Below are 72,089 nucleotides of genomic sequence, written 5' to 3'. Positions count from 1 at the left end.
CTTGCAGAGATGCTTGTAGCATGTCCATGTCCAGTTAGGCAAAAGCACTGGAGTACCTCCCTGTGTTACTCGTGAATTAAATTAATTTTCAGTTGTTGTCTTGACATTAGATATTTCAGAAATGCCTGCTGGACAACAATATTTCCGTTTTCACAGATGAGTGTTTGGGGCTTACTGCTTTCTTGAACAGTGACATTATTTTTAATCCATTTAACTCATCACTTCCATGTTTTGTAACTATAATAGGAAGCAGTTGCATAATCAGCTCACACATTTCTGTAGCTGTGCCATATGGTCCTGTGGTTTGCATACCACAGAGTGAAGAACAAAAATAAAAATCAGAACATAGTCATCAAAATTCTGCCCCGGAAAGCTTGTGTGCAGCCAAACCCTCTATTTGGAGCGTGCCCCCACCAAATTACAGCACTAAAGTATTTCCTCACAGAGGATATGAAAGAGATCCACAAACTCCAAAAATGGTGTTGTATGGGAAGATTTTGGAAAAAACTAACATACATGTCACCCAGCAAAAACACACTACTGCAGAGAGCAGGCAACCAGATATAGGCAAAGCAATGTGACATCATAAAGTTTTCTAGGTGAGTTTCTGTGCTTACAGGAATGTTAGAGAATTATGGCATCCATGGGCTCAAAAAAGCTACTTTTTCATATATAAGACTGTCCTGCCTATTCCATATGCAGCCATACATGCTGCTCGGTACTGTTCCTCATCTGTCTGGAGAGGGCTTGTCTCATACACCTGAACGTGTAAGATGGTCACAAGGAAAGCACAGCTCCCACCGAGTTGCCAGAGGTCACAGCAGACTAGAAACATGGTGTGATCTCCCATACAGGAGAGGAGAAGCCCATACAGGGAGGAGAAGCAGCAGAACAGCCTCCTCACCCCATCGTGTCAGTGTCTTCCCTGCGCAAGAGCGCAAGAAGGGCTTTCTGCTGCGTCTTGACACCAGGCTACACCTGGCACAAGGGACAGGAGCCACAGCAAACTCCAACATTTTCCTCTATCAGCTCACACAAGTTACCACCTTTCCATTTAATTAGAAAAGACAGCTCATTGCAGTTTTTTATATCGTAACAAGGAAGCTAGTTTTCATTTCATTACCTGTAGCTAACAGTAAAGAGAAAAGAATCAGACAATTTTCTTTAAAAATAAATGAATCAGTCAAGTCACAGCAAACCACTCAAAAGAGAATTCATCCCTGGAATTTAATACAGAACAAGCTCTGCAGTGCACTAGTACACATTTTAAATAATGCCTTTCCAAGGCATGTTATCCTCTCCACTTGGTAAAAGCAAAACAAAAAGGTTAGATATCCAAGTTCAATAACTATTATCCTTGCAGTAACTGGTAAGCACTGTGGTAGTATTGGAGACAGCTGGTTTAGAGGTATGGCTGCTGTCAGTATGAGAAGACTACAAGAAATTAATTGCTTTTCTCAGATTTTAGTATTGTTGCCCCAAGGAAAAACTGAAGTAGCAACATAAGCAAGCTACCGGGGTATCACAGGCCAGACTGAGTAATTGCTCTGATTTACTGCTGGGCTAGGAGAATGTACAAATCAGGTGACTTAGTTGCCTCAGCTAGGATATGATTTAAGTTTCTGTGTTTGCTGACTTTGGCCAAAGGACCTGGGAGTTTGAACCACAAGCACATACAGTTACATGCAAAGACACCTGCCAGGCTGGGAACGCATGAGTCAAGACCTACCTGTCTGGAAGGCCTTCATGGAGAGACTCTGCCATTCATCTCTGTAACGGAGGAGACACATAATGAACTGAAATTATGAGTGCTGGATTTCTTCCTCAGTAAAAACCAGCTATAATAATATTCCTGCCAGGGCACATCAAAGGCTGGCAGATCCTAGTGCTGGGAGGGATCCACACAGTGGGCAGGACCTCACCAGCCAGGGCTCATCCCACTACCCCAGCCAGGGAACTGGGAGCCAGGGCAGCCCCCATCCAGTGCCTCCCTAGGCACAGAACACCAGCCTGCAGGTTAGCCTACAACCAGGGAGAGCTGGAAACCATCGTTGTCACAGCATCACCAGACTAATGGCCCCAGCCTGGGCTGAAATAGGCTTCTGGGCAGGGTGGGGAGTGGCCGCAGGTGGGGCTGATCAGGCTCATCAATGCCCCTAGGCATGTCTGATTGTAGGTAACCACTTCCCCAAAAAAGGTGAAAAAAATCATCATATTAATATCCCTTGTTTTCCTCCCTTTGCAGAGCTGGAAGTAAAATTTCCATTCAATTCAGTAGTGAAAATGAGCATCTGTCCTATACCAGGAGTAGAGAGGAAGGACCTGCTTATGAATTTTTGGACCAGTAACTTACCCCTTCCACTCAGGCTCACAAAATGATGTGCAAGTGACAATTTATGCCTCCAGATTTAGTATTTGCTGAATTCAGTAGGTGAAACTATGCAATTGAAGAATACTGTATGCCCATTTTATGAACTCATCTGTACTTTTAATTCTAGCCTTACTAGAATAATGCAAATAGTCTACAACTATCTAGATGATATACAAGCTGATTTTGGTTTCAATTTTCAGCCATGGGGAATCAAACACACCAAAATTAGCATGCACTTCAAGAATTTTTTTCTACTTTTTTTTCAAAGATAATTTTTTTGGCATATCAAATGTCTGTAGACTTAAAAATTATTCTTGGCTACAATGCTATCACAGACATCCCAGCAAAACAGATATTTATACTTGTTTTATTTTCTGTTTTGACTCTGCTTATTGTGAATAATTGTGAATCATATTGTGAATAGGCAGCAAATACATACTGTTAAAGGAATAACAAATAACAGCATTCTGCTGATGTCTAAAAGTTTTGGCTAGTGTTTGACGTACAGGAGATCAAACAGTTTCCAGAAAAATGTTTACTGTAATGACTTCTCTTTTTAAATTAAAGTCCAGACATGAAAGTTACAGTGCTACAATATTGATTCTTCTTCAAAAATTAATGCAGTGAGTACTTTAAGCGTAGTGCTTTCAGGACTTACTCGATGTTATCAAAATACATGAAAATAAAATCTGGGGTTTTTTTGAGGAATTTTATAATTCTGAACACCTGATCATGTGTAAATTATTACAGAGTTACCATGCATGATTAAATTTTGCTCTGACCAGCATTAGGTATGTATCTTTGTCCATAATGACCATGCAAAGTTGAAAATTTGTGGAATATCCTTTGCCTCCCTGTTTCTGTCAACCAAACCAGGATCCTTCAAAGCCGCTGCAAGCTGTTACTGAGGAACTCTCCCGGCTGCTCTTCCAAACACACACATGAGCCCATCAAGCACGTGGTGCTAACAGCAGCTCACACCCCGGTTCCGTGCCTTTGAGAAGGTTACACATGTGTTTAAAGTTATGTACACACTCAAGTGCTTGGTTGGATGAAGGTCAATATAGCAGCTTGCAGCTCCTTATGTCACATGCAAAAAATTAGTTCAAGAACAGTTGTGTATACAATTACAGGCTAATTTCTTAGTCCTGGTTATTTTGAGATGTTGAGACTTCCACAAGATGTGCTATGTGGTCTTGCCTCCAGAGAAACACTAAAATTAGTCCATGTCCAATTGGCAATGTCAAAATACAAGCCAGCAGCTTTTCCCACAACACATCTTCAGCTCTCTACACAAGCCCAGGCAGGCCAGATAGACTTGACTGCTTCTAATTTACAGTAGTTTTGCTGCAGTGAATTCCAAAGGTATTGTAGGTGAGATTAAAACTCTGCTTGTGTTACAGCGTACAGTAGTAGAACCCTATGGGTTGATCTGTAATACTCAGCAGGTATTTCACATCCAGCCTTTTTCCCTTAAATTTTCATTGTTTTAGGTCACCCATAGGCACCCAGATGCTATTGTGCAATAGCACTGGACATCTCATGACTGTATTGCTCTATATGTCTCATACTCCAGCTCCACAGGGAGGCTTCAGTGCCAGTATTTCAAAAAGTGCCCATTTTACCTGCAATATACGGACCTAATTTGGGCAAAGCAATTTACAGAAACTTCACTGAGCCACTTTAGTCTCTATGGCTTGCTCTGATTTTGCTGAAGAAAATACCTGGGTCCCTGAAGTTTCCCCTGCTGCAGACCTGAAGAAGCTGATGTTTTGGCTAAGCAGATGTTTTGTTATGCCCCATCAGGGCATCCCTGTTCTGCCTAAACCCACCAGGAGGCTGCAGACCTGGCTGTCCTGAACCAGGGTTCAGTGCCGGGGCTCGGCCCCGTCGGCAGCCGCCTTCGCAGCACAGGTAGAACTGGGTTCGCCACGGGATCCTTTGACCACGTTCTGTGCCAGAAGGGAACACTGAATGCTGGACACTGAAATGATGCTTTAAAGGCAGTTTCAGGCTGTGCCTTGTACTGCCACAGATGCAGTTAATCCTAGGTCTGCAGCCCAGCAGCTCTGCCCAGAGGAGGCACAGCGTTTTCCCCACATGCTTCTCCTTAGCACACCCTATGGTCTTTCCTAGGCTTCTTTTCATTATACAAAATTATTTCAGTGTGTATTGTCAAAAATCGTATTAAATGGCTGTGTTCCTTTCACAGGCAGTTCTTGGAACTTAGGTTTAGTCCATTTTCTAGAAAGTGCCTCTACCAAGGAGAAATGCATAAAGAAAAGAGTATTTAATCTGGATAACCCAATGTTTCCATTACAATCACATAACATCTAATTACATACTCCATAAATCTTCATATTTTGTTATGAAGCTCATAATAACAAAGTCTGATAAATAGATTCTCTCCCCTGGCCACTACCAATTGAGTAGAAAAAATACTTATTTATGAAGCTTTATTAATAAAATGTGAATAATTCAAACAGCTTCTTCAGTGAAGAAACAGCAGTAGAGTATATTCTTATTTGCATATAAATGAAATGATGCTTTAGTGTCAGAGTGAAGAATTAAATAATATGAATTTTTACAGTGCAGTCCTGACAGCCTCATAAATATTATGGTCATAAGTTGCAGTTTCCTAAAAATCTCATTTTATCTTTTATTACAAAAATACGACCAAAGGGCCAAGTCCTGCTCATTTTACATATGTGAGTATTCCCAGTGACAACACAATTATTCAGTAAGTGAGGTTACCAGATTCAGCCTTATGTCAGATAGTGGAGCAAAAGCACAGTGTTATCTGCATATCTATTAGGAGAACAGAATCTCTTATTAAACCATGAGAAAAGCCTCATATGTGGGTCAAATATAGAGAACAACAAAGACAATTGTAATTCTACATTCAAACAGATGCTCCAAGCAAATACAATATATAGCATGGGGAAAGAGAAAGCACTCGGCTAATACCCATAAGGTGCCAGTTTTCCCCTTGGTTACGTGGGTACCAGTTTGGCCAAGCCCAGTATTCCTGTTAGGTTCCAAACAATCCCAAAAGCTGTAGCATATATAAGAACATTTGAATTATTTTAAATGGATCATTGCTGGTGAGGAAAGCTTTGATTTTATCTATTTTAATTTTGTCTAAAGGCTGAGAAAGTCTGTGAAGCACAACTGCAGACCAGCTATCTCGCTTTGCTTTTGGCTGTAGTCTCAATTGTCTGCTGAGCCGAGCCCTCAACAGTCAGCAGTGTTTGAGTGTGGAAGGACTGGATTTAGGTAGAGGGAGCTGAGCGGGATGAAGCGCATTCTCCTGGGGGCAAATACAGCACAGGCTGGGGACACGATTTCAGAAACTCGTCCTGAGCTGTGGAGCAGCCTGGGATACGAGCTGGGTGTTGTACCTGCCAGGGATGTCTTTCTGGCCACAGCGCTGCGCAAGTGGGACAGGAGAGTCACACACGGAACAGGTGTACAGGGAAAGGAAAACCAGATCTGGGGTGGTTGGAGGAAGATAATTATTTATTGGGATTTTAGAGAGTTTATAAAGTACAGAAATATATTTATGAAGTCTTGAAAAGAGGGACTATAGGTGTACATAGTCTGATCTCCTGAACATTACAGGCAACTGTATTTAACCCTGAACTGAGCCTGCTGTTCTCAAACACAACATAGCCTGTTTCTGGCCAGCCTGCACTTTCCATGAAGGCATGGAGTCTCAATATGGAGACATCAAGAGCCAAGGAATCAACCACAGTCCTTAACTGTTTGTTCCAAAGATTAGTTATTGTCAGTGGTACTGAATTAGGTACTGAAGACTACACTAATTTACTTGATCCCAGGTACTAGGCATTATTTCTTCTTATTTCACTCTTCAGTAGGTTCAAGTGACCCTTATATGCACAGGAAAAAATGTCAAATATATGTATAAAGTGTTATCAACTCACCTTTGAAACTTTTTTATCCAGTGGAGAAGTTAGAATCTCTAGTTCTTCAATCATATGGCATTTTCTCTGGCTTCAGATAATTTTGTAGCTCTTCTCTATACGCTTTTTTTTGGTGTCCATCTTGCAATATAAGCATCAGAACTGCGCACACTGTGCTGTAATCACCCTTGATAATTTGCACATAGAGGTAGAAATTGCCACCATTAATGTGCACTCTGTCTATAAGTCAAGGTTGGCACTAACCCTTTTTGCTACAGCAAACTCATCAGTTGACCAATCAGTCCTTTTCAAACTTTTCCATTCTGTAGGAGAGCCTACATTCCTTATTCTTAGGTATATGTTTTCTGTTGATTTTATTAAAACATACTTTGTTTGAACAAGACACCGTTTATAAAAGGTCAAGAATTCCTCTGCATCTTTGCCCGAGGTCATTTTTATATCTATTTTTAGCTCCCTTTAAAAAGGCTGTAGAGGCTGCTATATTGTAGTATATTTTCTGACACTGCAGTAATTCTTGACATTTCAGATATAACCGATAGAAGATACTGGCAGAGACAGTCACTGCCACATTCGAGTCATTGTTCTGGGGCTGCGCAGCATTGGGAAAGGCTCATTTGCATGTGAGAGCAAAGCTGGCAATCTCAGCTTTCCTGTGAAATGGTTAAGGTATAGAAATGGAAAATGAAAAACAGAAAAAAGAACTGTAGTCCCATGGTTTTCAAATCAATCTCTTCATGTTAGTGCAAGACTCCCAAGTCCTGAGTGATTGAATTTGACAGTATTCCTAAAGGGCACAATAGCATGAAGAGATTTGTCTCGATCTGGTGTTAAAGAGAGGAAGTTTTGCCATAGAATCAAATTGCCTAACAAAAAGAGGAATTAAAAGTTGGAAAGCATGTGGCATTTAGGTTAATGAAAACTGAGTAATACATTTAACAGTCGATATGATCGTTAAAACTGAATTTAGTATATATGTGTATATGTATATATATATTTAATACTGCTAGGGAAATACTACTCTTATTTGCTCTTTTCTAAGTAATTTCTGATTTCTAATTCTAAGTTTCTAATTTATGAGCAGATGATCTTGGCAGCAGGGGGATGTAAGGATGTCCTACCTCTGTTTGTGCTGGATACATTCATTAACTATCTTCCTGGATCTTGCTTATCTTTTTTTCCATGGCTGGCGGACAGTACAAATGCAGGAAGACTTCTACTACTTTAATTGACCCAGGAAGAGATTAATAGATGTGCTCTAGTGTCAGCATGGGTTCCTCTAGATCTGTCAGCAGATACAAGAGGTTGGATTCAGCTGCAGATTCTGGCAGGGGTGGATGCGATCACACAGCAATGTTTGTATCCCTTCTCGGTGAGCTTCCAGAGCTGGGCTTTGTCAGCCGTAAGGAACGTTCTGCATGGGCCTGGCTTGTCATCCTTCAGATCCAACCTAGACGTAAAGCCACAGGAGAAGACAGTGCAGCAGTTTGTCTTGCAGAGCATTAGATGTGCTGCTGTGTTTGTCATATTCAGTTGATGTAGTTTGTTTCCTTTCCTTCTGAGAAGTTCCTACCTGGGTGCATTCATTGTTAGAACGAGAAGCTTGCTGTTGAATGAGCAGATGGAGCCTTCTCTGCCCCACCAGCAAAGGGGTTTCTCCTTACCCAAGCCAACAGAGGAGTGTCTCATGCTGTAGTAAAGACAGAAGCTGTGCCTTCACCTGTTCTGCAGTCATTCTGGATAAGGCAAAAATAAGCTAGAGATACTTAAGCAAGTACTGAGGAAATAGAGTGGAAATGGTGCTCATAATCTGTCACTCTGCTGTGAAGATGTACATGAAGAAACACTTTGATGAAGAGGTGACTTTTGAGAAGATATTAATATGAGGAGAGTCAGCCATTTGACTGAACTTCCTCCTTAAACAGAGGAAAAACAAGAAGGTAAAAGTCTTTTTTAAAGAGATAAAAGAAGGCGAGCATCGAGGCTGGTGTTTCTGGCAGGCTATAACGAATATGACAATAAAATGAGAGACAATATTAGATTATATTACAAGTGCAGTTATGCTTGTAAGAACAAATAAACGTAAATTTGACATGACGGAGAACCGGAATCACCAGAAAGACAGCACGAAAGAGCAGAACATGTTTGAATCAATAGGAGAGGAGGAAATGGAGACAAGTGATCAAGGTAGATAAATGACCTGGGTCTAAATGAAAATTATTTTAGATGTTGGAACCAATATACACTGAGATATTGCAGGGAAAGAAACCACAGGTAGACAGGGTCTAGATCAGATGATGATATAATGAAACAGATTTCTCACCGTGTATGAATGCAGCCAAAGTGCTGGGGAGCAGGGAGGATGGATCTGACTGACAGAAATGCCAGCAGTGGGAGCTGTACAGGGACGGTGACAGGTCAGTGTCCTACGTGATGACGGCTCCAAGGCAGGGAGGCCAAGGCTGGCTGAAACCCTGAGCTGGCCAGGAGGCAGCAGAGTTAAATATGCAACTTATAAATAATTACCAGCTATTTTGCAAGTATTAGTTTGAAAAGGTAATCAGTGGTTCAATTCCGTATTCAGCAATGGCTGCAGGTAAGATCATCCCAAGAGGTTAATTTAGAATGACGGTGCCTGTCATTAGCACTGGGACAAGCCTGTGCTCATGAATGTTTACGCTGCCCTTCCAACTTCCGTAAGATTACATGGATAAAAGAAAGAAGATAATTTGCCCTGCATTATTTTGTAATTATCCCTCATTTAATTAAGGTTTTCTATAATCTGCTTTTAAATACTGTCACCCTTAACTGAAATTGTTGAGAGTTAGCATACCTAATTTAGCAAAATCTCAAGCTGCTGCACCAAAGCAGCTCAGCAAGTTCACAGAATCACAGAATGTTAGGGATTGGAAGGGACCTCGAAAGATCATCTAGTCCAGTTCCCTCGCCGGAGCAGGAGCGTAATAGGAGACTACACAAGTTAGCAAAAGTGGGGGAACCTCTTTTTGCTTTTAAGCCTTTTGTTAACCTAAGAGCAGCTTAGTATAAGGTAATACCCAAGTTAGACGTTGCCTTGGGAACTTCGGCAGTTGCAGGCGTGGTTGTTATTGAACAAGGGGTGCAGTTGGGTATCTCTGCATGAAGTATTATGGTTCATAGTCTAGCAAACGAGACCTGTGTGTTATCCAATGCAGGACAGCTAGTCTTTAACAAGGAACAATATTTTTTTAAATTTAAAATTAAAGAAATAATGACCAAAATGGATAGAAGAAAAAAGTGCTAAGTTATTTACATACATGGAACTGCATTGGCTTCAGTAAAATCCCACAACTTCAAACAACAGCAAAACATAATTCCAATAAAGAGCCTCTTTTCCTAGTCCTGCTCATTGTCAGTCAGTGGCTACAGTGCAGACCAGAATCAAGAGGCAGGTTTTTAATCTGTGCAACCCCTTTTGTTACATAGTCAGACAATAAGACAAAGCAGCGAGCCAGGTTCTGCTCTCCACCAGCGCTGGTGTGAGTGGAGAGCAGCTTCATGGACTCTCCACTATAAACTGCATGTATAGCAGAGCTAATGAGAACAAGATCTTGTCCAGGGATTGCAATTATCTCGCAATAATCACACGTAGAAAAGACAATTTGCAAGGGCTGAATGTTGACGTACAGAGCACCAACGTCTCACGCAGCCCCAGCCCTCGGCGCGCCGGGCCCGCACGGCTCCGAGTTCCGGGACGCGCCGGCCGCGGCCCCGCAGGCTCCTGCCAGGGCGGGCACGGCGGGGCGGCCCCGAGGAACCGCTCGCCGCCCGCACGGCGCTGGCTGGTCGCGGATCCCTCGTTCCCCACCGCACGATGTTCGTCACGAGCCTCAGGGAGCGAGCCCCTCGGCCCCGCCGTGGCCCCCGCGCTGCGTCCCCGGCCCCGCAGGCCGGGCCGGGCCCCCTGCCGCCCCGCGCGCGCCGCCGGCCGCCGCTCTGGGCGGGCCTCTCCGCCGGCCGGCCAATAACAGCACGGCTTCCTCCGGCCGGCAGTCCCATTGGTCGGGGTGGCGGCTTCCGTCGAGGGCCGCGATTGGCCGCGGAGGCGCGGTCGGCGAAAGGCGGCAGCAGGCAAAACTCCGGCGCGTGGCGGCTGTCCGCGTGAGTGAGTCCCCGCGCGTCCCCCGGCCCCGCCCGCCCCCCGCGCCCCCGCCCGGTGATCCGTGGCCATGGCGGCCCGGGGGCCCCGCCACCGCCTGGCCCCGCCGCGGGGACGGGGCGGACCCGACCCGGCGCGGCCTGCTCGTCCCGGGGGAGATCCCGCTCTGTCCCCCGCCCCGCCCCGCCTCAGTCCCGGCTGATCCCCGCGGGACAGCGCCTCGCGTGCGCCCGGCCCCGCCGCTCGCGCGCGGCTCCCGCGCGCTCCGGCTGCAGCTGGGCCGCGGCTGGGGGCGCGCTGCGGGGTCCGGCCGCGCAAACCGCCGCGCCGGCGGGGGAGCTCCGCGGCCGCTCCCGGGACCCGCGGGTCCGCTGCGTGTCCGTAGGAAGCACCAGCTCATTGCGGGCTCAGTCCAGCCGCATGGGCTTTTCGTAAGTGGCAAAGAAGAGATATTAATACCAGCTTTTATTTTTGACGCGCTGAGGTCTTTCCAGGTATGTAAGTTGCCGTTTAAAGGAGCTTTGCATTTCAGTGGCAGCAGTCTGTTCTGACAGCAGTGTGGCTTTGGCCGAGGACTCGGCAGCACTGTCACTAACTTTTGTAGGCAAGGTTCAAATATCTGACTCAGAAGACCCTGAACCTATGTGGTCTGCTTGAATCTGTCACTATGTTGTGGTTTGGTTTTGTTTTGTTTTTCTTCTTATCGTGATACTATGGAGAACATTTTTTTACCTGAGGATGCAATTTAACTGCAAGAAAGTTCTTTGAGCTGGAACTTTGGATCATATTTGTCCTCCTCTTTTTTATCTCTCATGGTGTCTTTTGAGTGTTTTTTAATGTAAAAACTAAATATCTGACTGAATCAAACTTTGTTTGATGTTCCATTTTATAACTGTTAATCTCACTTCCAAATTAGTCAACATTTTCTTAATGTGCTCAAGTATTCAAGGCATTTGGTTCTGCAGACAGTAGCTTGTGCGTTTAACCTGAATGGAGATGACACCTTGGGTTACTGAGCCCCTTTCAGCCTCCTCATGGCCTGCGAGCCACCAACGCGTTCCCATGGTGGTTTGTGGACAGGCAGAAACGTTCCTTTTCTTTTTCCAGCCGTGTTGTTTGTGACCAGCCGTGAGCTGGGGCTGGCGCGGGGCGGGATCAGAGCGAGCGGGCTGTGGTGAGGCGGGGGCGTCTGTATTAATTTGCACGCTTTATTCTGCCAATGAGGCCGTGCTGTGTCAGGTTTGGAACAGGCCTGTCTGCCTACTCGGCACTACCAGCGGGCGTCTACCCGTGGGAGAGGAGAAAAATGTCTTATCTCCTTCCATTCCTTCCCAAGTCCCGCTCTCCAGCAAAGCTCCCTCAAAAATAGCAGCCGTTGCCGGTCCCCATTCTGTTGCACAACAATGACAGACTAAAGGTAGCTCGAATTCTTTAGGGGCAAAACATATTTCTAGCTCCATAGCTGAACCAGATGAGTCACTTAATTTGGAGTTTTTCAGAATGTATTTCCCCCATGTAGAAAAGTTCAGCCAGAACTTTGAAGGTTTGGCACAGTTACAGGCCACATCTTTGGAACCAGCGTTGGGCAGCTGTGAGAGGTGGTGCTTCCAGGATGGCTCACCGCTGGTTATCCTGCCCTGCAGCTCTCTGCCCTTCTTTTCCTCATGAAATAGGATTATCAGGATTTTTTGATTGTACACTTTATGAATTCACAGTTCTGTTTACATTGTTTCCAAGATTTGGGAAGAAGCATTTCAAAATAAGTGTGTGCTATTATTTCTTGTTGTGGGGAGGGCAACAAATAATTATGCCTTTTGTTGATCTTATCTAGAAGGCAGAGAAATCTCTTACATTGAGAAGATATTTTTTTCTCTGGTAATTTCTTTCGGGTTTTCTGTCTTTGTATGGGTGTTGCAGTATGCGATGCAGCTATTCTGTGTGCATCAGTGCCTTGCCTTTCAAAGCAAGCTTCAGGGAAAAGATAACGCTTTAATGTGAATCAGGAAACACACAAGAGAGGAAAGAAAATCACTTGTGTCTAAGCTTATCCTGCAGTTCTCCTTCCCTTCCCCTGCTTTTTCCTCTCACTAGTGATAGAATGGGTTTACTGGTTTAGTTTTTCTCTGGGATGATGGGTGATGCTTTGTTGTTTTAGGTAGCGTAGGAGAACTCACCAGACCCCCTAAATCTCATCTCAGGAACTAAGTGCAAGGCCAGGAAGTGTCTCACCAGATATCCTTACTCCCCCAGGTGCCCAGGAGTGGTCTTCAAAGTCTTGGATTTTGTACTTTGGGTTTGTTTTGCGATGGAGACAGTGCTGAAGCCTCACTGTGATGAGCAGCACCCTCGCCAGGCTGCAGACGTCCATGGGAAGCAGGAGCAGAACAGCAAGCTCTCCGGTATGTGCTAAATGCGGATTGGTCTTGGTGCACAGTCTGGCCTGGGATGTGTAGCTGGGTCAGCAGGGAACGTTGTCCGGGCAGGAACCCGAATTCAGTGTCAGACAAAAACCGGCGTATTTGGCAGATTCGTTAGCACTTACGGAGAGAGCTTTTCATCGTTGTCAGTGTCGACCTCAGGACTCTTAGACTGGTGGCACAAAACAACCTCAAACCTGCTATGGTAAGGGAAACAGAAATCTGCTGTTTTCTAAAGACTTAAAAGATGTGCCTTTTGAGTCCTTGTTAGGAGTCCTGGTCTTTGCCAGATTCAAGTATTTTTTTCGTAACAAAGCAACTTTACTGGAGGAATTCCAGCCCAAATTTGATGTTGTAAGTTACTGTCAGTATATTTTTTTCTAAGTAAAAACTGAAGCTTAAGCAACTCTCATCAGAAGTCAGACTAAAATGCAAGCATTGGAACAAACTTTATCTGGAGCAAGTTAGATAGCAAACTAGTTCTGAACAATGTTGTTCTAATAGAGCCTGTTAGAACTGTATCACTGTTGAAAACTATTTTCTAGCTCTGCCCTGTGGCTACTAACCTCTTGGGACGAAGTTTGCGTAGAGTGTTTCAGAACCCAATAACTGGATTATCTCCCCTGTGTGTTTGAGCGATGCAATAACATTTTGCTGTTAAGTTCTCTATAGTTCTGTTATGTGGTTTCGTCTTTTATTGTCTTTGAGTGTTCCTGGGGAACACGGAACAAACATCAGCCTTTCCCCCTTCCTGTATTCTCTCGAATGCCTTACATTTGTTATGCAATACGTGAGTATTTGTGTCAAAAGTTGAAATTACTGTGCAAACTAACTGGAAATACCACTTTTTTAAATGATAAAGCTTTTTATCAGCAATTCTTTTTAGTGATAAAACAACAAGAACTACAGCAATAAGAGGGAAATTTCTGAGCATGTGGGCAACATGAATGCCGTCAATTCAAAAAAAGTTCCATAGTAACTTCTTGAATTTTTAATGTTATTTTCAGCAGAATTTTTTACTATATTGACAGTAAAATGAAGTGCTCTGTCAGACTTTCAATTTCCTACTTTTCAGGGTGTTTCACTTGATCTGGTTCTGTAAAATTGGGGAATAACCAGAATAACTGTACAGTTGACCAGTTTTCCTTTGCCTTTTCCTAAGGGATTATTAGACACAGGGTCCTGCACATCATGACTGTTAGTACCAGTCTGGTCATTTTTACCCTAGAATATTTTTGAAGTTTTAAAGTGTGATTCCTAGCAGAACTGATTAACCTTTTACTTGTATTTGTTGACCAAAACAGTATCATAAATGAATGTTAGTGGTTTTGGTGTGTAGCATAGGGTTTTTTTTTTATTCCCCGAATATTCCCCCTGAAATTACTTAAAACAAAATAACTTGGAGGCAGAGGGAACAACTTAAAGGAAAAAAAAAATAGGTAAATGGATAGCAAGAGAGGCACCAGGCTTCAGTTCTCAAAAGTATTTTTAGTATGTCGGTTTTTATAAATTTTTGAAATAAAAAAAGTTACAATGGAAAGTTAATTGTAACTTGAATTACCGACTAATTTATTGGGCTTTTACCAGGAAGAAAGGGTTCTTTAGGCAGACTTCGGGTTTTGTTGCTGCATAAAGTAGAGCTAACATCGAAGGCTGGAGATGCATGCTAATCCGTGCTTTGTTTCTTGCATATCGGTGATATTTTGAAAATAATTCTCATTGCTTTTGACTTACTATTATGGTAAAACATAGTACATTTTTATGTATGCATACAATTTACATATTTATGTTAAATTTAATTTCTTGTTTATTTTTTAGGATGGAAAATGTATACACATCTTTTTCTTCCATCTGATTGACTTTCCAAATACCAGTTTGTGCTTACTTCTGTATAATAAAATATTCTTCACCCCTGGTTTACAGAAATTAGTCACAGCATCTACATCATAACTTCAAAAGAAGTGAATTCTTGCGCAGGGTATAGAGAACACTGAAACTACAAGGATTTGTAAACAGAATGGAAAACTACGTAATTTTTGAAATAATACAGAACATCATCCTTGTTATGCCATCTAGTGATGGCAGCACAAAGTGCAGCAACTTACACGCAGAGCAAACATGGTTTTTTGTGTTTACTATTTAAGTAACAGTGTGAAAGATTGCATTATTGATCTAAAAAAACCCCAAATCCTATGTTTTTTATTTGCATCCCATGAATGTGCTCCTGTGTTTACAGAAACAACTATTATAGTTTTGTCCTTTATGAAATTGACATTTCAAATCTCCTGAAAACATTTATCAATGAGCTATAAACTGATGTCTCACTAACCAGAGGCTTTTACCCTCTCAGGAACTGCCAGGTGGTGGATAAGTGAAAAAAAATAAAATTAAATGCTGCAGCTTATAAGGGAGTATGATGAACAACAACAATACCAAGTGAGCAGAGGGTAATGGCAGCAGGGGTAGACACCTGCCAGCTGGTTTTTGTCTTCCGTTTCTGTGAATTCACAGTCCTGTGAACTGAAGTGTGATCTGTGATCTCAAATATAGATCGGATATTCAATCAAGCTATAAAATTCCTAACTTACTTTCCCCATTCTCTCCACAGCAGGTATAAAAAAAGATATTGAAAAACTTTATGAAGCAGTGCCACAGCTTGTAAATGTGTTCAAAATTAAGGACAAAATTGGAGAAGGTAAATGTTTTATTTTTGCCTGCTTAGACTTCGGTTGCTTTTTGTATTTCTAACTTAAAATGTATAAATGCAATTTAAGCCAAATGCCTTTTTAATTTACTTCTTGGTCTCTGTATGAATTCTGATATGTTGCTGAGCATAGAGCTGTGCTAATTATGGACATTTTCAAGATATTTTCTTGAAAATCTGGTATATTAAAGCCTTTTGAAAAACCAGCATTCCAGTTTCGACAACTAAAATTTTGTGAGGTAGATCTGAGTAAATAAGTCTTGACATTCTATTCTTTTTCTGTTTTACATGAGAAATCTATTTATATGCAGCTGTGTTTTGATGTACTTAACTGCTGTTCCTTAGCTTGGCTTTGTTTTCACCGAAACCCTATGGGCAGAACTGGAGGAGGAGACTGAAAGATTATAGCCGCTTCAGTTAAAAAAAGCCCACACTTTTTTTTTTTAAGACATACAGTGTCAGATTTTAGAACATTTGTGTATACCTTGCCTTCAACAGATACTATTGCAGATACCTTCAATAAACATTAGGCATGACTATAAATAGATTTCTAGATACTTCCAACTGTGGGATTTCAGCACTGTTTAGAACTTTATCCATTTGATATCTAAAATGCTTTGTGATAGTCCACGCTTTTAAACAAAGATGTTGATGAGAAGCTGGATTGTTTTATGGGTTTCGTGATGGAATACCTGTGAGAGCAGGCTAGTTGGGTAAAAGTTTTTGTATCAGACCACATCCCCCTTCCTCGCCCCCAAAAAAGCAAACTAAAACCAAACCCAGCTCCATTCACCACAGCAATACAAAATTTCCAAGCAAAAAACAAAAGGACTTCTGCCTATCATAATAAAGATAGTATAATTAAACAAAATCTCTGTTTATGAATAGTACTCTGATTTTGCTATTGGGAGCAAACAATGGTTTTAAAAAATACCACTTGCAGTTCTGCAGCTTTATGAGAAAACAAGCTTCAACTTAGGATTCTACGCTGGAGTCACTTTCATTTTAGAAGTTGTCACCACCAAAAATAATGTCTTAGGTCAACTTGGTAACTCTTGTTGCTATTATCAATTCTACTGAATGTGTGGGACTCTAGATTTTATTACTGTAAGAAGTATTTAGAGTTTTTGCTGGCATTTTGACGTATGTACGCACTTAGAGACTGTTGAACTAGCATGATGCAAACACAATACTTAAAGTGTAATAAAAAGTAATTTGTACTGTTTGTTCATATGGAGCAATGATTCCGTTTGTATGTTCAAATATCTCAGATCATTAGGATAAATTAACCTCCTAAGAGGTATATTTGGAGACCCTTAATTAAATGGGTGGGTAAGTATCAGACAGTCTGAATACACTTCTTTCTCAAATGAGTATCATGTTCTGTCTATGCGGTAATGCTCTGGGCAAACAAATAGTAAAGTTACACATCATGTGAGAAGTCTTACTTTACAGATAAGGGAACAGAATTAGGAAAAATGTAGCAATTTCGGAAGAGCTTTGAATAGTAAAGGCAGTGCTTTCCAGATTAGCATTATATAGCCCACTTACATCGCAGGGAGAGAAGAGTTAGATGTCAGATGAAAGCCAGCTACCTAAACAAGAAAGCAAATCAAAGATAGGAAATTTACATTCAAAGAGCTCTGTGTCCCAGGCAAGTTAGACAGTGTTACATTTGCATTTTTACTGACATAAAAAACTTGTATACAAGATCACCGAATTCAGTGGCAGAAAAAAGGAACTGCATTTTTATCTCCTAGAATCTGCTTTTGATGTAGTATCAAGTATACTGCAGGATTGTGAACAGTTAGATCCCTCCTGTAAAAATCTGAATTGACTTAAAAATGCTGAAGACAGTGTTTTTCTCCCTTCTTTACAGGTACTTTTAGTTCTGTTTACTTGGCCACAGCACAACTACAAACAGGACACGAGGAAAAAATGGCTCTGAAACACTTGATTCCAACCAGCCACCCTCTGCGCATTGCTGCTGAACTTCAGTGCCTCACAGTAGCAGGGTACATAACCAAAAAATCATGTTTGTCGTGACTAAACTGCTGCACGTTGTCTTGCTGTTCTGTACTTATTTATTTGAAGTTCTGGCACTTCACTTGCCTTTTTTTTAACTGCAGAAATGCCTATTCTTTTTATCAAGAGCAAATAAGAAATGGAGTGTCTTACCTGTAACGGATGCCTGTTTCTGTTAGTCTCAGTTTGCGGATGGTGCTGTATTTTCCATCTGAGAAGTTCTGTGATGTATCTCTGTGACAACAAAAATTCCAGTTCTGAAATGCTTGGGAAAATAATCTCTTCATCATAAAACATGGTTTTAAGAATGAATACTTGTTGCTAGAATGTGCTGAATAGCACCTTGTTAAAGCAGTTGGTATCATGAAGATTCGGTCTTATATTTAATTGCAGCACAATTACAAACTGTGGCCCTACAAATAATCTGTGGAGCCCTCATTGCAGATTACAGGACTCAAATGGAACATAGCAATGGCAAGCAACAGCAATAGCTACTGACGGCTGTCAAAATATAAATTAGATTATAAAAGAAAGCCTGACCGAATTTTTTAAGAAATAAAGGAAAAGAAACATCCATCTTCTGGTCTTTATTCAGTGACATTACTTTTCTTCCAGGGGACAAGATAATGTTATGGGAGTTAAATATTGCTTTAGGAAAAATGATCATGTGGTTATTGTTATGCCATATCTGGAACATGAATCCTTCTTGGTAAGTCCCAGACGTTTTATGCGTAGTAAAACTTTTTAATTAAAGCAGTTGCATAATTACAGTATCCAAATAATCTTTCAGGACATTTTGAATTCTCTTTCCTTCAAAGAAGTGAGGGAATACATGTTTAATCTGTTTAAAGCATTGAGGCGCATTCATCACTTTGGTATTGTTCACCGCGACGTCAAGCCCAGTAACTTTCTCTACAACAGGCGGCTAAAAGAGTAAGTCTGACCAGGTGACCATAATGTGATCTTATTTGGGGATGTGTGCCTTGGCAGAACAGTCCATTGGGCTTTTGTGGTTTTTGTCCTTCCAGCTGCATAGCGTGTGCTTAAGTAGTAAAGCTAAAAAGGTTTTTTTATTTGTAAAACTTTTCTGTGTTTAGGTGTTTGAGAAGGGAAGGTTTACCGTTCGACTGTATGATCTTAAAGGTCTTTTCCAACCAAAATGATTCTATGATTCTATGTAGTCAAAGTTTATAGGGGAGGTTTGATTATATTTTGCTAATCCACAATCTTAAAAAATTTGGGAAATACTGGTGGTGTGGGTTTTTTTGGTGTTTGTTGGTTTTTTGGGTGGTTTTGGTTTTTTGGTTGGTTTTAATCTGTCAAATCAATTTGTACTGTCAGTTTGCTCTTCCAGCATTTCTTTGAGCCTTAGGCTCTGTTTTGGGTGTGGAGGCTATGGAGTTGAGTTTGTCCGAGACCCAGAGACAGCTGGATTGTCTCTGTACTGGTTGCAGCAAAAAGTAATTCTTCTAAAGCCAGATAAGTAATTCTTTTAAAGACAGATCTGAACGGTGAACTAATGCAGTCTTGCCTGTTTGAAGACTGAAATAAATTCCCGTAGTATTGCTTGAAGTCTGGCAAAGCTTCAGCATTGTTAGTCTCGTCTGTCTTCACTCCTGCATTTGTGCCTCTGCCCATGGAATCCTGCAAGGGTCGAGTCTGTTGGCTGATGGTTCAGAGCTATAGGACTAGAAGAACCCCAGAAAGAAGCTGCTGGGAATATTTTTTAACACCGTTGGACAAAGTATGCACTTGAGAAGACAAGAAACAAGGAATTAAGAGGGGATAGGTAAGAGAGGACAAGAGGAGGAAAAGGAGGAAAATTGAACTGTGATGCTGGCAACAGTACAGATAAGCAACATATTCAGTAAAGTGTGAGAGAAAGATAAGTAAACAAGCAATGAATAGTAAACTGAACTTATTGGTGTATGCCTTGTGACTCCTGATTCTAAATTTGGTCTTTCAGGTATGCCTTGGTAGATTTTGGCTTGGCACAAGGAACCCCTGATACGAAAATTGAGCTTCTCAAAACTGCTCACTGCGAAGACCAGCAGGGAAGTTATTTGCAGAATAATCCCGGCACAGCCTCGGGCAGTGGGGTTTGTGTCAGTGCCACGGCACCTAAACAGGCAGCTCAGCAGCCGGCCTCCAAAGCAGCAGAGAAAAGGCCCGGCTCACTGTCCAAAATTCCGACGAGACCAGGAAGAGCAGCAAAGGTTCTGCGTGGTTTTCGTTACGGTTGTTGCGTGTTTGATGCACCGCTGCGTCCAGCAGGGGGCGCTGCAACCCCGGCCCAGAGGCAGCGCCCCGCGGCGGGGCGGGGCTCACAGCGCTCCCGGGCAGCGCCCGGCTTGGGAACCCCGCCGGGGTCACCTCGTACCTGTTGGGTGCAGCAGCGCCCGGGCTGCGCAGCGCCCAGGTTACCTGTGGGCAGCCGCCGTGCTGTGGGACTCCTCCCTGAGCCAACCGGCAGTGCATCTCTGTTACTGCGCTGCGTAACAGCTGCGGCACCGTGACATTCACATTGTCTCAGGGTGCTTCTGAGGTGTGATTAGTTTTGTAAGCATGTTTGCTGTTCTGTCTATACCACGTTTTCTTCATCCGCAGTAAACTGATGCCTGAAAATGACTTACCGTGCAGCTGTTCTTGTTTTATGTCACTTCACACTTTTCTGAACTGTCAGTGTCCAGCTGACTGTGTTGGACAGGATCCTTATCGTGCTTTGTGTTGGTATTGCAGGAGGATTCTGTGCACCCTTCTGTCCAGCGCTCTGTCTTCGGAGAGAGGAATTTCAATGTCTATAGCTCCACATACCAGGAGAACGCGAATACAAAAGTAAGAAGCATGACCCATCAGTAAGAGCGATCTGTTACAGATTTGAAAAATTAGAGACCTGGTTATTCTGTAAGACTGAACACCGTTCCAGGAGGCTGTGAAACTAAAAGCTTTTGAGCAGATTATTAAGTGTGTCTTCAAAAGTCCTGAAGAATTTTTCATTTTTGTTTCAGTCCCTTTTGAAACTGAAAGAGCCAGTTCTGTAGCTGTCTCCCTAGCTGATCTTGTTTGTACGCTGTGCAACTAAGGTAGACTTAGCTTGTGAAACTTCTTTTTTTTTATTTGGCAGTTGTAGCTGGAGAGAAAACCTGTAATAGATGTTCTTCCATACTTTTTGTGATTAGTATTTAATATGACAAGGAGGAAGGGAAACCCCAACTAAATTAAAGGATTTGGCCAACAGTGATTATCTTACTGTAGAATTAGAGTTAGTGCTTGTGTGTTGCTGTGGAATTTCATATACTATTGGTTTTACTCTCATGTTGAACCAAACAAATTCTTTAAAGTAATATAGTAACTTTAGAAATACTTGTCTTGTAGCTTCAGAATCTCTCATGTATATTGTTTTTTAGTAAGCACTGAAAAATGTTTCCCGAAGGGAGGAAATCAGGATATTTAGAAAGCTCCAGTGTCTTTTATAGATGTTGTGATATTGTTAAAAAAGTTTCCTCTCTTCTGTTGTAAAATTGCAGCTTCTCGCTCTTGCACACCTGTTCAGTCTTCCTATCTGTATATAAAGGGAACTTTCTTAAATATGTCACCTTGTCTAAAATATCTACATTGCAGCTCATAAAACAATCCAAGGTGATAGACGTTTCATCTAGGAAGTTAATAACAAAGAAGAAGATTGTTTCTACCAAAACAGTGAGCAACGGGGCAGCCAGGAAAGCTGCCAGTGGTTGTCCCTCAAACCTGACCTGTGACTGTTATGCAACAGACAGAGTTTGCAGTGTTTGCCTTTCAAGGTAATTTGCTTTGATAATGTTGTAAAATTGTCTGCTGTGCTGTCAAGCAAGGTCAGAAACTTAGATTTACTGGACAGCTGATTTAGTCGGTGAAAGATAGCTTTTGATCTGTGCAACCGTTAAGACACTGAGTATGCTCTTTTTAAACAAGAATAGTTCATGGAATTCATGGAGTAACTGGTTCACTGATATCTGCAGCAAGAGAGATTCACTGTTAATGATTTTTTTTTTGTAATTATCCACCTACATGTGTTGTAGAAAATCTCTTGAGTTAATTACAACACTTAAAGAAGACAATATATCAATCTGTCATTAGTAGTTACCTAATAGGTCTAAATCATGCCACAGTTTGGATTATGGAAATCATGAAATGTAGAATAAAAAGGAAACATGGCTGTTTTGTTAATTTAAAAAATAATGTTTAACTTTTAATAATAGACACAGAATCTTAATAAGTCAGTTCAACTGCATCCCTCTGCAGCTAGCTTTGGTTATGATCTACTATTGCCTTTTATCCACACATTAAGGAATACAGATTAATGCAGAGAATTCTGCTTACTAGGCACAGTCATGAAACTGTGGGGTCCTTCTCTTCCCAGGCTGGTGATACCAACTTCATTTCAGAAATATTCAGTGAGGATTTTACCACACTCAGAAGTGGCCCATAAAAGGATGGCACTTTCAGCCATATAAGAAAGCTCTGGAAAGTTTTTAAAAATCTCACACCTTTTAGTTAATCTAGCAAAGTAAATTCCTGTCAACACTCAGAAATAGTGAACTGTAGTTTGTTGTGGACTGATACAAAGCCAGAACATCCACATGCAAGAATATAGTGCGGTTTTTTTGCCTTTGGTTAATTAGTCTCAACTTTAAAGTTTCCTATGTAAACAAGCCTTTAGCAAAAATGCCGCTGCTGTTGAATGAAATTTTTAAAAGTCATTGTGAGTGAAGTATACAATTAGTATTTCTGTGGTATTACCTTATGCTAGATAATGTAATAGATAATATAATAAGGCTATTGCCTTATGCAACACCATCATTTCATACTAGATAAGATGCTTCAAACTTCTATAAAACTTCAATAAAGTTGAGTTAGGCTGTTTACACACCTTACACATGTATATTCTAAAAATAATATTAAGCATTATTATAGTTAGAACTTATTTATCAACTTTTATATTCTAAACATGTTTGTCTCTTATTATAAGGTGTCAGCAAGTTGCTCCCAGGGCAGGAACACCTGGATTCAGAGCACCAGAAGTGTTAACAAAGTGTCCCACTCAGACCACAGGTACTGCACAACACACTGAAACTGATACCGTTTTTTCCACCTTTTGATCTCTCTCATTTATGCTGATTATGTTGTCTTTTTTATGGGAGGGGGTTTGTTTACATTTGCAATCTTTAATTTCTCAGGCTTAAAAACTATCAGGTTAATAAGTTTCAATAGTCTGGGACCAATAAAAGCAAAGTTACCTGTTAAAAATTTGGTGTATGACCAGGACTTTTGACTTATGAAAAAGGGGTGTAAATACAAACGTCCTCAAAAATTTGGTTTAAAATAACAGTTTTTAGCCACTTTTTTTGCTGAATACCTTTTTGGTATTGTCAATTTTCAGTACTTCAGGTGTGTATGCACACTCAGAATAGACTTAACAATACATTTGAGCTTATGCTTAGATAGCTTAATGTGATTTGCAACAACATCTGTGCTGTGGGTGTGCGTGGGGTGACTAGAGGCAGGGCAGCCTGTTTGGAGTTCCTGTGCTGTAACAGCCAGCTTTATGGGCTAGGAGACATCCAGAAATCCAGAACAAGTTCAGACAATCTCTGAAACTGTCTAGACAGAATTTAGGCAGAAGGAAGACATACCTAGGAAATCTTGGACATGTGCTAGTTTTAAATATGCTTTCAGACGGTTTTCTGTTCTCTAGGGTAATGGAGAGCAGGACTACAGAAAATATGGGTAAATCTGGAAAGCCTTGGATGTGGCACAGGCAGCCCTGAAAGTACTGAGTCAGTGGTGCTGAGCTCCTGTAGTAGCTCAACAAAGGCCTTAATTAGAACAGGGTAGACGAATACTAATATTTATGAGATTACGTTGTATTTGAACTAACAAATACTCTTGTCCGCTTCCATCTGGGACAGCTGTAGTCACCTCCTTGTATTCCTGCCAATCGTAGTACTAGTTCTGGTCTCTGTGCTGAGCCCAACTTACCAGCTGGATCCAGCTGACTCCATCCAGAGCTACCTCAGTGCATCTGACCCAGGTTCAGTGCGGGGAACACAACTGAAACTCCCAAGCTGATGTTATGCAGATCCAGTTGCACTTCAGCTTGGACTGTCCCTCTGCTCCCCTTTCCTCGGTCGGCCTTGCTGGTTGGATAACACTGGGTACAAGCAGAGAGAGGAATCGTGATTTTGATGCCCTTGCACAGGATCTTGCACTTTGCTGATGATCCCAGCTCTACTAGAATTGTAGGGCCAGGATTTACTATTTACTAGCCATTCAGATATATAATGTCTATTAATATCAGCAAGAGTTAAGTAATTAAACATCTTTAAAGGTCTTGACCTTCGTGACTCCAGCTTTCCCAATCACTTACTTGGGGTGACGCACAACAGCTCGAAGAAGATAGTGTGATCTTTTCAGAGATGCAGTAATACTAAAGCTTTTTACTGGAACTATGAAGAAGATAGAAGACTTTTCCACCGTAAATTGTGCCAAATGATTAACTTGGATTTTTTTTTTTTAATAAAAGACTTAAAATCTGGTTTTACAACTGAAGTCAACTTAATACTTTTTTTCCAAAGTCCTCTGCTAATAGTGTTTCCAAATAAAATGTCCAAATTAATTACTGCCTATTTTACTACCTATTTTTTTGAAGACAAGTAGAATAACTATGGCTTTATTTCCCAACTGTTAATTGTTCTCTTTAGAGTTTGAGAATCCTTCAAACTTTCTCCTTCACTTTCCTTGCTATGTGGACCTTAGTGAGCCAAAAAATTATTGCAGACAGGTATTCTCATAACTTTCAGTATTAAAGTTTCCATCATACTTTGGCATCTATCCCCAGAGTACTCTCTGTACTCTTCATAACACGATGAAAGAGATGAATAACTTCTATTACCGTTCTTAAACTGGCTATCTTGTCAAGTGATTTTGTATTAGAGAGGAACAAAGTTCACAGCAAGAGAAATTTTTTAGTACTGCCTAACTGTGGCAGCCTTGGTCCCGGTAAGAAACCAGATTCCCATTAATTTGTTAATTGTTTTTTATTTACGATCTTTATATAAGGTTTTTTCACATGAGGTAAACTGAAATAAATATCAAAACTAACCAGTTTTTCACCCCCTCTCAACTCCCTAGGTAAAACAACTTGCTAAACTTAAAATGTACCAAAGTAATGTTTGAGGTTAATAGAATTACTCATACGAAAAATTCTATGGAAAAGCTTAAGCACTCCCTCTGCATCAAAGCAGGAAATTATTCTTTGATCTAATCATAGTAATTTCCACTGTTTGCTGGAGTGTTATCTCTGTGACCCAAGTCAGTAAGTAATCCAGAACATCAATTTTTCTGATAGAAACCTTTCAGGTCATAATTTCTTGTTAAGGAAAGTTGTGGTTTTTGTTTGTGATGAAATCTTGACTTTAGTTACTACTAAGTTTGCTTTTGATTGCAGCAATTGACATGTGGTCTGCAGGAATTGTATTCCTTTCTCTGCTCAGTGGACGGTATCCATTTTACAAAGCAAGTGATGATTTAACTGCTTTGGCACAAATCATGACAGTTCGTGGATCCAGAGAAACCATTCAGGCTGCCAAAACTTTTGGTATGCAAACCTTAATTATGGGGAAAAGGGGAAAATGTATGCTTGGTCTGCTATTTAATGCAGTGACTTACAATCTGTGATTTTTTCAATACATATATATAAAAATATATTTTTAGATTTGGGAGTCATTTTAGAGCTAAATCACACTTTTTGCATGTAAAATAATAAAAGTACTAGTTATATATACAGAGTTTTAGGCAAGTTTTGTATCTTCCTATCTTCTATAATTTGTATATGGGGTACTTCGTGCCGTAGGTTTGCCAACCTGTCTACTGCCTTTCACTAAGTTAGGGCCACTTGAGGTGAAAATATGCCAACTAAATGTTTCCTACTGGCACTTGATTAGAATTCTTGAGGCAATGTTTCTATTCCTGCAAAATTGCCCTGGAGGCTTAAGTCAACGTGACTTAATATTTAGATGATGTAAACCTTGCTTCCCCCCACCTCAGGACAGGCTAGTACAAAAAAACAAAACCAAAACCCAACAGATGGCCTGTTTTTAAAAAACAAAACCAACACAAAACACACCAAAAAACTAAAATAATCATTCCTCTAATTGTTTGCAAGCCAAATGCTGCAGCACTTGCTACCTGGAAGTGCAACCGACAGCATGGATTTTCATTCTCCAGACAGAGATGAAAAAATCAGGATATTTTCTTGAGTTCTGTTAAAATGACACTGAAACGCAAAAAGATTCTCTGAATCAAACTTAGAAGTTACAGTTGCATACAATGTATAATAAAATGTCACTTACTGTAAATGTTTTTCCTAGGTAAATCAGTTCTGTGTACCCAAGTTGTCCCAGCACAAAACTTAAGAACTCTCTGTGAGAAGTTGAGAGGAACAAACAGCAGCTGCAGGAGACCCCAGGGTGAAGTGCCCAGCAAGTCTGTAAATGACTCAGCTTTACCAGTTGCAGCAGACAAACCATGTTCTCCTGAGACACTCAGAAAACAAATTCGACACATAAAGAGCCTTCCGGAAGGTGATGGTGCCTTGGAAATGAAGGCAACAGACATGAAAGGGTGGGATCAGGTTCCTGATGAAGCATATGACCTGCTTGATAAGCTACTAGACTTAAACCCTGCAACAAGAATAACTGCAAAAGAGGCTTTGCTGCATCCTTTTTTTAAAGATATGAGACTCTGAGAAGATACCATATTCTGTTATTGATTTCATGTATTTTATGTGGAAATGAGATACTGAGGTAGTTTTACCTGGTTGCCCTCAACATTTACACTCATTGAAATGCCATCACACTGAACTACTGAAATTTTGTCTTGTACAGTTGGACTGCATATGTAAGTTTACTTTAAGAAATACTTGCAGATGTAAAAATTACGTAAACATCACTAACATGGTCTTATCCTAAGATACTTCGGAGGGGTTATTGCTGTGCATACCTGTTCTCTGAAGAAGTTAAGCGATCAAAAGGTACAAAGGAAAAGAGTTTCACAAGCTCTATGCTTAATTCTTGAGATATTCCCTTAAAATTTACAAATTTGCCTTAAGGTATGACTGAAATAAGAAAGTGCTTGAGAGACTTTTTTCCATACTTACATCTTTCTGCTTAGCTCTTTATTAGTACATGAGGGACTGAAAACAGAACAAAGTGTGTTAATTTTGTTCAGACTATTTTGAAAGAACAGTATTACTTTGGAAGTGTTGCTAGAGGAGGGGCCAGGTGCTAGAGGTGATATCATCGAAAGAAAAGCATAAATGTTTTAAAAGTACATTTTTATTCCTGTCTGGTCTTCCTACTAGGCAATAGTAATAAATAAATGCAGTTACTCATTTTGCATAGCCTGTGTTTCCTCAGTGCGCTGGGCAACTGTCAATATTCAACAACTGCTGCCTTCAGGATGTCTCGTGTGACATGCATAGGTTTGATTTCTGTTATGGAAATTGATTTTTTTTAAAGAATATCTGTTAAATAAAGGATTTATTCTTCAGAAGATTGACTGATTTTTATAGGAGCATCTCTAGATAGGTGAGGTTTTCCTGTGCGATGTTACTGTTCAGGAAGAATTATGCATGTTTGTTTCCTGCATAAATTCCTCAGTGATACGAAACATTTTTCAGGTAGCTCTAGTGTATCTGACTGTCATAGTGGAAGTATCTTAACTATCAAGGAAGTTAGAACCAACCTATTGTCTGGTCCTGAGTATGAAAAACAACCTTAATAACCTCTAACCCTGTACATTCAATTTGCAAAGTTACATTATGTTCAGCAGAAGTTACTCTAAATCCCTTGATAATTGTGGAGACTGAAACTTAATACAGTGTTTTTTCCATGTACATTTCTTGAAATGCTAATGGAGTTGTTGCTATAGGAGGTTACAAGCCCTTCTGAGAACAGATTGCTGCTTTGATAACTTTTGTATAAGCCTTCTCATATGAGCTGGTGGTTATGATAGTGCAAAGGTCCTGACCAGAGAGGGGGCTGAAGGGTCATTACTTCAATATATTCAAAATCTTGAATATATAGAAAGTGGTGGTAATGCTGTTCTGTTCCTGGCATCAGCTGTTAGAGAAAAATATTTGCAGATGTCAGAATATTGACTGCAGAAAGTCTTGAAACCCATAAAACCCTGGGGCCCAGGTCTTCGTAATTTTTGCTGTTTATATAATTTCAACACAGCACGTCACTGAGAAATTATTTATCTAAAGGAACTGTGGCCAAATTTGGCAAGCAATGCTGTCTGCCAGTGTCTGCAGATGCATTGTTTCCTCCTTCTTCACTCATGCTGTCTATGGTCTTATGAGAGCGCTAGCTGACAACAAGCAAAAATATGTCAACTATCTATTGTGAACTTTCTAAAAGACTTCAGCTTCTCAAGCTTTCCTGCTAACCACAGCACCGAGCAGCTCCTTGCAGCAGGCACCACAACAATTAACTGCTGCAGAAGTTTAATAGCCAAAAAGGGGAAATCATTGCTAATGGTGTTTTTACCAAAACATTAAGGGTCAATAAAATTCTGTAAGGAGTAATTCTAAGCTCAGTATACTCCATAGCAAGCTAGAGCGACACATTTTTACTTTTTCCTCCAACAGCTATTTTATTTAAAACCTGGAGAGGTTTGGTTTGGTTTTTGTTTTTTGGTTTTTTTTTTTTTTTCAGGGGAAGGTTAAAATGAAAAGAACAAGCATGTGCTTACAAAGTACTTCTTGTAGCACTCTGCAAAAGACTGAAAGCCAGAAGTAAAATGTTAAATGCAATGGGCTCTCAATGGGGGAAAAAAAACACCCAACACATTAAGGAAAACAGCAAGAAAACACTAGAGGTGAGCGGTGGTTCCCACTGAGTTTTCTGCTTCCCTCATCTGTGGTTCTAAGACTCTCTCAAAGCAATAGGTAAGAGCCAAGTACCAAGATTCCTTTAAAGTTCAATTACATTATTTGAGATGTTTATAAACTGAACGTGAAATCTCCTGCCATGAGAGCTGCAATTAGAAGAAACTCCGCACAGCAATGACATTGCTGCAATACATGGCCAGTGGTCGTTGGCCCACAGCCGGATTACTGTTAGGTTCTGGACACTGAGCTATGACAAGGATATTAATAAATTGGAAAGAAACCTAAAACAGCAGCAAAAAGCAGCATGGACTTGGAAAGATGAAGAGAAACTGATAGCTTGTATCCTGAGAGCAGAAATCTGGGAGCGAATCTGAACACATCTGTGTATGTAGCATGGGGAAGAGTTGCTTAATCTCAGTGCTAAGCCAGGCTAGGTGAGGGAATTGTAGCTTGTATTAAGTTTGTGATATTTTTCCTAGTTGTAAATGATAATTAGGAAACAGGAGGGCATCTTATTAGGAGTGCCTTAAGAAACACCTGCAAAACAACCACCAAGTTTTTCTGGATAATACTGATAATAAGGGATAAATGAAATTTAAATTCTATTGAGTTTGTAGTCCTATTATGATACTATTGAGATTGGACTTCATGAAGTGTTTATTTAAAGCAAAATACAACATGGATAATAAAATGAATGGGACATCAATATTCTGTCTAAGAATATTCAGTGTCCTCCTTATTTTATGTATTTGCCACATCTAGAGTTTACATGTTCTCTGCTCTCCAGCAAGTAAAAGCAACGTGGAACCAACATGCAGCCAAGAGTTCCTGTGCAGGTGCAAAAGGACCCCAGGCCCTTTAGTGGCCTCTCGAGGCCACCGCTTGTGATAGGATCTTAAAGTGTTTCCATAACCGCCCAATTTCCAGCCAGGTTCCTCTGGTCAGGAGCTGTGCTGGACCTTAAGGTAGAACACGAAGAAGATTTTCCCTGCAGGGCGCCTCTGACGCGGGTACTCTAGCAATAGGTGCACTGTGGGTTTGCAGGGATAAACCACATCAAACTCACAGTGGGCTTTGCAATCTGTTCTGGCTACATCCAAACATCTTATTTCGGATATGACTGCCAAGAAAAAAAATATTCCCTTTACAAAGATGATTATTTTTCTAGCATTTTTCTGACTATTACGTTCTACTAATCGGCAAAATACAAAGAAAAAAAAAGTTTTTAGAGCTTGTCTCAAATATTTGTCGATGATGAAGAGGTATGTGTCTCTTCTGAACTAGATGACTTGTAAAAGAAAGTGTTTGCATTTAGCAGGGCACACCCGAAGTTCTCCTACCTCCTGAAGGCAGAACACACAAGACAACAGAAGTAAAAAAAGAAAAAACCGTTTTCTCCCATTTGTTCAATTTGTCACCACATTTCAAAGAGACTCTGGCTATGGGGAGAAAATGGCTAATGACTGAAGGCACTTAATAGAACAACAGCATTTTAAAGGAAATTAATACTTAATGGCTTCATGAATTTCTAATCTATAATGAAACAATATATCTCAATTGGTAGGCTTATAGCAAGGACAATTCTCTGAGACATTACTCAAGCAATATGCTGACTGCAGCATAGTTGTAAATGTTTGGGTTTGGTGTTTTGTTGTTATGTTTGTTTGCATGTAATGGGGTTTTTTTGTTTGTTTGGGGGGGGATGTTTTTTGTTTGTTTGTTGTTTTTTTAAAGCACATTGTGATTTTTTTCTACTAATGTAGCCACAGCATGTTTAGTTCACTTGTACCTTTTCCAGAAAACAGAACATGTACCAGGTCAGTGGCAGTACGTATGTGGTTCATGCTTCTTTCTGCTGCGGCGTTCCTGGCTGGCCAGTTCAAGGGGTAGTAAATATTGAAATTGGCAGCCTGCACACAGGGGGTGGAAATTGGATAGTCTCTTTGATCATAGGCTTACGACAGCCAGCTTATAGAGTTTTGTTGCTCTGGTAACGAAGAATTTCTGGTACCACCGAGGTGAGGGTCCAGTAAATTGGGTGTTTTGCATCAGGAAGGTACAGCATAACCAAGGGGTATAGAAGTGCTCGTTGTATACTTAATTCTGCCTCCCCCTGGTTCAGCCCTTTTTACTTTCATGTCCTTTGACTCTGCAAGAATCCTATCCCTATACAATGCTTTATTGTATCCTGTTAAAAACTAACCACTATAAGCATTCCTGAGTATCCCCAGAGTATTGTTTATTCAATTTCTGGAAAGACTTAAATCCTCCCGTGGGGATATGGCAGGGAAGAGGGTGGTTTTGTTACATGTTATTTGCTTTCTTGCATAAAGTTCTTCCACGGTTTTCAGAACAGTCAGACTTTAATCTAAACCCTGGTTATACCTTGGTTTCAAAAATACTAGTGCTAAGAAGCATTTTACCTAAGGTATCCATTTGATCCATTTCTTTTATATGGCATAAACAAACTACTTGTAACAAATAATGCATAATTAGTTTTACTTCTCGATTTGAAGGGGTAGGGATGTAGCCTAAAAATTGGAATATGTGAATAAAACTAACTTTTTATGATGAAAAGTTATATAATTTGGTTTAATGAATGCCACAGGTCATGTCTAGCAGGAAGCGGCTCATGGATAAAATCTCTCTCGTACTTTCCGTTCCTGTTTCTTCTCACCACCTGTCCCAAAAAAATCACAGAATCACAGAATGTTAGGGATTGGAAACGACCTCGAAAGATCATCTAGTCCAATCCCCCCGCTGGAGCAGGAACACCCAGATGAGGTTACACAGGAAGGTGTCCAGGCAGGTTTTGAATGTCTCCAGAGGAGGAGAATCCACAACCCCCCTGGGCAGCCTGTTCCAGTGTCTGTCACCCTGACTGAGAAGAAGTTTCTTCTCAAATTTAAGTGGAACCTCTTGTGTTCCAGCTTGAACCCATTACCCCTCGTCTTACTGTTGGTTGTCACTGAGAAGAGCCTGGCTCCATCCTCGTGACACCCACCCTTTACATATTTGTAAACATTAATGAGGTCACCCCTCAGTCTCCTCCAAGCTAAAGAGCCCCAGCTCCCTCAGCCTTTCCTCATAAGGGAGATGCTCCACTCCCTTCAGCATCTTCGTGGCTGCGCTGGACTCTCTCCAGCAGTTCCCTGTCCTTCTGGAACTGAGGGGCCCAGAACTGGACACAATATTCCAGATGAGGTCTCACCAGGGCAGAGTAGAGGGGAAGGAGAACCTACCAGAGCATCTGATTCCTGCACTCTGTGTTGCTATAAGGTATTTGTCTTTAATGATTCTATTGCTGCTTTGAATGTTACAGTGTTTAACATGCAAAACACCGATTATTTCCCTTTCCAAGTGTCCTGAGTCCTCTCTGAAGTCCTGCTTCTGTTCTACTGTCCATTGGCTTGTTTCAAAGATCTGTTACCTTATCAAAACCCCTCAGTTGGACTTGGCAATGTAGGTAAGAAATTCTAGAGTTCTCTGCACTGTTTCACTTTTCTTGTCCATAGTCTTGTCTTATCTGGTCTGTGAATACCAATTTCAAATGAAGGAGGGAGTCTAACTTCTGAAACTTCTACGATGTGTCTACGCACCTGTCTGTCTTATACTGGAATAAAGTGCTGGAAAGAGATAGTAACACTGAACTTGGAGGACATAAAATGGTACAGACAGCCTTTTTTTTCTTGCTTCTGCAGAACAACCAAAACAACAGTGTTTTTCTTCAACTAGGTTCATATTAGTATATAAAATTTGTTTCGAAGTTGCTTTCAAAACTTCAAAAAAAAGTTATTTTGCCTTCTGATTGCCATCCCACTCCCACGGGCTGCCTCAGCCACTCATGGGGCTCCTTCCACGTCCCAGAAGCGAGGGGACCTCTGGCTGAACAACTGCAGGGGGCTACAAGGCTCAGACCGGGGATCTTTTCATTCCTTTAGTACTTTTTCTTGTTATGGACCCAACTAGGGTAGTTTACCACGGACAATTCACCACAGCACAGAATCGTCCTGCGTGCAGCTCACAGCCAAGCGGTTATCACCTGCTGGGATCCTTCACAGGAACACTCTGCCATGTGTTTTCCATTGCGGGTCTGCTTGCAACTAGCTCTGTAACTTGAGTCACATTCATTACAGTTGCTTCATGAAAAAACAGCGTGTAGTTTGAAACTATAGGTGTTTGCCCCGGTTGCCTTTGTAAAAATCACAGTATTCTGGAATATTCACTCACATTCTGGGAGGGGAGAGAGGTTCCGGTTACCTCCTGATTGCTATGCTTTTTGTTTGCTAAAAAACCAATTACTCGATTAATATGACTTAGATATGGTAAATCTCCTAACAGCCAGCAAAATGAGGACTGCAGAATCCCTATTAAATTATTTTGGACACGGATGCAAATATACTGGACCAACAGTGCTCCAGAACTGCATTCCACGGCCTTCTTTCAGAGCTTACAAAATGAGGCTTAGTCTGGGGCTTTTCGTTGAAACATTCCCGTGAAGATTCACCATCTGCACACTTCATAGAGCACATAAAACCGATTAACAAACCCTACTGTTTCTGGTCATTTTGGATCCTGATGAACTTGGTAGGACATCACTGTGCCGCTTGAGCTGATTGCCGCTGAACCACACAGCTCCTGCTCTCACACCACCGCCAGGGCCACACGCTGATCCTCGGAGATGGGACTATAATGTGGACGTGCTTCACTCTGTCTACAGCCTCCCAGGAAAATCTGAGGTAAAAAATTAAAATTGCCGAATCAGTTATTTTTCAGGTGCTGACTGACCATAATCGTGGTCTGTGAGATGGTAGTGTTTTGTTCTGTGATGTACTAATTATTCACAAGAGGTAGGCATACCATCCTGCTTACAACTTGCTGGCTTTAACCCTGTAATATTTGTATATCAGCGCCATGAAATGCTGAGACGTATCACGCATTTACATTGTAGTACAGCATCTATATGTCAGTTTTAAGTGTCTCAGTACGTGCTAAGCTTTAGCGTGTGGATCTGAAAATTAGATTTACTACACAACTTTCAAATATGAAAATCACTCATCCCCTATTGCTAGTAGCAGCCTAAGTGGAATGCTAGCGCTGCGGGTGCAGGGCAGCAGCAGGGCCGTACTGCACCCGGTGGGGTGTCTCCCCACTCAGCAGGACAGCCTGAAGCCTCCCCAGGGCTGCCCAGCCCTGCACACAGCGCCAGCAGCAACCGCCCCCCCTCTGCCCACTGATCTTTTCCAGTTTATAAAACTGACAAACAGAGGGTAATAGATGGCTTTTAAAGATATGCAGCTTATTTATCAGGAGGAACAGAGCTGGATACAGCAGCACAGGATTTTTTCCTCATCAAAACAGACAAAGAACTGAAAGATAGATGCTACCAGATGCCACATAAATCCAGACTCCCATCTGACAAACTGTAATGAGTCATTATCATCCTGCCACTCAGATGGAGGGAGATCCTCCAGTAAGTCTGTGCCCCTACACTGGGGTGACTTTTTTTTCTTGAACTGCTCCACACAGTTAACAGAAACATACCATTTATTGTTAAGCCATATTTCCCTTGGTTCAGAATTAAACCATTCTAGTAGCAATAAGCAAAAGGTATTTCCCTCCCACCCCCTTCCTTTGACATCTACATTCTCCTACACAAAATGAGTTTATCAAATTTATAACAGACCTAAGCACAGGAAGGATCTTTAAGAACTCTTCCAGCAGAGCTCAACTGAAAGGCTATTTTGCCAGTAGCTTTTCAGCTATCACATCAGTGTCAGGGGAAAAATGTAATTTCCTCCAAGCATTTCCAGCCACAGTAATTCTTGAAAGGTTCCCTTTGACCCTTTTATCATACAAGTTAGAACAACTGAGATTTTAATTCAGAACATTATTATAGAGTAATATGTAAAATATATGTACACAGACTATTCCAGCTAATAATCAGCATGAGTACAGAAAGAGTATGGACAGGCAAAAAGCAGAAGAAAACAGATGAGAAATAAACACACGGGAGGAGCAGCAACAAAATGGAATGGGAATGGAATTCAATCCAAAAGGAAGAGCAATTTGTTTTCATAGCTTGGAGGAGTAAAAGGAACAAGCCCACTGCAAGTTTTCACAGCCAGAGTCCCTCAGATAAGTGCATGGATACTGGCCAGTCTATGCAATGAAGTATAACTGAGCTCACCACACCATTCAAAAGTGAAATGAGAACACAGAGCATTTTGTAGGCTATTTGTACACTGGGGCAGGTGTGCACCCAGCAGCCCTGCAGTCCCCCGCCCTTGATTCTCCAGATTGGAGACTTACATGAACAAATTACAGCTCTCTTTCAGGCTGGGGCACCAGAGGTTCCTGTCTGTGCAAAGCTACCGTATGGAGAGAAAGAATAGGAAGGGAGAAATTTTGGGACTGCATGCCTACGTCTTGCCCTGCTGTGCAAAGGCAGGCTGTAGCTAGGGAACAAACTCCATCCTGCTTGAAAAGTGCTTCCTAAGCATAACCTTGTGAAGTAAAGTACTCAGAATAGCAATTAGAAACAAACCCACCCCCTTTACTTAGCAGCTCATGTCAAAGAAGCTTAAGCACATGCCTAAAGTTAAACAGATGTTTAGGTTTCTGCTGGAGTGGGGCCCGTGCTGACTCCGCAGTATTGCAGATTTACAGGGCTGGCCAGCAGCAACCGCTGGTACCTCTGCTCTGCTGATACGTGCTCCTTGCTATGCACATACTGCAAACACTGGCTCTGATGCCAGATTCCTGTAGTGTACACAAAGCCATAAAAGTACTTCTCAAACTCTAGCAATCTAGTTGATTCAAATAAGGCACGTAAATGTCTTGAAAATGAAATGTATATATATTTGTGTGCTACATGGGTACATAATGTTTTCACAACCTGATTATTGACCCAAATATCCTAAAATCCCACATTAAACCTATAGTGGGCATGGACAAAAATGCAAGAGAAGGTGAAAAACATCCAGTTAAGATTGTTATAAGCTGCTCTTTCAAACTAATGACATGTTAAAAAAGTATTGTATCCACAGTGTCTAGAAATGAACAAGTGCATTACAAATGGTCAAGTCTAATCTCTGTTCTTCAAAACTCTTTGCCCTTTTCTAGCCTAAAGTGTCAGGTTATTCCAAATGGACGTTATCTGCATTAGAGACAAACTCCATTGTGGGGGGAAGCTCTAGTTGCCAAGTACTTGCCAGACGAATTAACAATTAGGTACTTCCCTCTGTCCTGGGGAACCTGGACTATAAAAAGAGAGTGGGAGACAGACCCAGATTTAGCTAAATGAGCTGCACCCACTCCAAAAACAGTATGCCAAGTTTCAAAATATTCTGGCTTGCAGTAAAACTTTAAAGATAAGTTTCCAACAATCATCAATATACACACGCATGCTAGGATTTCATACAGAAATATAGTTCATAGTGACGCCTGGGTAATAGGCAACTTTTGCCAGAATTGGGACGTATATAGAGAACATGCTCGTGCATTGCCTATAAAACTCTGTACATTAATTACAGCTGGCAAGCAACACATATAGGCAACGAGGGTGGTTATGAAATAGATTGCGAGATATGCTGGTTTAAAAAAAAAAAAAAAAAAGAAAAAGGTCTATGCCAGAGGTACATAAGCAGTCTGTGAATAAATGAATGCAGTCCTGCAAAACATTGTTGACTACAAACTGGCACACAGATCCTTTGCTGGTGCTCCAGACACCCAGAAACTGACTTGCTAATCAAGTTACACTGAAAATACCTCTTTCTTCCAGTTTTCTATTCCAAAAAGCTGCAGATGCACACGTCATTTGTGAGGAAGAGGTAAGAGGGCCACAAGATTCTCAAAGTCTTGCCACAAATTAAAAAAAAAAAAAAAAAAAAAAAAGGATTTCCTAGTCCTTCCTATTTTCTGAAGCATATGCTGAAGAAGCAAGTTAAAAGATACATTTAAGAAGAATACGTGGAAGCAAGCCTAAGGCTTTCTCTTAAAAGGTTAAATGAATTTACTCCCTTCACACGTGAGAGTTGCAGTGAAATGTACAGATTCTTCCATTCCTACCTGGTTGAGTTTGCTGAAACAGTCTGGTTGCCCAAAAACTGTAGCTGCACAAAAGATGATCATCCATCATAGGGATGAATGCGCACATGTAAGTGCAAGCAATCTGAACAACAGGAATATGCCCCAGATAGAAACAAATGCAAGATGGAGCATTTAAGTGCACTAGGAAATGTTTTCATTTATAGTTAAAAAAACCCCAAAACCTCAATAACAAAAAAAAATATAAAAGTTATAAAGGTAGATTTTTTTATTATATTGTTTATAAAATTTCTTCTATTAAATACTCTACACAGGATTTTACGGGATCAACGGCCTTGTGTAAGCATTTGCTGTACCTGCCCAGTCAGGCCAGCACAAAGGACCAAAGCCCTGCTTGGGTTTTCACACAAATTCCACTGCCTCTGTACAGAGAGAGCCCACAACGAAGCACAAGAAAAGGGATGGGAGATCTGTGCAGAAAGGATTAAAATTCTTTATAAAATTGCTTGATTTCTAGTAGCACAGAATCTGCATAATATCTTTTCCCAGTCTGATTTTTCCATTAGCTTTCATAATAATAAACAGCGCTAGAAGTGTGTAGGATACTTCTTCTCATCCCTAGAGAGCCATGGTTTTTAAGTGATCTCTCAGATGGGGCACGGTTTGAGGTACAAGAACTATCCGGCATCGGGTTAACAATCCTTTCAGAGGAACCAGAGAATTTAGCCCTGAAAGATAGGGGCAGTACCTCCTGACCTTCTAAATTTCATGCATGATTTTAGCCTGGTTTTGTCATTACAAAACTGTAATATAAGTGAAGTTTACAAAGTGTCTTGCTTAGAGTGTTGATGACGATAGAAGTATGTCATTTCACAACAAAAACAAGTTTAGTTCATCTCTAAAGAATGCACTATCCTGAAAACGACCATTCCCGAGTAAACTGAGGAACCATTGGGAGTCACACCAATGTGAAATTTGTTCTTCTCTCTGAAAAGCAGAGGAACTGTTTATTTCTTCATGTGCTCAGACACAATCTGGATTTTCATTTAGTTATTACTGCAGCACAGTGAAATGAGAGCTATAGCATTCTGGTAAATTAATTATGGCCCAATTCTCCTCCATCTTTTGTGTGTTTTGATTCTAATGCTACAGGATGGGCACACTGTTCCCCTCCCTGCTCCTGTTTCTAGTTAACTTTTAGAAAGGATAATCTCACAACTCAGTTCAGAGTTCACTGATTTTTACTGAGATTTTACTATATATCCCCTTCAAAACGCAAGTTTGCTTTTAGATAGTATTTGTTCATTTCTAACCATTGGAAAGTGGAGCCCAGCCATTGCTGTGCTGCTGGAGCTGCAGGTCCTGACTCAGGTAGGGTTAGCCTGTCCATGGGACATGAGCAGGACCTTGGCAGGTAAGCAGGGAGTTACCAAGGCTCAGGTGGGCTCTGCCTTTGGGGCCAGAGCCATTTAGGGCCAGCCAGTATGAGGGAAAGTGCACACAACACCAGTTTTCAATACAGCACAGCCTGGTCCTTAGCACCAACACCACCGACCTCACCCTGCACAGCAGCAGAGGTGGAGGCAGGATCCTAGTCTGTCCCGCTTGCTTGACAGCCTTTTTTTTTTTTTTTAGATTATTTATGAGGGAAAAAAAAAAAAAAAAGTAGGCAGGAACTGTCTTTTTATCCATTCTAGCAGAGGAGACCATAAATGTCCCAACCCTACCCATGAGAAATCAAGCATTCCCCAACTTTTACAGCTAGAATAGAGTGAAAAAAAAGAGTTTCCTCTTTATATCATCTTGTCTTTTTTGGAGGAAAGCAAGACAGGCATCGTGCTGAAGAGTTCTGTTTGCGCAAGTCTAAGATCTCTGCACTATAGCTATCGAGCCTCGAAGAACTCCAAATATCAGCACAGGCTACAAAATGCTTCTCAGCAAACATCAGCAAGGTTCAGACTTGCAGCAAGAGCCCCGATGCCTGGTAGAACACCATAGGAAGAACACTGAAGAAATTGAGCACCAGCCTTGCTCTGGTCCCCACAGCAACAGGAAATTTGTTAAACGGAAGTCTGAGCTCATCCCAAGAAGCAATCAATGCCCCCAGGACACGGGAAAAAGATATGACCTGGAAAGAGAGGTCAGGAAACATGCTGGCAATCAGCTTAGTCCAAGTACCTGCACAGCCAGACACCTTGACAAGTTTTGCTGCTCCTCGAGATGCATGAACGGCATAATCCTGCTCAGGATGAAGCTGATTTCCATCAACTTCTGTAGCAGTTTGATAAAGTGCCGGACAGTTCAGCAGACACACTGCTGCAGAGTTGGTACATGCTGCTGTGTGCCAGCCACCCGGTACCTCCCAGCACGAGCACCGGCTGTGACTCAGCAGCAAGAAAAGGCCAGTGAAGAGCAGCACGCCAGAGAGCAGCAGGAGCAGGGCTGCTCCATGAAGAGACATGAGCCAGAAGCCGAGGTGACCACAGGGTGACCACAGCCCCCTCACCGACCAAGACACAGACTCACAGGGTGTGAACGGGACAGGCAGAGCGGGGTGCTGGCACCTCAGCAGTCCCTGATCAAACAAAAGGGACATAAACTGCATCCAGGGTTTGTGAAGAGGACCCAGTCAGCAGCAAAAGGAGATGGAGCTGGGGACAAGGCCACAACACAGACCCAAGACCTTCCAGGAGGCAGGGCCAGGGCTGAAGACAGGCAGGCTTGCAAAGCTTGAGTTGAAGCCCAGTCGCAGGAGGAGTCTGGTCAGGGCTGGTGGTGCATGGCCCCGACACCGTGCTTCAAACCAGAACTTCTCGTCTCCTTGCAGGAGGAGGTTACTGTTGTAACCCTCTACTGCTTTTATCACCATGTTTCCAAAAAGAAAGACAGCTGCCTCAATACTTCTCTCTCTTTTAAGAGAACAGTTTTTAAACCAGCTGTTAGGGTAATTTAAGCTCATGCTGTCAAATAAATTGACCATGCAATTTTAGAGGTTTACTTCATTTATAGCTTTTAAAGACAGCCTCAGGGACCTCAGAGTTGCTGCTCAAGTGAGTATTTTGTTGCTTTAACTTAGTATTGAAAACATATTACTGTCATCTTTCAATCTCCATTTGTGCCTTTCATACCATGCTGCTTCCTGCCACATCACACTCATTCATTTCTACTTTTCTGTATTAAAACAACAACAACAAAAAGTCACAGACCCAGCACGCGCCTGTTAGGTAACCCCTTGCTAGCGGGCGCAGGAATTTGGGATGCCGAGCGGCTGCAGCTGAGTGAGCAGACTTGGCAAGCTCTGATTTTACTTCCTGTGAAACTGGAATGCAGAGCAGCTTGCTGGGCTTTGGACTTGGTGCAGTAATCGCTCCACTAAAGAGGTAGGCTGGGAAAGGAAAATAAAGCAGGCATTGAAGCAAGCCTACTGCCAGGTCTGCAGAGCAGGACTCAACTGAAATAAAGTATTTTAAAGTAGCTCAGCACACCCTATTGCATGTATGAGGAAGTGGTCGCTGTGGTCAAATTGCCTCTCCTCTCTCCCACCCCAAGCCACATGGTTCACTTTTTGCATGAAAGCTGGAGTATAAAAGAGATGATAAATTTCATACTGGTCACTTAATGCAGTGTTAACCTCTACCCTCGGAAACTCTGGAAGGAGGAAGCTAGTTGGATAGTTTTGAACAATTTTTACAAGCGAAGCTGCAGGAACAGTAAGTTCTTGTAAGTTTAGCTCATACAGGAGGCAGAAGTGTCCATCCCTGCAAAGGGGATTCCTACAGTGTTGACAATAGAACTTGCAGACCTGCTGTTGTCAGGAGACCAGACATCCTGAATCCCACTACTCTTTGAATTTCATCTCATACCCAAGCAAGTGCTAGAGTTACCACCAGTGTCACTTGTCACAAACTCTTATTTAGTAAGCACGTGTTAGTGACCCTCTTCGTTTCTGCCTGAGCAGGTGACATTCCCTAACAGCTAGAACCCAAAACAGGTCTTCGTAAGTGAAGCGTTTGTAGCAGGATCAAGGTATGATCATGTCTTCATGGTCTGAGGGTTTCACCGCCCTGTGTCGCTCAGGAGGTTACTAGTAAACACAGCATTTCTACTCAGCACTGATGATGAGCTGATGATTAACATTCTTATATTTCCCCATTTCTTAAAGGAGTTGCCCATTTGCTGTAAGCAAATCTCAGCGCCCCAACCCCTGCAGCTCGTGGGGCCACAGCCACCCCCTGGGACTCCAACCCACCCAGCTCCTCCACACACCGCTCCCCACAGGTTTTAGTCATTTAAAAAAACCTAAGAAATAGCTAGATCTGTTGGTTATGCTGAAGTTAGAAATCAAAGCCTCTTAGATTTTTTGACATATCTGTTTTTCTTTGTATTTTAAAAAGTTGTTTTTGCAAAGGACCCAAGTTATTTCAACTATATTCTCCAGAATTCAGGATTTTCTCAATTTTTTTCTTCCTGATTTAGGAATATAAATACATCACTGGTTAAGGACAAGATCTAGTAACAGTTAAATAGCCTTGTTCCCCTGAAGATAATGGGATTGCTCACATGAGACCATTGTGAAGAATTGCAGATTTTTTTAAAATATTTTTTTTAGCTTAAAATATTTAGAATAAGATCTCCCAGTTTTCCAGCACCACAGCTGTTACATGTCTGGCTTTAAACACAAATTTGTTCGTGCCATACTAAGATTCCCAGTGACAAGCTGCAAAATGGCAAGGCTGATTTTCCTTAGCATTGACAATTTATCCCTTATCAAGGATTTTTTTTAATAAGAGTACTTCTGTTTAAAATCCTTAATTTCATTTTATAGCATTCGTTTGAGGATGCATTCTGTCAAATAGATATTTTATACGATTAGGGATAGCTCAAGTCACTGATCCAAAACCTGGAATTGAGAAGTTTCTGCCAGTGTCTTAGTAGCAAGTTTTCATTTCAGGAGGAAAAAAAAAAATCCTCAATTTATCAAAAGTTCCTCTCAGGGAAGAGCTATTTTTGAAAAATGTCCTGATCAAAAAAACCCCAAAAAAATCAAAGAAAAAAACTCCAAACTCAAAGCCAACTTTGACATGTCAAAATTGGGTATGTCTAAGTCAGAAAGTATCGTTTGGGTCCAACGTTATATCCACTTCACGATTTTAGTTACCATGTTTAAAAAGTAAAAATATATACTTTCATTTACCAAATTTCATTTATTTTTAGAGCTATCAGCATTCAAAAAATTCAGATTTGAAATGGAAAGGTTTTATATCTACTGTATCACAGACAGAGAAAAATCCAAGTGGGAGATTTTTACTTCTCTAGACGTTTTCTGGTATTTCTGAAGCTGGAATCAAATAGATTTTCTGAGTTTAACAATACTATTTATTTTTTGAGATACCAATGGAAAGAAAGAAAAACCCAGACTCCCTCAGTATCCTGCATCCATCTGCGTGCAGGCTAAATCAAATTTATCCAAGAACTTCCTGACCGGGTGGAGACACTGGGAAATATTGGCCATACTGATTTTTTGTTCCTGACAAAGGTTGCCCTGGTGGAAAGTAATGTTATACTAGAGAGAGAATGATGGGTGTTCTTCTGTAGGAAAAAACCCCACTGAAATATAGTATTTTTTCAATAAATGGTGTTTCTAAATCTAAACCAAATAATAATAATAACAACAGTAATAATAATTTACTTATGAAAAATCAGAATCTGGGCTTGTAAGCTTTGGAATATCTTGACTTCATTTGGAACCGAGACAGACACAGAACAGGTTTTTATTCCTAATTTAACTTTACCAATCATTTAAAGTCAGTTTTTAAAGCACAGGATATTCGACCATGCTTTTATTTAAAAAAAAAAAAAAAGGCAAAAGAAAAAGCAGAAATATTCAGACCAGATGGGAAGCTCCACAGATTAGCCATCTCCTTCTCCTGCTAGTGTAATTAAAACTATTTTGATCTACATTAAATAAGATACCAGCACACATAAAGGAACCCATTTCGCCCACTTCTCCATGCTAGCAGCTCCCATGGGAGGAACAGGGTCTGTTTCCCCATTCCCCTCATAGTGGCTGGGCTACTTTACCTCATCTATGGGACGTATATAACACATGCACATTCATCACAGAAGCTTCATGTCTCCTAAGGTAGTGCGTACAACCAGGAGACTTCAGAGATGCAACAAGCCAGGACCACTGCCCAAAGTCTGCAACGCATTGTCTCATCTCCAGGCTCAGGCCACTGAACCTGCAGTTCAGTCCAGGTTTCCTGGGCTAGGTACCATCTCCCTTATGCAAGCCAGCTCCTAGTAGATGACGAAAGAGCCATAAACAAAGATTTCCTGAATAAAAACCTTTATTTGGACGAGACGTTCAGGGTTTGGCCATGTCAGAGCAGAGAGCAATCCAGGCATCACAGAACGGCATCGCGTGACAGTACGCATTCAGTCTGAGGCACAAAGCAACAACACGGTCTATCTGTTCCTGGCTTTGTGGGGCAACACCGACTCCAACATTGACTCACTTGTGGCCTCTGCTGTTGCTGCTATTAATGTATGTCTATAACTGTGCACAGTTTCATAATTCAGAAGTTCCCCTTTGCAATTTCTGTATTACATATAAGGCAATAGCCTCCTGGCAAGCTGGCGTGACTAATCTCGTAATTTCTTTGTTCTAAGACTCTTTGCAGAATAGACTTGACTGAGCTATTTGTGGTCCCCAACAGCAATTCAGTTTCAAGTTCAAACTCAGATAAAGTAGGAATTGAAGGATAATCTCTGTGTCCTAGTGAGAAATGCCATAGACCCTTATGACTGGAATTCAGCACATGGCATTTTAGTGAGTTTCCTCAATCACCTGTAGCATAACTTAAAAAATATATATATATAGGGTATGAACAACTGTAGGTTACAGTACATTTACCTTCTAGATTGTGATAGTAAATCTACAGACCTCAGACACCCAAGATGCAATGCCTGAAGGATGCAGCAATAACACCCTTCCTCCAGAAACACATTTAGTTTAAGAGGGCCTCTTCTGCAGAGGAGCATCCCATACCCTCCTCCTCCTCCTCCCCCTTTCTCTCACACAGGCACAGCCTCTTTTTTGACCTTGCTGCAAAGCAAACCATTGAAGCAAAGGAGCCTCCCACTCTTTTAGAAACTCCAGCGTCTCACTTCAGAGTGACTGATCACAACCAAAGGCATAGTGAACTATGAGGAGAGCAGAGGGGGGATGAAGGGACTAGGGAGTGGGAGAGCCAGGAATTTTTTCAGATTGCTTTTGCTAACAGAGCAAAATTACCAAGCTATTCTTTCAAGTTAATTTAATCCAAATTCGTGGGTAAAACACAGCCATTGAAAAGGGCACATCAAAATCCCAGCCCATGCCTATATAGAGCATGTATATCTACCACAGTCCTACAGTTTCATTTATAATTTTTTAAACACAGATTCTCTCTTCTGCTCTGCTCAATTCTTTTGAAGTCACGTTTTGCTGGAATGTTTTCTTTTGCTGGTACTACAACTGCAACTGTGTTGGTGCTGAAGTTCAGAGCAGAAATAGCCAATGAACAGTTTGATGTTTGGATAACATAACAACATCGCCAGGGTGGTTTAAAAGCAGCTCACTTTCCCGTTCATCCTCACCTTTGAAAATACAGCAAAGCAGTTTACCTAGATTATAAAGTAAGGATTTCCACATAGAAGTAAATGTGCAAGAAGCATTTCCTCCATTATAGGGCCCTAGCATGGCTAGAGTCGCTCTACATTTTCCTGTTTGTTCCAGGCTTTCCTGTCTCTGTACTTCCCCAGTATCTGTGATTTCTAACAATTTTTTTAAAAGTGCGTGCTGTCTCAATTCCAAATAAAGAACATAGGTTTAACATGCTGCTTTGCTGTGTTTCTTCAATTGTTGTCAAAACGTATTGTGTGCGCATCAAATATTTGTGTCCAGTGGAACTCTGGGTGCAGAGCGCTAATGGAAGACAAGAATGAGTGTTGTCCAGATAGTTTATTTATAGTGAATATTCTGGAATTTGCCTCATCAAATAGTATTCACTGGAACAAATCTAGATTAAAGTCATTTGGCAGATGCTATTCTTCCCACTATTTCATTCAAGTCAGCAGATGAGCACGCTCTCTTGAGAATTTCTCACTTAGCAGAAATTCTGACGCTATTGTCTGGCATTTTGAGCGTTACAATCAAATGAGTCCCAGCCGTTCATTCCCCCGTCCAACATGTTCTTGCTCTCAACACACCCTTTGGTTAAACAAGCAATACATTTCTCCTTACATTAATAAGTAGGCCTTGCTTTCTAGTCTGGTCTCCTACAGTAAGGAGCTTTTATTGATTGTACTGTTTGTACATCAATCACTTGTTTACTCCCACACAATACCACTTCTGACCTTTTCTACTGAATCTGCTAAATGGTAGAAATCTGTGAGATTTTTTAGTAGCTGGCCTACAGATAGACAAGAGACCCAAATTTGTTGCCCACAAGGGGACCATCTGTAGCACATACAGTATAAGATGGCAAGAAATCCACACAGAAGCCCACCAGGAAACCTGCGAGCAGAAGGCCTGAAGCATTACATCAGCGCCCAGCTGGGTTTCCACCTGCACAACCACAGCTCTTTGAGAATACTTCCAGGTATAAGGCATATTCCTGCTTTAAAATCTGCTGAAGTAGAGTCATATGGTACACAGCACTGGCAAACTCCCAAGCCCTGGAAACACCTTAACAGAATTGCGCTATCTTGCTGTTCACTTTCTTTCCTATTGTCTGTTTTCAGGTTTTTTCTCCTAATTTTTCAAATATTGGAAGTTTGCTACTATTTCTTGTCTCTCCTTTTTCCTACTAAAAAGACATTTCACTTTGCCATTATATTTCACACAGCTTTAGCACTGGAATTGCCTTCCAAATAAACTGTGTCACCAGTTAAAAATTGCCATTTAATCATGATCGATTGTTCTGCAGACATTTGCACAGGAAAGATCCTGTGCAATCTGCTTGCATCAGCAGTATTTTCTGTGTTAAGCACAAACTGCTAACGCTTTGGATTTTTTTTCACGGAAGAGTTTTAAATGTAGGATGCATTTCATTCATAGACTTATCTATTCCCATCTTTTTACATTGTTCATTTAAACTGCACTGCTTTCTGCTCTATTCATCCATAAATGGCATGATTTACAAGAGAAAATACTGAAACTGCCTTTATCTTTTATTCTTCAACCCCTTGCATTACTTAGTTCTATTTCCAGTTAATACAAGCTCATTGTAGCCAGCAACACTGACTGTTGCTATGTTTCTGTACTCCTTCTGTTTGTTTCCATTGGTACTGGTCCTTTTTCAGTTGTTTGACATGTTTTTAGTTGCCTCATCTATGGTTAATCTCTTTATTGGCTCACTTGCTTAGGTATCATTTGGACTCAAATCATCTGATCACATATCTGGAATACTTCCAGAATTTCAAAACAATATCACAGGAGATTATGCTCAGAGTTAGATGGCAGTCTAGCTCTTAGCTAGCCTCATTTTCCTAATGGGTGACTGTGCAACTTTTTAGAAGTGAAGTATATTCCACATTTTTTATGGCCATATCAATTATCTTTTTGGCCTTCAGCTGAAAATAATTTTATATCCTATTACTCCTTATGAAGCAGAGAGGCAGAACTTCAGGATGGAGCCTTTGTAAAATAAAATGAGCAACCAGCTTTTTATTTGCAGCTGGGACTCTGGTTGATTTTCAGACCTTGCCTAGAGAACACAGAGCTCGATCCTTTCTTGGACTAAGTCACTTCTGCTAGTTCCAGCACTTACTATGGAGTCTTGTGTCCAAACCCCTCCAGAGCAGGTCATTTTCACATCAAGAAAGAAATTAATATCTCTCTATTTGTGATCAGTGTCTCAGTACAATATGCACATACTTCCTACAGATGCTTTGAGCAACATTGGACAAAAATAGGAAAACTAGAAAGTAGAGTTGATAGTGTTGGTTAATCTTATTCCCATGGCCACTCCCACCAGAGCCAAAGAAATGACCCACATCGATGCTCACCATCACAACCACAGATTACACAACCAGAATCCTAAATATAGCAGCAAAACTGACACAGACACAGTAATGTTTCCAGGTCTGCAGCCAGACAGTTCAGCCTTCAAGATTTCAGGCCAATTGCTTTTCATACACGGACTGTCTGAAAATATTGTTGAGTCTCTGTTTTAATCTCTCAACATAACCCGACCTTTTTCATGTGACATTTTCTATCATAAGTAACCCTCCATCCAGCTAAGAGGGACCATGGCCCTGCAGTTGCTGAATCTTGAGATCTACTAGACAGAAGACAACCAAATAGAAGATCCACATTAATCTTCTACAGAACAATCATGGCCTAATCTGTTCATCAGGGATGCTCTCTGAACACCCATTCAGTCTTGCTTGGTAACATTTGCCACTTTTCCAGTGTAACTACACTGGATGTGGCATGTTAACATCTACTGAACTGTGACCTTATCAAATAATTCTGCTCTTTCTCACGTATTAAGAAGTGTTCAAGCTGCAATTACACTTTGCTTTTCCCTTCATAAGTGCTTGAACTTCTTTATGCAAGACTTCTACAATATGAGAGAGCAATTTGTATTTTCTGACTCCTCTTTATCCTTTTTTTTTTTAAAGGAATCTTATGAATTGTACACAACAGGACAGAGCAAGCCACAAATACAGGCACTCCCACCTTCACAAGATCAGGGAGACTGAAAATGTGCATGTTTGCTTTGACAATTTACTCTCATCATTTATATTGCATTATTTTTATGTATGTTCTCTAATACTACATTTTAAAATTATATCTTTTCTGTTCTGGACATATTCTGTTCTGCAAAATATTAGCATGCACAGAGAACATGGTTGGGCAAAAGACTGCAAGCTTTCTCTTCCAGAACATTCCCCTCCTCCCTGTGTTTCTGAATCCCTGATAAGTAAGTACTTAGAAGTTGCCGATTACAATTTGCTGTCAGAAAACAAAAAAAATAATCCCACAAATGGCAACATCCTTTCTAATTAAATATTTATTGAGTTTTAGTGGTAAATTTCATGCATGGAGTGTTTATAACATGTCTCATAATGTACTGAGTAGTATGCTTTCTATCAAATTTTTATAGGGAAAAATCTACTTTGCCAGAAAAAAAACCCAACATGTTACTTCTTTTTTACTAGTGAAATATCACAATGGAAATCCTGCTATTAAAAACCCCTCATAAACACTATCAAAGAATCATACCAAATAAGGTTTGTAAGGATCTTTTATTTAAATAAGTAACAAACTATTTATACTTTTAGAAGAGTCTGTCCTATTTTAGTAAATATTTGGCAAAGTTATTTGATTAAGAGAGCAACCTGACCCTCATTTAACATGGTTATTTGCCATAACTTAATCTTCCATCATTTCAGTCTAACTACACTTTTTTAAAAAAAATGTATCTTGAGGTTAAGTAATACTTTTTCATAGCTTGGTTAAAACTGGATTTGCTGAGATAAGTGACCAAGGGTTTTGAAAGAAACTTTTATACAGACATCTTAAAACTGAAATCACTCTCAGCAGCACAGTGGTAAGTGCTACCTGGAGAACAGCATGGTCACTTTTTGGTGATCAGTAGATGAATCTCTGATTCCAATACCAAGCCTTGTTTCAGAGGCTACTTTTCAGTCTCTGAAAGCTTTTAAGAAGCTGTGCTTTTTGTTCTCTGCCCAGACACCGAAGAGCACCTTGTCCCCATGGCATGATACGTAATGTAGTGTCTCAAAGCCACTTGTATGTGTCAAATCAAAGGAGAGCCTGGCGCTAGCGCTGAGGTGCAAGGCAACAAGTCACCTGCATGTTGCCTTCTGGGTTTTACCCACCAGCAGGACCCGGCACACTGTGCTCCTCGGGCAGCAGCTGCTGGGTGCAGCATTTACAGATCAGCCCCAGCACTATTTTGCCCTCTGATATTAGGCATGGCTACAAGGCACCACCCAGCCATTAACATTGTTACCTTGACTTTTCTGAAGGAATTTTAAATTGATTTCTATAGAGCACTTCTCTTTATAAGAATGGGAACTCAATTAGCCATTCTTTGCACACAAAGATACCAGTTTCAGTGAGAATACTGATGCACAAGAAATGCAGGATTAGCATTACAATTGATTTTTGGATGGCTTGTAATATGAAATAACATAAAATAAGTAAAACTGGTAGTAAACATCAAACCCTCCACACATGGCACATCCAAAAGAACTTGGTTAGAGAGTACTGAATTCTAACAAGAGCCCATGCCAATCTATCCAGATGAAATGTGTTTCAGTATATTTCATGCTAGCAAGGTACTAATTTGGTTTATTTTTCCAGAGTTTACAGTGGCAACCATATTACAAAATAATTTCATAAATCTGTGCTAGAGTAGTGGCTAATTCATATTACAGACACAGTGCAGCCAAGAAATTCTGCTACGACGCAGTTCACATAGAAAGCTTAGAATCATAGAATCATTTTGGTTGGAAGAAACTCTCAGGATCATCAACTCCAACCATAACCTAACTCTAGCACTAAAGCTTTAACCTTATCAAGATCCTGTTACAATGGCTTGGAGCTGCTCTGCAATTATTTATGAATACTCAATGTTTACACAGTTACTAGGATGTTTATTTTATAACTAGATGAGGGGAGGGCTGGGTATGGTCTTATCAGCACTCAAGTGTTTGCAGAGAAGAGACAATTACAGCTGATGGTCCATGCATATTGGAGGTCAAAAGGATTAGAGTAACTTGAAATGGACTTTCTCAAAGGAAAGAGCAAACAAAAGTGTGTTTGGAAGAAGGAGCAGACTGACACATAAGTCTGATTGGATGTCTATGGAAGTTAGGTCTACCATGCTACAAATAGATTTAGAGGCCTTCAAATAAATAAAAATGTATGTAGACTTCAGTAACCAGTAATCTCCACATCCCAAGCACTTTCCTCCTCTTCATGAAGTGAACCACACGATTTTAGCAAACCTATTTAGGAAATTCATTAAAACTTCCAGAAAGAGATACCATATTTTCAGGACTTGTTCATGTTGCGGCAAGCAGGCATTTGTTAGGATCTGTTCATAATTTCAGCTCCAGGGAGGTAAGGGGACATGGCCTTAAATGCCACACTCAGTAATCAAGTAGCATTTGTGGCATCTTATTTATGGCATATCATGGGTTTTGTGGACATATTCCAATCAGGTCAGAATATAGCAATGGCTTCAGGGCACGTTAGTTCCTTTGGGGATCTGAGGCTGTTTTGAATATCAGTATCTTGCATGAATATCACACCATATGCTCCTCATAGTTGCTACAAAGGACAACTTTTCATTCACTGTTTTTGACTAAGTTGGATGCTTAAAGTGGCAAACCAAAAGCTGTGGAGAACTGTGCTTCTGCTTCTTCTGCCAAACTTGAGAACTGTACAGACTGAGTTTGGGGCAGTGGTTTTATGCCTGCCTTACGCTGACCCATGTGCAGGCAGCTGTCAGAAGAGCTGATTTTATGCTCTCCTCTTCCTTTACCAGTAGCAACAACAGTGCGACCACAAGCCAAACCAGGGAGATGACCTGGCTGAAAATTAGGTTTTTCCTTCCTCTTCCTTCTGCCCCAAAAGTTTAGTTTTCATTTGTGCTTGTGCCTCTGGTCTGGTTTGGCAGACAGTCATGTCCATGAACACCAGTTCTGCACAGGGGCAAGAACTGGTAAAAGGGCAGGTTTGCCCCAGGCCCAGCAGCCAAGTCTTTCGTCTGATGAAAGCATTGGTGTTACCATGACCTGAGCTCCACAGAGACTGAGCAGGGACTGTGCTGTTTTCTGCAACTGATGACTTCCAAAAGGAGAGGAAAGAGGACCTGCTTTAGCCTATGAAATCTTGCTAACACTATTATTTTTCCTGACAGAAAAAGAGGTAGTCTCTTCAGGGTGATCCTGTTTCTTTCTTGTGGAGAAGGTGCAATGTGTAGAAGCACACAGTTGTTTAGCTGTGGAGAGTAGCAACCTCGCTGGGTACATACAAATGTATATTTTATCATATAGAATGTTCCCAAAATAGGAGGCGACATATGAAATGTGAAATTCTCTTCAAATCCTGATCTGGTCTAATCCAGAGGGTATAAGCAATTGCTTTGCAAAAGGCTCTGTTGGAAGTAAAGAAAGTTGGTTTAGATGACACATCTCTCCAGTAATGTAGGCTAATAACATGCTAATAAGATAAAGCGAATTCAAAATCATAATGGAGATTAACCATCTCCACTGAATAGTCTATTTGTTTCTTGTTGCTTGTGTCTAGCAAACACTTTTGTAGTTTCAATTCTTTCTGGATACTCTGCTAATTGCTGTGAAAAGCACTATTTATCAGGACATTACTCCAAACTGTTGTTGCCATCTGTAAATATTTGTATGTATTACCAGAGCTCTGAATGTGTTCAGTTTGGATAACCAAAATAAATCAAGCTATTTAAGTAAAAAGACTCAGAAGTCAACCATAACAGCTGAAGAAAATATGAACTCTCACCCTTCTCTAGCTGAGGAAAATGTGCTTGTTTCTGAAAATGAGCTTGGCATTAATTTAGTGAAGCTTTCTACTCCAGCACAGAAGCAGCCATGCAGAGAGGTTTGAAAGAGACTAAGTTGTCAGCGGGCATCTCCAGCACCAGGTAGAAGGGTCTTATAAGATCAGCAGCATGTGGAAAGAAAACAAGAGTCTGAAGCAAGTGGATGTCACAGCTAATAAGCAGGAAAGGAGCTCAGCTCCCGCTGGGAGAATGGGGCTGCTGCTGCTGCTCTGCCCCCTCAGCTGCCAGAGTCATCAGAATAACCTACAAGGCTCAAAAGGTAGATATCTCTAAGGATGACCAATGATATTGCTGTAACAAGGATTTCATGAGCTGGCAGTCACAGGCATCTTACGAAAGAGCATCTCTGCACCATAGGTTTGAAAAAACATTAGATACTGAAAAAAATATATATTGAAGCATGAGGCACTATGTTTTAAAGAATGAATGTTGAAGGAGAAAGTAAAGCATCAGACCAGTCCCTTTTGACCCTTCTGCACTAAAAGTAGTATCCATTTTAGAAAGTTTATGGTTCTTTAACTTGATCTTAAGCTACTTAGAAACAAACCGGGCAAGATTTTCCTAGTACTTGGCCCAAATTTCAAAATGAATTATATTTTTGCATGTGTGTGTATACACACACACACATATATACTGTTAAACCAACACATGAAAACACTGCAGTGCTGCTACTGCATTTTGAGGTACTGCTTGAGAAGCACAAATTTATTAAGAATTTTAAGTTCACTGACAGAATGCTCATACATGAGAGCTAGTCAGGAAGAGATAAAATTAAATCCTATGCCAACAAGGAGTTAAATCCATTCTATAACATTAACAGGAGTTACATATCTGTACTTAGAGGAGGTATTTTTTTTTACTCAGAGAAATGACTTCAGTTTTAGAACACTGAAGAGAACAAGTCTATAAAGCAATTGTAATCCATTTGCTAATGTACCTGTTCTTTCCAAATACAGTGGTCTGCAGGCTCCTCAAGTATGCTTTATTACAACAGGAAATTCTGTTTTCTTTTAGCATCACAGAACTCCTTTGGCCTGATTTTAGACTTGGTTTTCACACAATAAGAGGCAGTGTTTGTTCAAAGCAGACCTTCAGGACTTGCCTTCAACAGTTCAGTTCTCCAGGTGGGGGTTTTCGTGGTTTTTTATGGTTTGGGGGTTTTTTTGTTTGGTTGGTTTGGGGGATTTTTTTTTTTGCCTTTTGTGTATGTGTGTGTTGGTGGGGCTTTTTTGTGTGGTTTTGTTTGGTTTTGGTTTTGTTTGGGTTTGGATTTTTTGGTTTGTTTTTCCCTGGGTGGTGGTGGTTTTAGTTTTTTTAAAAGTAAAAATAAAATAAAAAGGATTGCATTGTATTCTGGTGCTTAAAAGGAAGATTTTATGGGTTCTACAAAACTCCTAAACTGCACAGTTTGAGCACCTTCTACAGCATGTTATTTATGTACATCCACAGGTGACCTGGACAGATGTGATGTATTACCTGATTCAGTGCCTACTGAAGTCAGCTGGAACATTTCCACAGACTTTAGGGAGCTTTGCACAAGGCTATTAAATGAGGCTCTCAATGAGAGAAATGTTGCACTCTGTCAGTTGTCATTAGCATTAGCAACTTTAAAGTATGAACCCGTTAACCTTTTGGACATCTCAGTACAGCTGAGGGGAGCAGAGAACAAGCAGTCTCATAGGACATACTCCTGCATTCAGAGCTTGATTCTGCTTTTGAAGATAAATTCACTTCCCCGTAAAATGGAGAAAGTGTCCCTTTAAATATTTTTTTTCCTCTATGCATCTGCTGGTCTTATATTGTAAAACACTTTCTTTCCCAAGAAATGTTCAAAATCGATTCAAGCAAACATCAGCTTCCCCAAGAGAGCTACCTTGCCCACACAAAGTCCATCCCTGCCCTGCAGAGCTTTACGGCCAGCGGCAGTGGTGGCTCTCCTGTCTGCTGTTTAAAACTCGCTGTAGCCCTTCTGAGTGCACAGCCTTTGTACTTCACATGCAAGCACATCTTGTTTATAAATAAGGTTTCGATTAACCACCCCAGACAAAAAACAGGTTCATAAATAAAGATACAATACAACTACACAGGAGAATACTGAATAAAGAAGGGAACAGTAACACGCAACACGAACCTACTTTTCAAGCTCTGTGCAGCTTCCATAGGGAACTGAGAACATTCAGCACCCATCAGTTTCAAGCCATTCCCGTTCGCTTCAAATTAAATTTCTAGCATGAATCATTACCCAGAACATATGCATCAGATCCATATGATAATTTACGCAAAGTTCACACTATCCTGCAAACTCCACATCTTTGCACCTATTGTGCACAACTCTGTGCTGTCAGCCGTTCTCCAAAGACCCTGGCAGCATCAGGCTGGCTTGTTAAGCGCCGTTTCCAGCACAATCAAGCTAATTACACTGGAGCGCTGACAGACTGCCTCCACCTAGGAGGGAAACATGTTGTGGTAGGAGCAAAAGAGAAGGAATGACAGGGTGGAAGTGACTTGAGAGCTCGTGCATTCCCAGGCCTCACTTCACTTGGAACATTTTTGCATAACAGGCTCCTCTGAGATATTGTAGAGTTTAAGTTTTCTTTCTTTTTTTTTTTTTTGTAGTTTTTCAAAATTCTAGGGTACGACTAGAGACACCCGTGCAGTGTGCAGTACTCTGGGCACATATGGCACAGAATTAAGGATAGCAGCATGAACATACCCACCCTGGCGCATGCCCACCGACAAGCTACGTGGAAAGGAGAAGATGGCCTTTGCACGGCGCCTGGGGAACCGACAAACGTGTCCAGCATCTGGCAGGCTCTTGGAGCGGCGTGCTCCTGAAGACAGCAACTCAGGGGAGTACGAGAACACCGCACCCACCAGCAGCTCCCTCCGCAGGGAGGCAGTGGTTCCTCTGCCAGCGGTGTCCCAAGCCATTTAAAGTTTTATAACATAAAACTGAAGTATACGACAAATTATTGTAATTGCCGGTTATTATAATTGTCTATTCAACAATAATATAAACTGCAAAAAGTATTTATTAAAAATATTCCACATAGAAATTCCTGAGAAGACTGCAGCGGCTAATTGAACAGTGGCTCAAGACGCACGTCGCAGGAAGCCCTGTCATGGCGAGCAGGCTGCGCCATCCTGCACCGGGCCTGCCTTCCAAACCGCACAACTGTTGCTTCCCTCAGAGTTTGAAAACTGTTCCTTCTATCCTGAAAACCTGAATTACCTTATTTAGAAAAACTGATTTTGCTCTTAAGACTTAAAAGGGCTTTGTATTTTCTTTGTAGGTAATATATATATCACACAATTTTATATCTTGTTTTTCCCTAATGTATCATCATCCACATCTTTCTTAATCTAATCGTGTTTCTGAAGGAATCCTGAAATGTGAAAGCTTGTGCCTTTACTCCATTTGATCTGTTGTTTGAATGTTCTCCTTCAGTTTTTTCCATCTACTGCACTTATTTTAGCACTCAGAATTTCAAGGAAGCCAGGAAAGATTACAGTTCCTGGTAGCTGGAAAAAATATCTTCAGACAAACCCTGGTAGTCTGCTCAGTCTCAGCTTTCTCTCTGTCAGCATCCGCAGCCAGCGGGGCACCTTGCAGTGTCACACAGCACAACAAGCCAAGGGATCTGAAAACTGTCTGCCTCTTTTTGTGGACCAAACCCTCACTCCTTCCCCAGAATAACCCAGGTAGCTGCTTTCATAACCAAGTGCTTATAAATGACAGGATTTTAGTTTTAATGTTTTATCCAAGAGCAAACAGACAGTTCCACTGTACTCCACTCTGCCTTCCCGTCCCTCCAAACACAGTGTCAGTGTTCAAACAGTCCCTACGTGCCACACTGGCACAGCACAGCTGGTCTGAGTTTGCTCATGTGAAGTAAACATCTAGTAAAGGTCAGAAATGTAGTAATGACTTAAATATGTACAATAACCATTATAATCCTTCCTAAGCACTTAAGGAACCCTGTCGTGGGCTTATGGATTTGACAGGCTTCTGCTAATGGTAACTCATAGCAGCAGAAGGTGTCTACAGTGTTTTCCTCAGCACCGCATAAGGCTGAGGAATGATGCACAGGCAGAAAAAAACCCACGAAAAACATTTAAAGATCAAGTACCTTTAAAAAAAAAAGCATCACCTAAATATGAATTGGTCCTTATAAACACAAAGTTGACCATTGCCAACAAAAATCTTCCACAAAAGCCTATATGAGGAGATTATAACAGCCTTCATGTACCTATGAGACATCGGACAACTGCATTAGGACTAAATAAAGTAGCAACTGAATAGCTCTGCATTTTGGAGACACAGACACCAGAAGCTGCTGCCCAAGATACAGGCTGATAGATGGCAAGGCTTGGACTATTTGAATCTGAACTATTTGGCTTCAGCAGTTCCCCTGGAGACAGAGCACAAACAGGAGGCCGGGGCGCTGGTTGCAGCCGCGGGAGCCCGCGCCGCAGCGGGAGCCCGAGCCCGGGCCCAGGCGGCGGCACACGGGGCCAGGACCCGGGCACGGCACTGGCTGGAAGGCAGGCTTGGTGTCTGAATGAGGAAACGGCCTTACGCTCGGTGCCAGCATTTGAGGAGAAAGGACATTGTGTACTTTTTTTTTTTTTTTCCTGTGTGTGTGTGAATAGAGCAAGTTGCACTTCTGCCAAGGAAACATGCTCCCTGCCAGCGTCCCTTAACAGAGCAAGCACTGTCCGGTCTCCTGGGCAGGGACAAGAGCAAACAAGCAAAGGAGTCCTGGCACCCTCCTCCTCCTCCCCAGCTGGCAGCATTCATGAACACCATCATCCTCACCAGTTCTTGTTTTGCTAGAAGCAGGAAAAAACCAGGGTGCTTAAGTCAACCGAGTACATCAAGTGTAGAGGCTAATAAAGTAGTTTATTGCAGACTGAAGTCAGATTTCAGTCTGAGTAGCTAATGTGCTTTGGTCAGCTATTTGTTTTTCTCTTCAATTTGTTCCTGACCGCTTCGTTTGCAGTGAGGTATTTGCGACTTTTTATTACTTTTATTATTTATATGAGACATAAACCAAACACACTTTCCACCCCAACTAGCAAAACAGTCCAGCAGTCTGTTTCTTTTATACAGAAACGGTCTGGAGGCATGACAGCTATCTTTCCTCTCATTATGATAGCCCTTAAACAGGCAAGACTTTCTCCAAGGCTAACTGTCCAGATCCATCATCGCAGACTGTGTCAGCAAGCTCATACCACCATAGCAACATGATGAAATACCAGTTCCTGCCTAACTTGTACTGTTTCCCAGCACTCCTAATGGTTCAACATCCTCAGTAACACCGGAGGTTAACGACAACCAACAATCTGCCAATCAATTTTTGTATAAGACATTATTCACTGAAGTAGGATACAAATCAGCAAACAGGCAAATTAGTGACTGTCATAAACAGAGTTTACATATTAAATTGCGTGTTATCCTGGAGATTTAACTTTGGAAGTAGAGTGTCACAGACTGCTCATGTCCAAAATTGCTTTGAAAGAGAAAGCAGAGAAGAGCTCATCTTTGGAAAGCTTTTTGATGGGCAGAAAAGCCCCAGAGCAGAAACAACACACAGCTTTACTTTCTGCTCTATAAAAGAGGTGGGGGAGGAAAGAGACTCATTAAGAGTTTGTTTCAAGTCTCTGTTGGCAACTACTGGGATTTTATCACCACTCCTCAATTTCATCCTCAGATTTCAACGAAAAAAAACCCAAACAACAAACTTAAGATTGTAGCTGTCCTGGCAGAGAAGCTCTGGTTAATTCTATAGTGGCTGCTATGCAGATAGGAGACCAGAAATCCATCCAGAATTTAATCCAGCTAACATGGAGAACTTTCTTTCCTAGCATATACTTTGGAACGTGCTTCAAAACCTACTAGAGAAGGAGTGTGAGTAACCAGAGTAGCTTGATCCCTCTGAGCTTCATGCTGCGAACCCCGCACCACAAAGCTTCAGCAAACTTGAGTGTATGATCTCCAACCTAATTGCAAGATTTTTTTAATAGATGTGATTGGAAGACATGAAATGTAGCATTAACTGCATGCTATATCCACTGGGGCATGGGGGTAGAAAGCAAGGAAACAAATAAACAAAACAAACCCAGACAGATAGGTCAGCAGAAAATACAGCTGGAGGTACATGGAAAAAAGACTAATTAAGAGCAGGAAAACCTGAGGGAAGAAGCTAGGGACAAACAAATGAGAGTTAGTTGGTGCCATCTTAACAGCAATATGACAAATGCTCACATCGAATTCGAAAGAATTTCACCAGGTATCTGGGCTAATTCATTTCCAGCAGTTCTTGGTGCTGGTTTTGACTGATTCACCAACACGGAAAAGGACAACTGGAGCTGCAGCGGAGAATTTTGAATCTCCCCAAACCACCGGAATTTCCTTTCTTGTTAAAATAAAATCTTTTCAGCCTTCCACTCAAACACAGACGGAGGAGATGGAGGCTGGGAGATGCACAGACTGCAGCAACCCCTCACATGCACAAGTGCCCACACCAAAGGAGATTAGTAGAGTACTATACAACTTACTTAAGGATCCTCAGATCTGTGATCTACCTAATTGGCTAAGGTAGAGTAAATTTCAGTACCAACAGAGATGGTACGAAGGTTCAGACACTGCTGCTTTGGACACTACCATTCTGCAATGCACCTGTGCTTACACCAAACACACCGCCAGCTGCAGGGGGAGATTCTTAATCAAACAGTAATACCAATAGCTTGATAACCCCAGTGCTAGGGCAAGTTGCTGTACAAAATGTACTCTTTCACATCAGCATTTGTTTCTAGCAGTTGTCATCTCAGCAACACTAGAAGGAGAAGTTGTTGTTAATGAACTTTATATCTTAATTGATCTTAGCTGCTTTGTCCAAGGCCAGGTAGTGTGGTCTGCTAGTCCTTGCATGAACAGTCACTGGACTGTTGAACACACCCTTATCTATGTTAGCACAGTAGAGATCTAAAATATCTCAGTATGTAGCCTTGATTTTTATAAATCAACATGCATAAGAATCCTGCAAATTCTGCTTGTATTATAAAATGCAGACCCTCCAATATAAATTACAAAACAGACTCCTGAGAACAAGCTCAATGGCTTCAGAATCAATATTCTACAGAGCGCTAATTGCAGCAAAACTGTGTTGAAATTTGTGTGTCCCTGATGGGTTTCCAGCTTTCATTTTCAGCTGTAAACAGTCAAGGAAATAACGTTAGAGTTCCCCCTTTCCCTAGAGGAAGGGATACGTAGAGCTTTCCAAAGATCTGTAAATTCCTTCTGCACCTCCTAATTGAGATTTCCCCTTGCCAAAGAATGAGTATTTTACTTCGTGGTTTTTCTCAAAAATGTGATACAACGTACTAGACATTTGGTCAGCATTACATTTGCTAGTGTATTTCCACAGGCTTGACAGTGATTCTGTCCCCAGCTGAATGACTTGGGTTAACAATCATTTATGCAAGGCTACATGTAAAATGGAGTTGTTGAACACAGAATCGCAATCCTGAAATATTAGTTATCCAACCTTCTGAAAATGTGGCCTTGGAGAAAGGACATACCGAACTGCTCTACCAGAGAGGCCATTGGCCCTGTGTCCAAGAACAACATGAACTGTGATCATGACAGGGAGGTTTTGGTAGAGGCTCTGCCAAGTAGGTTAGCTACAACAAGCCCCAGTACAGACCAGTATAGAAGCTGTCTGGCTGCCAAGTAGGATAGACCTGGGGAAGAGGCATTTCTTGTCTTGTGTTTTCTTTGTAATGTACTTTTCCTTAGGTACATGACATAATCAGTGCTGGATATTCACCACCTAATCCGCTCATTACCTTGAAAGAACAGCTCCAGCTGCTGTGGGATTAAAAACTGGCTGCCAAAGCAAGTGAAGGCCTGCACAAGGATTTCAGCTGTAGCCTCTGGGCCATGCCTGGTGGTCATGGGTTAAGGTTCAGCCCATACATAGGGTTAGGAGAGAGACGCAGCTCAGAACTCCAGGCAGGGCCAGAATGCAAATGGGTAGCCAAAAGAATAGATCAGCCACACAAGAAATTAACTCCTGGAACATATGTCTAGGCCATAACTGGGCATTATTATATACTGATCGGCCAACATCTGGGGCTAGTTTCAGAGTAAACAAGAACTCCTAGGGTTAGGAGCACCAGCTGAAGTGAGGCACCCAACAGCTGCCAAAGGGAAGGGTGGGCTGCGCAAACATTTGACCCCTGGCAGCTTATTCCTCTGGGTTGTAACTGGGGGTCATGGGTTAGGGCTCAGCCCATGGTTAGGACTAAGGTTCAGGTGCGGGTTAGTGTTTGCCTGGGCTTTGTCTCTCTGTTAACCCTAAACTCAAGCATAATACCAGGCATTGACTAAACTTTTTTCTACACCCACCAGTCACTTCCTAAATTGTCAAGGACAGTCCTTATGCAGCCCACCCCTTCCTTTGGTAGCCACTTTTTGCCTCTACACCACCTGGAGCCCTTGGCTTTTTCCATTTCTTACCCTAACTGTAACTCTGGGCTTGGTCTTAGCCACATCCCCTAAGATCACTGTAGCTTTTTCAAGACCTGATTCTTACTGCTCTTTTTCACTTCAATAATTAGTCTTGTCAAACCCAAGCTAGTCCCCATCTATGACCATATAGTTCTTGCTGACCTGATTATCCTGGCCCTGAATATATATTTCCCTATCTTGAGTACCTGGAAAGGAGATGAGAAATGTATTTGTCACCATTTTCTTGTCTTAGCATTAGCATTTCACGAAGCTAAAGCACAAATATTAATGCTGTACTACTCGAACACATTAACAGCTTCTATCCATTGGCCCTCATTTTGGACCCTTGTCTTTGATGCTGGAGTAGGACTCCAGAGAATAAACAGCCCAAGAATGCTGCACTGTTTGCTGGAGTCCTGAAATAGGAAACTGGGTGAGATGATGTTTCTGTGAAACACCAGACCACTTGCAGAAGGAAAGGGAACAAACAACACTGTTAATGCTGTCAACAACTGCAGACCTGTAAATACTAAAATAACTAAGGCAGCTGGCAAAAACCTCTTGAAGAAAAACTATGGCAAACTTCTATTATAACTCCCAAAGCAGAGGCAGAGATCAGTTGGCACAAATAGCACATTGTATGTTGAGAAGTAGTCATCAAGATTCCTTGGGGGTTAGATGCGTTTTGCAACAAACACCACCTGCAATATATAGAGCCAAGGGATATAGGGGATAGAACAGGAAAGAGATGACGATAGAAATCTTGCTAGTCAAGCTCACCACTTTCAGGAAACACTACAATACTACATACCAAAGCACGCTCTTTGTTTTTCTTGCCTTATAATTTGATTTTTCCATATGGTTTAATAATTAGCCATCTTAGTTCATGGTACCGTTTAACACCTTTAGGAAATCTGTCTTATAAAATGTTTCCTCAGAGCAGTTTGTAGCAGATAAACTCTGTAACACTGATTTTATGTGTATGGTAGTGACAGAATTAATCATGTTCCTAGAGGTCTGCTATAAAGCAATGTCTCTCAGGTCTGCTTAGCAGGCAAAGTAGTATGGAAATGGTGGCCAATATGGCATGGCTGTACCAGTCTCATGTAACTACATCAACATAAAAGAATTAGCTGGCAGAGACAGAGCATAAGTTGCAAAAAAAAAAAAAAAAAAAAAAAAAAAACCAAAACAAAACCCAAAACCTCTGTTGCCTCAACAAGCCATTTGCCATTAAAGCAGATGCTGTACCCAGGTTACTTTCCATTGTACAACAAAAGTATTTAGTGAGCTCAGGCTGTTGCACAACACTGTCTGCAGAGAGAGAGAGGGGAATTAGTTTTTCCAGACTTGGAGCTGTATCAGAGACAGCTCAGCTGCAGCCACAGCTGGTTCTTTTTGGACCCAGTACTGACGTGAGTGAGCACTGAGCAGCAACTGATCTGGTGCATGTTTGTCAGTGGAACTTAGAGCAGACCAGGACACCACACTTGTAGAAAAAGTAACTCAGACACAAAAGAAGAAAAACAAAAAGCCCCAACATGCCGATTTTGTCATCTTAAAAAGCTAAAGCAGCAATAAATAAATGTACCAACGGCAGTCATTGGCTGTGCTTCCTGATTGGTATCTACAGCTAAATCCAATTTTGCCTCAGACTTTTTGCCAGCACTATGTACCAATTCCCCTGGTTTTTATTAAAACCAATATCGTGTTGTAAATTAACCAAGCTTATGCTGCAATTGAATCACCCTTTGCCATATCCCTCATTTTCAAACATGATGACATTAAATTGCCTTTGTGGGCCTGTGCCAAAACTAACAAATCTTAGGTACTTCCTAAGCATTTTGGTAGGGATCGGTGTTCTCGATCCTGCTCTTTTTAGAAACAAAGACAAGTTTACTGAATAAATAGATTCTAATACAGTTTCAGAGTTGCAAAATGAAAGAAGTGTAGTTGTTATAGCAGAAGGTATTTGTATTTGCCTGTATTAATTTCTTTCCTCTATTTAGCTTTTCTCTTAAAACCTCATTCAATGACCAGAGCTGCTTAGATAAACAACTAAGCATATCCAAAAGAAACACAGTAAAAGTCAAAGAAAATCCTTAGGTCAGCAACATTTAAAAATGTCATTGTTTCAAACCACCAATATTTTACACAAGCCAGTATTTCTTAGATCTCAGCTTTGGTAACACACTTGTTCAAAGTTGCATTTTTTCGTCACCAAGTTAGCAATGTATTGAATTTCCTATATATTAGCAAGATTGCCTTTGTTAGAAAGCCAGCTGTCTTTTATGTCTTTTTTTTTTTTTTTTTTAAAAAAAAAAGGATCACTGGTCCAGCTTTCTACCACTTGAGGTGAATGAGAAACCATTTGCATAGGACCCTGCTCCATTCTAATAAATTTACAGCAAAACTCTGGTAACTCATGCCTGCATTTGTGAGCCTGTTGGAATGGCTTTGGCTGCTGGAAGGCAGAGCACGGCCAGCACCAGCTGCGCTGCGTCCTGCTCGGGCTGTCAGCGTGCTCCTGCCTTTCTCCTCCAGAGCAATGACCCTGAGGCTCAGTTCCCAGTCACTGCTCAGGCACTGTGGCACAGCACTGTTCCTTTGTGATGCTCCTGGGAAATTCCTGGGAGCTTTGGGTGCACGAAAATACAGATTTATGCAGTAATACAAATACTGAAATAGTATAAAATCACAGCACAACGGAACCACACCTAAGCCCAAGTAGCTAGGCTCAGCTCTGGGAAGACAAGCTTAGTATCCAAGTCTTGCCTTCAGCTCACAGCTGGAGGGGTAAGAGCCAGGGTCCCTGTTCAGTGCCCCATACCGGGGTCTGCTCCCTCCATCAGAGCTGCCACATGCTGAGACCCCGCTGCTTTTGGTCCCCCAGGCTTGTGCTTCCACGAGAAATCCTTCTGCACCACCTTGGTGGCTGAGGAAAGGAAGAGTCGCCTTAACTCAGCCCAGGGGCTGGCTTGCCCCCCTCCCAGCCTGCACAGACACACAACCTTTGCCACTGTGAGCAGAATGAAAGTCATTGAGACATTTTCATTTTCAATTGCAAGTAAAACGGAAGTGGACAGAAAATTGAACCATAACCCAAGCTTCTACTCCACAAAAATAATTTTTTGCACAGACTTCAGAGCAGATACCCTGACATGTCAAATTATTAAGGATTTTAAAGCTGATATTTCACTATGCTTAACATGCACATTTTTGTCCATATCAGTTTGCCCTCAAACATCGAGCCAGTCCTCTCTCCCTGCTAGCAAAGAGACATATATTTTTTACGGAGTCTTAAGTGAAAATAAAGGAATTCAGTACTTATCTGACTTTCTGTTTACTCTTATATATCACCACTGTGTAAGATCTGTAAATATTTTCCATATGTTAGCTAAAGCAGTCCCTCCATTTCGGCATCTGCAAGATCTGTCCACATAGCTTTTAAAATTAGCCTTAATACATTATTTCTGACAAAAGTCAAACAAAGACAGCTCAGGGGCTCTTTTTTCTCCCCTACTATTGGACATAGCTTTACTCTCACATGCAAAATCACTCTACCTCTGCAATTTTAGGTTTAAAGGCCTTCTTTCAAAAGTAAAGATGCAGCACATCAATTTTTTAAGCTTCCTTACCTTTGTCTGCCAAGCTCAGAGCAGACTCTAACACCAGAGATGGTCGGTTCCTTGCCCCTGCATCCCGTACCAGGAAACAACCCCCAGCAGCAGCCCCACCTGGGACACAGAGCCCCCACACCCAGGAGCCCAGTCCAGGTGTGGGCACTTGACCCACTGATGTTCATTTAACAAACCCGCCCACTGAGCTGGGGAAATGAGCTGTGCTCAGTTGGGTAGCTGTAACAGCAACAGAGGGCACATAGGAGAAATCCAATTTAAGTCATTTAAAAACAGAACACTACTTTTGGCACCAAAACCCAGTCAGTTCAATGAGCCAACCTGATGAGGAAGGAGAAGCATTAGAATGATTTCATGTAATCCTATTCTACCAAAGGCACTGTTCAAATGAAGTAGAGTGGTCTCCTCCTCTGGAGAGAGTCCTGTCTCTATGTACGGATTGCTGTGCCTGGCAGATTTTTGTGGGCAGTAGGTTCTTACTGTTGTGGTCAAAAATTAAAGTAAGATTTATGAACATAGTATTCTGTGTAAACAGATACTCCAGTAGAAACACGAATGTTAGTGCATACTCAGTATGGGAGAGATAACTGGAGTAAAAAATCATGAACCATACTCTTGTGCCTATTGATTTAACTGACTAAATGGATTTCTGTTAGGAAAATATCTGGATGACTACATTATAGGAAAGCATTCGTACAACCTCAAACAAACATAAATTGTGATATATTGGAAATTCTGATTTTAATTTATCTTTCTCTTGCCCTCTACCTCTCTTTCCTTTACTATTTACTCATCTCCCTTGTAGCCCTTATTCCAAGCCAGCTGCACAGGTGGGAAAATGTCTTCCTCTGCAACTAAAATCATTAGTCTGAGAATAGGAAGAGGGAATTTCTCTGAAAAGTTAAGACAGAAATCCCTCAGAGAGTTTATTAAAGAAAACCCAGAGCTTTCTGCAAGGATACAGCCAACCTATCTTGTTTTCTTTCATCTCCCTCCACCCAAGCAACGAGTCACCTCCACAGTGCACCCAGTGTATACGAATCAGATCACACAAAATAAAAGTCTCAAATAGCAATCTGTGCTCCCAATAAATCTCCAAAAGAGTTTGAGCTGCTCTTTGACACTTCTTCCAATTTCTCATCCTAATTTCAGAGAAGTCATAATGGGTAAAGAACACTCCCCCCCCCAGTAAAACTACTGCACATGGCTTTTTCACTATTAATTACTCATGTTTATTTGAAAGTGCTTGCCCTCCAGTCTGAGTGGAGTGCACAGTAGGAAGAATTCAAAATGGAGAAGATGGTCTATGGAAGGAGCCTTTTCTGTGGGTTGGAAATGTCTGGCTAGAGGTAGAGGAAGATGTCCTAGAGTAGGATCAAAACAGTTGCTGCAGGACGCTCCAGCCTGTTACAGCAGCAGGGGCTGGTGGGCAGGAAGCCAAAAAATCCCAAGGGGTCAGGATAGTCCCCATTCTGAGCAAAACGAGAGCACCACAGTGCAAAGCTCCACAAAGGGAAAGGCACATTTTGCTGTCAAATGTTCGGATTTCTGGCAGACAAAGGCTGGGCAAAGAAAACAGTGGTGCAAAAAAGGAAACCTGTTTATCCAAATTACAGAGCAGACAGAGGTTAGGATCAGACCGAGGTATCCCGGCTCCCAACCTGGTGCTCAGCCTCAGCCTGGGAGCTGGGGGGAACAGCTCTGACCCTCAGCCGCTCCAGAGGTGCCGGCTGTGGTCACCCAGGTCTCTAAATAGGAGGGTGTGTTGCACCGAATATCTCATTGGATGGTGTGATTCACCCAGCTGTGATACAACATTCATCCTCTCAGCATGAGGAATTTTAAAATAAACTAACCTTGGTGGAAGTGCAGGATCCAGTGTATTTCAACATCCTTTAATCATCTATGGTGATTATCAGACTAATTCTTTTGACCTACAAATCAACTCTATTAAGCAGAGATATTTTCTATATCATGTACAGAACATTGTTCCATACAAGAGTGAACAGCTTACTAAATAATACAGGGCATGGCATTCATCTCTCAAAGCCAAAGTGGTCGCAGAACATGCAATTAGTTTTGAAATATAGAGTCAACACAACACAGTTGTTTCAAGTTTACCCTGGACAACGATGTTTCCTCACCACATGAATCCCTTCATGGTGCCTTCCATTCCTGGGAGTGTTTAGTTTACAGCCTGACATGTAACACACGTGCAGATTCACTCTTCGAAAAATTTTGCACGCTGCGACAGATGCACTGCGCTGTAAACACACTGGATGACAGCTGGGAGCAAAAAAGAGGCAGGACAGCCTCTTACATCTTATGTACTATCCTTTAAGGTAGCTTATGTATTTACAAATGAACAGTATTTTTTCAGTCAGCTTTATCAATAAAGGGATTGTGCCTATAAAATAACAGCTCCCAAGTTCCACTTCTTCACAGACATATCTCTTGTTAGTGATAAAACTGCCTCATTTTTTTTTTTGTAATTCTTGGTGTTATTTGCAGTAGGAGACAGTACTGAGTATTTCACTGTTTTGCCTTTGCAGATAGCATGGGGAAAACAAATTAACAATAGGAACAATAAATCCATACTTCAAAATTTTAGGGAAATTTTCTTGATTTAATGCTTTCAAATCCAGTGAAGGACTACATTTTTTTGCACCTCGCAAAATGTGCCTTTCAGCAAGAAAAATTAGAAAACACTTGCAGCAAAGTGTTTTAACCTTTCACATTTTACTGCAGATCGCCGAAGGAGTTAATGTAGAACAGAGACCTCCCCCCAGAATGTCAGATCTCAGACGTGCATCGTCTTTAATGTGCTAAAGTGGATGTGAAAGCCTCATGTGAAAGAAAAGTGAGGCAGAGAAAAGTTAAATGCCTTGGCAGGGTTACTGACAGATCTGGGCTCTCCACTGTGTTGTGCCCCGCAGAGTGGTTTACATTGCTCCACTTGCAGTACAAGGTTGACTTTCTTGAATGGCATTTTGGCCAGGAAACATCATTCTTCAGAACGGATGCCTAAATGAAACAGAGCAGATAAAAGCTGCCCCCAAAGGGCTTAAAGTAGATCATATAAATCTCAAACAATATAATAATATGTCCCCAGTCCCCTGGATTTAGACCTATCAAGATCTGCTTTGAGTTTTTTCTGCATCTGGGTACCAGAACATGACTCACTCAGGTAATAATCAGGAGTTGTGTCACAGAAATCAGCACTAATTCTCTGTTCTAAAATCTGTATCAAACTTCCAGATGTCTCAGACGTGCAGGCAAAGTGGTCTAAATAGATATTTTCCGTGTCAAATTTACAATGTGTGAGCCTTTAATTCTAAACGTAATTCCACTGTATTGCAGTACCTGGAGTATGAGGAAATAACAAAAACTAACAAGAAATAGGCTGCTAAGACCTGTTTGTCACTGTCAGGATTTAAAAAGAAAGGAATAAAGCACAAGTCGCTTTTCTTGCAAAATGAACTCAAACTGTGAGAGGTGGAAGATAGATAAACAGAGATCAACAATAAAGAGCCAATTGTTCAACCCATCTGCAGGAGTGATATTTACATGAGAAATTCCCACTAGGGCTCCAACAATTTATACACAAAACTCCATGTGCCTTGATAGGAAAATAGACCTGCAGTATTAGATACTACTGACGTACTCATAGGCAATACAGTTTCAGCTCTCTGGCATTTGCCTGTTTGCTTTGGCCTGATAGAAACATGAAAGAGAAAACACTGCCATGGAGAAATGTTTTTCTTAATTAACATCACCAGTGAAAGTTTCTTATTACCATCAAAAAGAAACGGGCAATCCTTCCATGAGCATGGTTTCACTATCCCAATGACATCCACATGAAGTTCCCAAGTACTTCAGAAGAGTAAAACAAAGGTGTGAAATTTCCTCACCGGGCTGCCAGTACGTATCTGAATTCACAGTCAGAGGCATAAAGTTGCGTGACGTAATTCAGTAAAGCAGTTTAAAATAGGCTTAATTTTAGCACTAGAAGTCTTCAGGACAATAAAGGTAGGCTTCAGGGAAAATGCAAGTTTTCCCATTAAAGATTTGGTCAAGACTCAGTCTGAATCACGCGTTGTGTAAGCCTTTTCTTAGGGATAAGCCTTTTCTTGAATCACGCATTGTGTAAGCCTTTTCTCAGGGGTCACACAGTGTGTACTTCTGTGGCGGTCAGTCCTAGGAAAGATGAGTAGTTCACAGAACATCCCTGCAATATCTTAGTCCTGGACAATGAATCAGAGTATGTTCAAAGCATAGCCTATGATACATGAAGAGATGTTTCCTTAAATCTGATGACTGATAAAAGAACTACTCTAACTCCTTTAAAAAATATTTTAGCACTGTGCAACAGCTTCACATGTCTGTATTTACAGAACTGGACTGGAATTTCTTTCCACAAACTTAAGATCTTCCCCACAGAGTTCAACACAACTGACATCCTTAGCCCACATAGCTTCTCTTTTTTTTTTTTTTCTTTTTTTCTTTTATTTTCTTTTTTTCCCCCTGCCTACTACTTGTCTAAGACCAGTCTGTGATTTTACTATTTTGGTTGCTATTCCAAGGCACCTGGTGAGCCCCAAATGCAAGTTGCAGCCTATATGTTGTTTGCAGACTGTTTTCTGGAAATATTTAATACTGAAGAGTTCAAATGCCACATCCTACTTCTTTGTCTCCAGTGAGGTCACCTAACTTACAAACTCTCTTCCAAAAGACAAAGGCAAAAGAGTCAAGCTGGAGATGTGCTTGTTTTATCCAAAAACGGTGCTCAGAAGTGGGAACAGACAACACTCGATACAGGAATGGCAATGAGCTCAATGGAGAAAGAAACCCTCCTGAAAACCTGGGTCACTAAAACAGTTTCCAAGCCTCTCTGGTAAGTGGACTTCATCACGTGCAGGGCTAACTAGCCCCGTGTTGGCCAGAGTGTGGACATGCTTTAAAGCAGTTGCCAGTTACAAACATCTGGAAACAGGCAATGTAAATAAGGTTTATAATGGGTGGGATAGTTACAGCTGATTCATGTATGACTAATGCCAGCATTTTCCTTGGAACTCTAACCAGGCGTTGCTTAGAAAAGAGACACAAGAGCAGCTGTCACCCATGTCAGGAGCGAGCCCATCAGCAACCTGGAAGCTGTTTGGCTTCACAAGTTCAGAAGCGACAGCACCTGGGAAACACAGCCCAGTGCTCTGCACATCAGCAGCGTTTCTCTCCATTTACCAGAGCTACATTGCTCCAGAAAGACAACATGTCAAATATATCATGGTGTACTTGTCTGTGCAAGCCCACAGCCCCTCCGTGAGTGAGGAGATCTCAAGTGTCGTCCTGTGTGTGCTGTGATCAGGTACTGAACCACCAAGGGCGTTGCAGTGTCAGACGGAGCCTATGGGCTTTGCTGTAGAGTATCTCTGTGACTAACGAACACTTTATTCATATATTTGCATGTGCCTTGCCCAGAACACATGCTTCAGCCTTCTTTGGGGCGTTTTATAGTAAAACCTACACAATTCATTGAAGCCAGAATAGCTCTAGTGTATTGCTACCTGGCATACCCTTCTCAGAACAGACACATTTTTCAAAAATGAGTATGGCATTTTGCACTGGCTGATCTGAAATGTGAGCCTTCTTGACTTAAATGCAAGCAGGAGGACTTGCACCGCAGTTGTGAGAACTTCAGTTGGAAATAAGAGCTTTTAATGCTGATTAGAGTTGAAGAAGAAGGCTTTACATCTGCAGAGCAAAATTCACATGTTTGGATAAAGTGGGTAGTGTGCTGAACTAAAGTTGCAAAAAATATGACTTGAGAGATTAGGGAATAGGTCCTGTTTCCAATAAAAGTCTAAAGAAGGAGGGAAGAGCTGGGGTTCAAGGAATCATCTTTGGATCTGAAGTACACTGGCAGCTGTTCAAAATGGCTGCTTGCCAGATTATATTTCTGTTAATCAGTGCTAAAGAACAGTTTATACACTTGAGAGATGCTCTGCTGTTGTAAACAGACAGAATTTGACTAACGTCAAAGGAGCAGGTTTATACCAGTTGAGAATCTGGCCCTTAGTTTGCTCTAAAAATGAAATATGGACTCTGAATAACACCACACACTTTTTTTTTCTTCAACTGTGGCACTGAGCCTGGATGCTGGCAAATGCCTCCAGTTTTACACACACTGGTTTCTTTCAATACTGTGAAAAACCTTATTAAAAATTTGTAAGCAGAAGGCAACACTTGAGTTATCCCACCTAGAGACAGAAGCTGCACACCTGCATGGCAGTGGCTCTAGTCTCCTCTAGCCTCCTTCCATGTAACTGATACCTTCATTGATTGTGTCAAAATAAATTGACATCGTCATATTTCTGCACTGGCACCACCAGCACAGATAAGTTCTGCAAATTTATGAGTTAATTCCCATTCAGCTCCATGAGTTTTGTAAGAACTGCACCCCACACTGAGCAATGCTGTCTAAAGATGGATATCCAGGTTCATCCTGGCCAACTGCAGCTGCTCAGTTAGGAACGGAACTGCTCTAGAACCTCCCTGGTGCCCTTACAGGAGACACGCAAGGTGTGCTGAGTTACCCCAGGGGCTGCCGGCCTCCAGCCACCATATGGAAGCAAAGCTGATGGCTCCCCTAACTGCCTGAACTAAGCAAAGAGATTCCAGACCTTTAAGATTTTTTTAAAAGAGCACAAATGAGTCATATCTTCCAGATGTAAAACGCTTGTTCACCAGAGCTCTGGCTTGCATACACCAGATGCTTTCTGCACTATTCATGTCCACGTGCATTTGTCCTCTAACGCACACAATGGCACTTTCCCTTCTTGAGTTCTTCTACTACTAGATGGAATGACGTGTTTGTATATACATGTGCATTTGTATTTAAAAACATAAATGCATGACTACCCAGCTTTTTGGTGTCATAGTTTTGTCTTTGCTCAAAGCACAGGAAAGTTATAAAAATGTAGCTGAGGTCCATGTAACCATACTATTTGTCATTACTCAAATAAACAGAGTAATTAAGATTTCTTACGGCTTCCAAAAAAGAAAATAGCTAATTTGTTCTTGGTTGACAGCTGTTTAACCAGATATTGACTAAGAAGTATGCACTGCAGAAGTATGAGGTCTGACTTTCAACATCTGGTATTCTTATCCTATGATGTAAATTTTTATTTAAGCTTTTATTTTTTTACCTTTGAATGAAAGAGCAATGCCATAAATGAAAGTTTACAAAAGCAAACAACGGAGAAATCTTCTGGAATTAGTTTGGCATGACCCTGCTCCTACCAGAAAACAAAATTAACCATATACAATACCTTGCCAGAGCCACATTTCTGAAGTTCATTATATAACTACAGCCTCCTCGGTGGGTTATCCCATGATGCAGGTGACGGATACAACCTGAGCAGGAGAAATCACTCCTTGTCTGCAGAACAGATCGTTCTGTGCGTTCCGCAGCCCACAGGGACAGGAGAAGGGCCAGGCAGCTGGCCCAGCAAAAGCCTCTTGGTTTATGACAGACGTTTAGTAAAATATGACTCACTTCAGGGACACACATGAGGGAAGTCACAAAAAAATTAACTAAGTGCTGCCAGCAAAAACATGGGTGTACTTTGCTTTGTAATGGTACAAAGCATGTCAGTGGGGTACACACTTTCCAGTGTCATCATCCCTCAGCCCTCCCCGGACAAAACAAGCATGATCTGCTTTTCATGCTATAATACTTGTAATCACAACATCCAACTTTCTTTGTCAAACAACTTACAATAACCTCATCACGGATTCCTTCCTTTTTCCATCCTTCATTACCAACGTCAGCTCCACACATCATCAGACTGAGGGCACTGCCAGCTTGGCAGTAAAATAAAAATACAGCCTCACCTTCTTTATGTACGTGTTTGTCTTGCTATACCTGTTTCTGTCTCTCTCTACCGACCATCTTCCACATCTTCAGCGCCCTTAATCAGCTTGCACTTGCAGTAGTTGGCTTTTTCTGTGCTGCCCTGTGCACCCGAGCTGCCTGAGAAGCATGTTTTCTGGCTCTAAGAGAGGGTTTGAAACATTTCGTCAGAGGCCTGGAATCCAAATCCCACCTTTGGGTGTCTTTCCACTTAAAACAAAAGAGTGAGGAGAGGTCTGGTTTGTGACCGGAGGCCCAGACCGCAGAGGTACCACCCGCACATACGTTGTACGCAGGGCGCACGGGCCCTCGTGGGTCCCCACACGGCGGTTCCATCAGACGCCAATTTAACTATCAGGCTAAAAATGTAACACACCTTTCCCCTTCATCAAAACCCACGTGCATCTTTCAGAAACAGCAATATTAAATTTTGTCACAAAAGGTTCGCAACAGCTCCGCCTTTCATCTCGCAGCTCCCACTGGGCAGACACGGCCTGTCACGGCCGTCCTCTTCCAAATCTGAGAAGCCGTTGCTGAACGTTGCCATGCACCCTGAGCCATCCCCGCGGAATCCCCGTGCTCACAGCCACCTCCCCTCCCGCTTCGTCCCGAGTTCCACTGCAAAACCCTCTTGGGACGGTGCCGAGCCCCAGGCTGCCATTCCGAGCCCGTCTGAGAAGGCACAGGTCTCACCGCAGGGCGGCCGCCCCTCCGCCTGCCTGCCCCCCAGTCCCGCGGGAGCTGGGCAGGGAAAGGCAGAAGTTTGCTCCCATTCACAATGCAGATTTTTATTTTGGACAGCAGAGCACGGTTTTTAGCAATGGA

General features: G+C 41.4%; 1 protein-coding gene across 1 annotated transcript; it reads left to right on the top strand.

The window, feature by feature from the left end:
• Positions 1 to 12,752: 12,752 nt before the first annotated feature.
• On the top strand, positions 12,753 to 26,384 carry CDC7 (cell division cycle 7). Its single transcript, XM_065656911.1, has 11 exons — positions 12,753 to 12,849; positions 15,476 to 15,562; positions 17,451 to 17,586; positions 18,212 to 18,305; positions 18,387 to 18,529; positions 19,563 to 19,812; positions 20,336 to 20,431; positions 21,218 to 21,396; positions 22,605 to 22,687; positions 25,083 to 25,232; positions 26,005 to 26,384. The coding sequence occupies exons 1-11, from the start codon at positions 12,756 to 12,758 to the stop codon at positions 26,379 to 26,381; spliced, it is 1,689 nt and encodes a 562-aa protein (XP_065512983.1). The 5' UTR covers positions 12,753 to 12,755; the 3' UTR covers positions 26,382 to 26,384.
• Positions 26,385 to 72,089: the final 45,705 nt, after the last annotated feature.

This window comes from Caloenas nicobarica, chromosome Z (assembly GCF_036013445.1).
Source record: "Caloenas nicobarica isolate bCalNic1 chromosome Z, bCalNic1.hap1, whole genome shotgun sequence".
NCBI classification, from domain to species: domain Eukaryota; kingdom Metazoa; phylum Chordata; class Aves; order Columbiformes; family Columbidae; genus Caloenas; species Caloenas nicobarica.
This window is presented reverse-complemented; position numbering and strand designations above follow the sequence as displayed.

What these genes read in the sequence shown, in the direction of transcription:
- CDC7 (XM_065656911.1), top strand. Translation starts at nt 12,756, where the DNA reads ATGGAGACAGTGCTGAAGCCTCACTGTGATGAGCAGCACCCTCGCCAG. An exon ending in CAGTGCCTCACAGTAGCAGG is followed by an intron (nt 17,587 to 18,211) that starts GTACATAACCAA and finishes CTTTTCTTCCAG; the next exon opens with GGGACAAGATAATGTTATGG. An exon ending in TGGAACATGAATCCTTCTTG is followed by an intron (nt 18,306 to 18,386) that starts GTAAGTCCCAGA and finishes ATAATCTTTCAG; the next exon opens with GACATTTTGAATTCTCTTTC.